We start from the raw sequence: 72,089 nt of genomic DNA, 5'->3' as shown, positions 1-72,089 counted from the left end.
TTCAGTATACACGGAGTCCTGGAGGCAGAAACTGAGTGGCTAGTACTTACCAAGCAAGGAAAAGATGCAGAGGTGTGCCTTATAAAGCATAATGAGATTGAGAGAGAGGCTACAGACGTTAACCCTATAGTGCAGAGAAAGGATGTTACAGTCCTACTGGCATAGCGTATTCATGTTGTAGATAATTTGAGCATTTAATTTAAAAAGTTTCTGTTTTATGTTGCCTCCTCTCCTGTTTGGTTTAACCTTCATTATGCCCAAAAATTTGAAATGTTTGAGATTGTTATTGTGAGTTTCCCTAATTTGTGAATATAGGTGTGTGTCCCCTGTCAATGCATGAGAGGTGTTCCCTGATCCTTTCTAAGAGGGTTCTGGTCATTTGCCCTATGTAGTACTTTTTACATAAGCATTCAATGATGTATATGACACCTTTGTCTTGGCATTTTATACTGTCTTTTATCTTTAGTTTGAAGGTATTTACCTCTACTTCTTTAAGTTTGTTACTGTACTTGCATGATCGACAGCCAAAGCATTTATTGGATGATGAATCATCATCCTATAGAATTAGAGCTGCTTAAATCCTATTGGCTGATTTTAACAGCCATTAAGATTTTAGCAGCTCTAATTCCTATTGGCTGATTCAAAATTTTGCAGCCAATAGGAATGCAAAGGACGCCATCTTGGATCACGTACCTTGCATTGAAGATTCAGTATACGGCAGCGACTGTATGAAGAGGATTCTCAGAGCCGGATGTCTTCAGGATGGACCCGCTCCGTGCCACCAGGATCAAGATAGAAGATGCCGCCTGGATGAAGATTGAAGAGGCCGCCTGGATGAAAATTTCTTGCCGCTTGGATGAGGACTTCGCCGCCGGGATGAAGATTGAAGGGGCTGCCTTGATGAAGATCGTTCACGCTGGACTTCAAAAACTGTAAGTGGATCTTCAAGGGATGCCCATCCAAATGCCCTTTTTAGGGCAATGGGCAGCTTAGGTTTTTGTTAGAGTTTGTTTTTTATTTTGGGGGGTTGGTTGGGTGGTGGGTTTTACTGTTGGGGGGTCTTTGTATTTTTTTTACAGGTAAAAGAGGTTAAGGGCTATTGGTAGTTTATTGTAGGGTAGTTTTTTTTTATTTTGGGTGGGCTTTTTTATTTTGATATGGCTATTAGATTAGGCGTAATTCTTTTTTATTTATGATAATTTCGCTTGTTATTTTTCATACTTTATTGTTTGTTATTTTTTGTAATTTAGTCTTTTTATTTTTTGTAATTAGATAGTTTGTAATTTTTAGAGTAGTGTTAGGATTTTTTTAATGTGTAGTTTAGTTTAATTTAATTGGTAGTTAATTTAATTTTAGTTTAATAATTATATTAGTTTAATTGTTAGTTTAAACTTAGTTTTTTTTAATTTTGACAGGTAAGTTTTAATTTAATTTAAGATAGGGAAATTGTAATTTTAATCTAAAGTTAGGGGGGCGTTAGGTTTAGGGGTTACTAGTTTAATTTAGTTTATTGTGATGTGGGGGCTTTCGGTTTAGGGGTTAATAGTGTACTTTAGTATATATTGTTGTGAGGGACTTGTGGTTTAGGGGTTAATAGGTTTATTGAAAAAATAAGTCCAGAAAGCTCCCATTAGAAAGTATATAAAAGTCCAAACTTTATTTAGATCCAAAAGGTAAAAGCAAATAGAGGTAACATCAAGGATAGGTGGAAAGACAAATACGTCTTACATGTTTCGGCCAAAAGCAGCCGTAATCATAGACATAAATTCGTACAGGTGTCACCCTCATTTACAGAGGTAAAATGTTCCTTATTGGTTAAAACATAACACACCCTTCCCCTTCCCTCCCTTGCAAGAAAACAAATTAACCATTTAAGCAATGCAAACATATTTTCATCATATAAATACAAAGTGAATTAGGATTTAGCTTAAACCAAATTTATAAATATACATTAAAAAACAAGTCAATGGATTTCAGTTCTTAAAATAGACAAACATCAGAGCAGAGAATTACTTATTACTCAAATATATATAGCAATAAATTACATAGATAATGTCAAACAAAGGTGCAGCTCAACTTTGCTGCTTTACATATTTCCTCTTACTAATGATTTTGACTTCTAGCAAAAAATATCACACTCATTGAGTAACTATATTCTTATAGCTCTTGAATCAATAAATTTATTTATTAATTTTATTTAGTTTATTTTATTTTATTTTATTTTATTTAATTTTTGTCTTCCATCCATGACTTAGACTTGGTCCCTTGTAAGAGAATTGATTTACAAACGATCAGCAATCACACCATCAACAGCTGGGAGCTAGCGCAAAAACACCTATTCCCAAAAGTTAATAATGTAATTTTCCGAATTAAACCCATAAGGAGTTAAGGTGCACATCTTATTAATCCAATAGACTTCTTGTCTGGCAAGAATTGACCATTTATCTCCCCCCCTCGGGGGTCTACTTATGGATTCTATTGCATTCCATTCAAAGGTGCGCACATCACCCCCATGTACAAAAATGAAGTGTCTGGCCAGTTCTGAGCATTCAATTTTATTTTTGATATATCCCAAATGTTCTCGTATCCTAGTACGGACGTCACGGCTAGTCATGCCAATATATTGTAATTTATGGCATGTACATCCTATCAAATAAACCACAAAGGTGGTTGAACAATTGACACATCCCTTGGTATTAAAGTTATCATTGGTAACATAGGAGGTAAAGCTAGGTCCTACTTTAATGACATCACAGGCTTTACAATTCTTCCCACATCTGTAGGTTCCATTATGCCTTAGCCAAGAACTCTGATTTTGGGGGGCCCGAAGTTCACTGGGGGAAACCATATTTCCCAAGGATAAATTCCTCCTATACACAAACCTGCAACCCTCACTAACAACATCTTTCAAAAGATCATCTCCATATAAAATGGGAAGATACTTTTTAATGATGTTGCAGATCTGATAGTATTGCATGGAATATTTAGTAATAAACAAAGGTTTATTATCATTCTGATTCTCAGACTGTCTGTTAGAACCTCTGTATTTTAAGAGACTGGCTCTATCGATTTTGATAGTATCCTCCATGGCATCATTGATGACTTGGGCCGAATATCCTCTATTCTCAAGTCTTTTACTTAATGCCTGGGACTCGGAATAAAAAGTAGCATCATTTGAACTAATCCTAGTTCTTAGGAACTGGCCCTTAGCGATCCCCCTAAACACATGCCTTGGATGTGAGCTTGAGGAATGCAATATAGAATTGCCTGCAATGGGTTTGCGATAGATATTTGTTTCTATCCTCTTAGTGCACATGTTGAAACTCAGTTCCACATCCAAGAAGTGTATGGTGTCAGGCCGCCACTCATAGGTAAATTGGATATCGGGAATACAAGAATTTAGATATCCTACAAAATCTCTGGCTTCCAGTTCAGAGAAGGTGCCAATGAAGATCAGGTCATCAATAAATCTCTTGTAGTACAGTATCCTCGCTGAGTGGGGGTTCACGTGTCCTAGCAGATACTTATATTCCATCCAGCCCATAAATAAGTTCGCATATGAGGGGGCGAATTTCGCCCCCATGGCTGTGCCTTTTAGCTGGACATAGTGGACCCCCTCAAAGCGAAAATAATTGTGCTCAAGAATAAATTTAGTAGCCAGGACAATAAACTCTTTGGTTTTGTTAGAATATTCAGTTAACAAATCTAGAAAAAACTTTAAAGCCTCTAAACCCAATGAATGTGGTATTGACGTATACAGCGCTATGACATCAACTGTCAGCCATGTCATACCTTCCACCACCTGCACAGTATCCACAAGGTTGAGTATGTGGGTAGTATCTCTTAAAAAACTGGGAAGTGACATAACCAGCGGCTGCAGGATACAGTCTATCCACTCTGATAGATGTTCAAACAATGACCCAATTCCAGCAACAATAGGTCGTCCCTTAACTTGCTCCAAACTCTTGTGGATCTTGGGCAGGTGGTGGAATATAGGTACCACAGGATTAGGGACAAACAAAAACTCAAATGTACTTTGATCAATAATGCCCAGATACAGAGCATCATCAAGGATTGATTTCAATCTATTCTGGTACAATCTAGTAGGATTACTTCTGAGTGCTTTATATGAGGCGACATCACTCAACTGACGTATGGCTTCATTTACATACATGTCCCTGTCCATTACCACAATATTGCCGCCCTTATCGGCCTGTTTGACCACTATTGACAAGTTATTTTGTAGAGATACAATCGCCTCTCTTTCTTGTCTACTTAGATTTGAGTGATCCACAGTTGTGGTTTTGTCTAGGGCATGTAATTCTTCAATTACTCGTTTGTGAAAGCTCTCCAAAGCTCTCCCCCTAGATTGCACAAGATAGAATTTAGACTTATTTTTAAACCTAGGGGTTTGTGTGTATGCTGTATCTGGATCAGTGAATTGTTCTTTTTCCAGAGATTGTAAAGTTGTCAAATCACACATCTCTTTAAAATTCAAAAGTGAAAGTTTAGTGTCAACCTGTTCAAAATTTTGAGTATCCTCTCTAGGTGCTCCCTCATTTGTAAAGTGTCTACGCAAAGTTAGATTGCGCACAAATTTGTTTAAGTCTAGGATAGTTTGGAAAATATCAAATTTTTTAGTTGGACAAAACCCTAGACCAAAGTTTAACACTTTAATTTCAGTTGCACTTAGATTGTAATGAGAGATATTAATAACCAAGTCATTTTTTATTTCTTGGTTGCTCCTCTGAGAGTGTATCTGTTTGCCCCTCTTATCTTGTTGGCTACTCCTGTCCCCCCTCCTCCCTTTGTTTTTAGAGCTGACCGAAAAACCTGGTTACTAGATTTCGTTACATTAAATGTGTCATTTCCTACAGATACTGATGAGCCACTTGCTACATTATTCGCTATACTAGTATTCTTAGGAATCGCTCCTGGGTATACAGTTTGATCGTTACCAATATGTGAGCCCTTACTTTGGTCATTGCTACACGCAGATTTAGCTTGGTTATACTGAGTTAGTGGTACATGTGCGGATGCATTATTAGCTGTTGCATTCTGACCTGCATTAGTTTGAATACTATCTTCATTCCTAGTAATTGATACACTTTCATTTTCAGAGTTAGAACCCTCATCGTAGGAGGTAGAGAAGTTAGAGAGGAAATCATCATCTGTACTTTCATGATCATTTTTGAAGGTCACCCTTCTTCCTCTATTCTTCCTTCTCCTCCTCCTACGATTACTCTCAGTAGTATTAGATATCATATTTTTACCATCCCCATCCTCATTATCTTGAATAAACCAAGATGGCCTGCGTCTGTGTAATTTCTGCCATATAAAGACTTGACCAGTAGAGTAGTCTTTCTGATCTCTAAGAAATTTTACATGTTTGATTTGTATGATATATTTCTTAAGGGTTTCTATAGCATCTTGTAACATTTTATCAAATTCACCATAACCTTCATTTAACTGGTGCTTATTAAGTTCAACCTGTAAGGAAATAATATCATTTCTAATAGCATGCAGTTGTTCAGTTTTGTATTTTATAAGCATTAACATGAGGCGTATGGAGCATTCAGACAGGATGCTATTCCACTCTTTTATGAATTCAGAGTCAGATACTTCGAATGTGGGGAACTTTTTTACCCTTAGTCCACGAGGGATCATGTTTTGAGACACATATTTATTCATTTTCCAAGTGTCTAATTTAAGCCTTAGTTCTTTAGTAGGTAATTGCTCCATATTAAAAAATAAATCACTCAGTTTGGTATTTGCAATGTCCAATGTAAAAAAATCCTCTAGTTCCAGACCAGCTAAATCCAAATCATTTACTTCTGCAAGCGAAAAATAGTTCATTTGTTCCCTTGGTACCTCCATAGCTATTAAAATATATACTGGTATAGTTTAGTTAGAGTTCAATTGATCAGCCTAAGCACAATTCAAAGTCCGTACTGGAGTAAGGAGAAAAGTTCCATAGAAAAGTAGTACAAACGTACAAAGAATCTCCAGAAAACAGAAATTGGTGCCGGTTATGAAAACAATATTGTATGCATAAATAGTATAAGCAAGCCCTGGGGAGTAAATAACATATATTGTGGAGGGTATCGTAGCGATAAAAAACACTGTATCTTTATGCTGACAACCAACGGAGTTCGTTACTTACAGGAATGTAGGCATACCCGCTCGACGGGGAACCAAAAGCATTCAGCCGGTCCTGTTCCAGGTAGTAATAGCCAGGTTACTCCTTGACCGGTAAGCTGATTCAGCGTTCAGTGCCTTCTCCCTCCTCGAGACTACACGACCCGGCGTGCCGGCACTCACTGATGATGTAATCCAATGTCAGATGTGAACAGCGATCCCAGCTACATTGCCATCCTCCTCATGATACTACACCCAGGGCGCATACAACATTTTACCTCTGTAAATGAGGGTGACACCTGTACGAATTTATGTCTATGATTACGGCTGCTTTTGGCCGAAACATGTAAGATGTATTTGTCTTTCCACCTATCCTTGATGTTACCTCTATTTGCTTTTACCTTTTGGATCTAAATAAAGTTTGGACTTTTATATACTTTCTAATGGGAGCTTTCTGGACTTATTTTTTCTATATATTGAGAAGGGTAAGGAGCCCTTCTGTCTAATAGTGCCCTGCAGCCGTGAGTTGTTGTATGCGCCCTGGGTGTAGTATCATGAGGAGGATGGCAATGTAGCTGGGATCGCTGTTCACATCTGACATTGGATTACGTCATCAGTGAGTGCCGGCACGCCGGGTCATGTAGTCTCGAGGAGGGAGAAGGCACTGAACGCTGAATCGGCTTACCGGTCAAGGAGTAACCTGGCTATTACTACCTGGAACAGGACCGGGTGAATGCTTTTGGTTCCCCGTCGAGCGGGTATGCCTACATTCCTGTAAGTAACGAACTCTGTTGGTTGTCAGCATAAAGATACAGTGTTTTTTATCGCTATGATACCCTCCACAATATATGTTATTTACTCCCCAGGGCTTGCTTATACTATTTATGCATACAATATTGTTTTCATAACCGGCACCAATTTCTGTTTTCTGGAGATTCTTTGTACGTTTGTACTACTTTTCTATGGAACTTTTCTCCTTACTCCAGTACGGACTTTGAATTGTGCTTAGGCTGATCAATTGAACTCTAACTAAACTATACCAGTATATATTTTAATAGCTATGGAGGTACCAAGGGAACAAATGAACTATTTTTCGCTTGCAGAAGTAAATGATTTGGATTTAGCTGGTCTGGAACTAGAGGATTTTTTTACATTGGACATTGCAAATACCAAACTGAGTGATTTATTTTTTAATATGGAGCAATTACCTACTAAAGAACTAAGGCTTAAATTAGACACTTGGATAATGAATAAATATGTGTCTCAAAACATGATCCCTCATGGACTAAGGGTAAAAAAGTTCCCCACATTCGAAGTATCTGACTCTGAATTCATAAAAGAGTGGAATAGCATCCTGTCTGAATGCTCCATACGCCTCATGTTAATGCTTATAAAATACAAAACTGAACAACTGCATGCTATTAGAAATGATATTATTTCCTTACAGGTTGAACTTAATAAGCACCAGTTAAATGAAGGTTATGGTGAATTTGATAAAATGTTACAAGATGCTATAGAAACCCTTAAGAAAGATATCATACAAATCAAACATGTAAAATTTCTTAGAGATCAGAATGACTACTCTACTGGTCAAGTCTTTATATGGCAGAAATTACACAGACGCAGGCCATCTTGGTTTATTCAAGATAATGAGGATGGGGATGGTAAAAATATGATATCTAATACTACTGAGAGTAATCGTAGGAGGAGGAGAAGGAAGAATAGAGGAAGAAGGGTGACCTTCAAAAATGATCATGAAAGTACAGATGATGATTCCCTCTCTAACTTCTCTACCTCCTACGATGAGGGTTCTAACTCTGAAAATGAAAGTGTATCAATTACTAGGAATGAAGATAGTATTCAAACTAATGCAGGTCAGAATGCAACAGCTAATAATGCATCCTCACATGTACCACTAACTCAGTATAACCAAGCTAAATCTGCGTGTAGCAATGACCAAAGTAAGGGCTCACATATTGGTAACGATCAAACTGTATACCCAGGAGCGATTCCTAAGAATACTAGTATAGCGAATAATGTAGCAAGTGGCTCATCAGTATCTGTAGGAAATGACACATTTAATGTAACGAAATCTAGTAACCAGGTTTTTCGGTCAGCTCTAAAAACAAAGGGAGGAGGGGGGACAGGAGTAGCCAACAAGATAAGAGGGGCAAACAGATACACTCTCAGAGGAGCAACCAAGAAATAAAAAATGACTTGGTTATTAATATCTCTCATTACAATCTAAGTGCAACTGAAATTAAAGTGTTAAACTTTGGTCTAGGGTTTTGTCCAACTAAAAAATTTGATATTTTCCAAACTATCCTAGACTTAAACAAATAGTAGACACTTTACAAATGAGGGAGCACCTAGAGAGGATACTCAAAATTTTGAACAGGTTGACACTAAACTTTCACTTTTGAATTTTAAAGAGATGTGTGATTTGACAACTTTACAATCTCTGGAAAAAGAACAATTCACTGATCCAGATACAGCATACACACAAACCCCTAGGTTTAAAAATAAGTCTAAATTCTATCCTGTGCAATCTAGGGGGAGAGCTTTGGAGAGCTTTCACAAACGAGTAATTGAAGAATTACATGCCCTAGACAAAACCACAACTGTGGATCACTCAAATCTAAGTAGACAAGAAAGAGAGGCGATTGTATCTCTACAAAATAACTTGTCAATAGTGGTCAAGCAGGCCGATAAGGGCGGCAATATTGTGGTAATGGACAGGGACATGTATGTAAATGAAGCCATACGTCAGTTGAGTGATGTCGCCTCATATAAAGCACTCAGAAGTAATCCTACTAGATTGTACCAGAATAGATTGAAATCAATCCTTGATGATGCTCTGTATCTGGGCATTATTGATCAAAGTACATTTGAGTTTTTGTTTGTCCTTAATCCTGTGGTACCTATATTCCACCACCTGCCCAAGATCCACAAGAGTTTGGAGCAAGTTAAGGGACGACCTATTGTTGCTGGAATTGGGTCATTGTTTGAACATCTATCAGAGTGGATAGACTGTATCCTGCAGCCGCTGGTTATGTCACTTCCCAGTTTTTTAAGAGATACTACCCACATACTCAACCTTGTGGATACTGTGCAGGTGGTGGAAGGTATGACATGGCTGACAGTTGATGTCATAGCGCTGTATAAGTCAATACCACATTCATTGGGTTTAGAGGCTTTAAAGTTTTTTCTAGATTTGTTAACTGAATATTCTAACAAAACCAAAGAGTTTATTGTCCTGGCTACTAAATTTATTCTTGAGCACAATTATTTTCGCTTTGAGGGGGTCCACTATGTCCAGCTAAAAGGCACAGCCATGGGGGCGAAATTCGCCCCCTCATATGCGAACTTATTTATGGGCTGGATGGAATATAAGTATCTGCTAGGACACGTGAACCCCCACTCAGCGAGGATACTGTACTACAAGAGATTTATTGATGACCTGATTTTCATTGGCACCTTCTCTGAACTGGAAGCCAGAGATTTTGTAGGATATCTAAATTCTTGTATTCCCGATATCCAATTTACCTATGAGTGGCGGCCTGACACCATACACTTCTTGGATGTGGAACTGAGTTTCAACATGTGCACTAAGAGGATAGAAACAAATATCTATCGCAAACCCATTGCAGGCAATTCTATATTGCATTCCTCAAGCTCACATCAAAGGCATGTGTTTAGGGGGATCACTAAGGACCAGTTCCTAAGAACTAGGAGAATTAGTTCAAATGATGCTACTTTTTATTCCGAGTCCCAGGCATTAAGTAAAAGACTTGAGAATAGAGGATATTCGGCCCAAGTCATCAATGATGCCATGGAGGATACTATCAAAATCGATAGAGCCAGTCTCTTAAAATACAGAGGTTCTAACAGACAGTCTGAGAATCAGAATGATAATAAACCTTTGTTTATTACTAAATATTCCATGCAATACTATCAGATCTGCAACATCATTAAAAAGTATCTTCCCATTTTATATGGAGATGATCTTTTGAAAGATGTTGTTAGTGAGGGTTGCAGGTTTGTGTATAGGAGGAATTTATCCTTGGGAAATATGGTTTCCCCCAGTGAACTTCGGGCCCCCCAAAATCAGAGTTCTTGGCTAAGGCATAATGGAACCTACAGATGTGGGAAGAATTGTAAAGCCTGTGATGTCATTAAAGTAGGACCTAGCTTTACCTCCTATGTTACCAATGATAACTTTAATACCAAGGGATGTGTCAATTGTTCAACCACCTTTGTGGTTTATTTGATAGGATGTACATGCCATAAATTACAATATATTGGCATGACTAGCCGTGACGTCCGTACTAGGATACGAGAACATTTGGGATATATCAAAAATAAAATTGAATGCTCAGAACTGGCCAGACACTTCATTTTTGTACATGGGGGTGATGTGCGCACCTTTGAATGGAATGCAATAGAATCCATAAGTAGACCCCCGAGGGGGGGAGATAAATGGTCAATTCTTGCCAGACAAGAAGTCTATTGGATTAATAAGATGTGCACCTTAACTCCTTATGGGTTTAATTCGGAAAATTACATTATTAACTTTTGGGAATAGGTGTTTTTGCGCTAGTTCCCAGCTGTTGATGGTGTGATTGCTGATCGTTTGTAAATCAATTCTTTTACAAGGGACCAAGTCTAAGTCATGGATGGAAGACAAAAATTAAATAAAATAAAATAAAATAAACTAAATAAAATTAATAAATAAATTTATTGATTCAAGAGCTATAAGAATATAGTTACTCAATGAGTGTGATATTTTTTGCTAGAAGTCAAAATCATTAGTAAGAGGAAATATGTAAAGCAGCAAAGTTGAGCTGCACCTTTGTTTGACATTATCTATGTAATTTATTGCTATATATATTTGAGTAATAAGTAATTCTGTGCTCTGATGTTTGTCTATTTTAAGAACTGAAATCCATTGACTTGTTTTTTAATGTATATTTATAAATTTGGTTTAAGCTAAATCCTAATTCACTTTGTATTTATATGATGAAAATATGTTTGCATTGCTTAAATGGTTAATTTGTTTTCTTGCAAGGGAGGGAAGGGGAAGGGTGTGTTATGTTTTAACCAATAAGGAACATTTTACCTCTGTAAATGAGGGTGACACCTGTACGAATTTATGTCTATGATTACGGCTGCTTTTGGCCGAAACATGTAAGACGTATTTGTCTTTCCACCTATCCTTGATGTTACCTCTATTTGCTTTTACCTTTTGGATCTAAATAAAGTTTGGACTTTTATATACTTTCTAATGGGAGCTTTCTGGACTTATTTTTTCTATATATTGAGAAGGGTAAGGAGCCCTTCTGTCTAATAGTGCCCTGCAGCCGTGAGTTGTTGTATGCGCCCTGGGTGTAGTATCATGAGGAGGATGGCAATGTAGCTGGGATCGCTGTTCACATCTGACATTGGATTACGTCATCAGTGAGTGCCGGCACGCCGGGTCGTGTAGTCTTGAGGAGGGAGAAGGCACTGAACGCTGAATCGGCTTACCGGTCAAGGAGTAACCTGGCTATTACTACCTGGAACAGGACCGGCTGAATGCTTTTGGTTCCCCGTCGAGCGGGTATGCCTACATTCCTGTAAGTAACGAACTCCGTTGGTTGTCAGCATAAAGATACAGTGTTTTTTATCGCTACGATACCCTCCACAATATATGTTATTTACTCCCCAGGGCTTGCTTATACTATTTATGCATACAATATTGTTTTCATAACCGGCACCAATTTCTGTTTTCTGGAGATTCTTTGTACGTTTGTACTATTTTAATAGGTTTATTATAGTGGCGGCGGTGTAGGGCTTAATAACTTTAGTATAGTGGGGCGATGTGGGCGGATGGCAGATTAAGGGTTAATAACATTTAAATAGTGTTTGTGATGCGGCAAGGGGGCAGTTTAGGGGTTAATAAGTTTATTATAGTGGTGACAATGTCGGGGAGCGGCGGAATAGGGGTTAGTTTAATATAGTGTTTGCGATGCGGGATGTCCTCTCGGTTTAGGGGTTAATATGTCATTTATGGGTGTTTAGTGTACTTTGTAGCAGTTTGTTATGAGTTTTATGTTACAGTTTTGTAGCGTAAAACCCATAACTACTGCTTTTAGATGGCGTTACGGATCTTGTCATTTTAGGCTGTAATGTCTGTAATTCAAGTATGCTTACAAACTACACTAACCTTCCTATCTCCACTGCTATCCCCTAAAACCCCATAGCATGTAAGCCTATGAGCCCAGCTGATTGTAGTTCACCTTCATAAGAGCCGACTACAACAGTGCACATCTTGGCAGGTCCCTCTCTCCCCATTTGATCCCTGTAATAGTTTTTTTATATACCACCTATGTTCATAGCTCTTCGGAACCTGTTTGCGCTCTACAAATACCTGATAATAATAATCATGTCGTTTTTTTAGCCAGAACGCAAAACTCGTAATGGCAGCGCTATGGGAATCCCATGAAAAAATGTCATTTTTAAGAGTGCAGCACTGACATTGCATTACAGGCTAAAAGGCTTGCGGTACACCTATACTGACAAGACTTTTAATGCAGTGCTATTTAAACACTGAAATGACCATATTTTTTAGCGTTAAAAGACGAATGCACAGACTTGTAATCTAGCTGTTTATTAGGTATATTGCTTTGTGGGGGGATGGCGGTTTAGGGTTTAATCATTTTTATTATTAGTTGCGATGTGGAGGGATGGCGGATATAGGAGTTTTGACGTGTCAGGTTAGACTTTTTTTGTTTTTTACTTAGGCGCCGGCAGTTCATATACTGCTGCAAGTCACTGGTGACTCCAGAAATGTCTATTTCCGCACATTTCTAAACATCGCCAGTTTATCCAACTTACGGCAGTATCTGATCTACCACCGCTGTATATGTGATTCACCCGATGTGCAAGGTGAATTTACGGGCGATGTGGGTTTAAGCAGTTGTGCTGAAACCTAATCCGCATATGTTATCTCGCCCCAGTGTATTTAAAATACAATTTACGCTGTGTATAGTTTATACAATTTATTCCTGTGTAATTTACATACAAATTTTACATTTTTGATATAATACAATTATTCTTGAAGACGTTCATTATGTTTTTTTATGCATCTTTACCATATCATTTTTCTCTCCATATTTTTGTGTGAATGGTTCAATTATTCGTTTTGTATGATGTTTAAAATAAAAATTTTACTATGCACTTTTCATAAGAAAATGTAGTATATGCCCCTTAGCAAGAAAATTTTGGCTTAATCATTCCACCAGGGAATTAGAAAGACTGGCGAGCATTTTTTCATAATCTCGCCAGACCAGAGAGCTTTGGATCATCGGGCACTTAGTCATCATCATCATGTTTGAGATATGAAAGTGGCCAACAACTTTCAACTGGAAACAAAATTGTATTTTTTTTCAATTTGACAACAGCAGATGGCATAGGATGTCCAGAAGTACCTGTAATTGTGAGAGACCACCCAAACCAAATGAATGTCTTGACACTATAAAGCTGGATGTCAGAAGCATTGCAGAGAATGAAAAAGTAGTTTTAATTTATTATCCAAGTTTGAAGTAAAGATGGAAGCAATGGTGAAGACAGGTAGCAAGCAACAAGGTCTGGCTTCCAGACTTCCTTGAAAATGTGTGTGGTTCATATATCTAATGCTGAGAATCCAGTTTAAAATATGCCAATTTAACATTTAAATAAACCTGGACACTGAGTGATGAAGTCCTATTGCAGTTCCCCTAAGTTCATTATGCATGTACAGTATGTCAAGCACAAATAGCAATAATAGCGATATGTATTACAGAATGTGTTATATTTTCACATAAAACAAACATAGCATTTGGCATGGTTGTGCTATGGCACATATGTTTGAATATAGATGCATAGCATCTCAATGAACTCAAATATTATTATTATTATTATACTTTATTTATGAAGCGCCATCATATTCCGCAGCGCTGTCCATGGATACAGTTCATTTAGATAAAACAATAATATAAAACTTCTAAGACACAGGACAACATTTACAAACACATACAGGAGGAATTGAGGGCCCTATTCCCGTGGGAACTTACAATCTAGAATAATAAGTAACTAAAGGGACACTGAACCCAAAAATGTTCTTTTGTAATTCAGATAGAGCATGCAATTTTAAGCAACTTTCTAATTTACACCTATTATCAATGTTTCTTCGTTCTCTTGCTATCTTTATATAAAAAAGAAGGCATCTAAGCTTTTTTCTTGGTTCAGACTCTGGACAGCAGTTTTTGATTGGTGGATGAATTTATCCACCAATCAGCAAGGACAACCTAGGTTGTTCACCAAAAATGGGCCGGCATCTAAACTTACATTCTTGCAATTCAAATAAAGATTCCAAGAGAATGAAGAAAAATTGATAATAGGAGTAAATTAGAAAGTTGCTTAAAATTTCATGCTCTATCTGAATAACAAAAGAAAAAATTTGGGTTCAGTGTCCCTTAAGCATGCATAAAACCTGGCCTACATGGAAAAAAAAAAACATTACTAAATGTACATTTGCAGCCTTAAAAAATAGTTTTTGCATTGGCTATGTTGATACTCTGATCCAATGCAGTGAAGGGGGTAAGTCGTGCAGCGATGTATGCACATTTTAAATATATATGTATATGATTCTATAGACACGTTAGCACATACATATATATGTATATAAGCATATACATACAAATTTACTGGCAACACACAGTTCCCATAGACCACAATGTAAAGGCACTTTTTCAGTGCCACTAACTTTAGCCCCCAAAAACTGCCTGGTGCAGTTATTTTATTAAAAAATAAAAATGCTACAATTATGCTAGCAAAAACCAGCCGCTGTAAGCGGGCAAATTTGCGCTCTAAATGTAATCTAGCTCTCAGCGTGTAGATTTTGATTTATCGTTGACAGAGCTCACATATCTTAATGTGGCTCATTGCAAGGAATGACAGGCTCTTCTACATTTAACTTGTGTGCTTCCTGTTAATTCTGACAACATCTCTGTTTATAAATTTGCTCAGTTTTTCTCTCCCCCATCTCTAGCAATGCCACATATCAAGTCACACTCGAACATTGTATTAGCCATGCACATTATAGTACAGAAAATAAAAAAGGCTAGGCATTAATAGATATATCTACCTGTTAATCTAGGTGTGTGTGAGAGAGAGATGTATTGCCATTTTAAAATACTGCCAGGATGTTTGTATATATTAAATAGTGTTAAAAATATGTTTCTTGATATCTGGAATCAGTCTTTCCTAGAACAATAAAAGTGCCTCCAGCTTCTTCAAGCTGTGTACCACTCATTAACCCAAACAACACAGCTGAAAATAAGGCTGAAATAATGATATTTATGTTATTATAAATAATGATATTTATATAAAATATTTACAATGTATAATTTGATGATGATATGTTATTTTTCAAATGCCGTTTATGGCAGTTTCCACTTTAATATAAAAAAGAGTGAACGTGCAATTCTTTTGTCACCCTTTAACAATTTCAGAAATTCTACACATTAAGGGCCAGATTACAAGTGGCCTGCTAACAGTTAAGCGCTAGCGAAAAGGGGTTTATCGCTGGTGTTTGCATTCGTCGGGTGTATCTCGTATTACAAGTTGAAAGTAAAAGCAAACACGTGAGCGCAATTGCGATTTAGGCTAGAATGATTACAGCGTTCTAAGAGCTCTGTTAACTGTTTTGCAAAAACAAAAAAGTTGCACAAAACACATCCGCCTAGATTATGAGTGGTGCGCTAACCCGATATCACATTTGCGCTAATCTAGGCAATCAAAAATACATTACAAAGTACAGTTACACTCACAATAACTCTATCTAATAACAATTATTAGTAAAATATATTGCACAAAAAGGTTACAAGGGCTCAAATATATGAGGTCTCAGGTGGTAGAAAAAAAAGGCAGGCAATCATTATTTTATCAGTTATTCCAGACTCAAAAGGCTGGAGCGCAGTCAACTGTGCATTATTCTTAGCGTGAGATAGCGAACCCTTCGATATCTGGTTTTACTAGTGAATGGTTACAAATTTTATTCAGAGCATCTTTATGCAGCCCAAAACATTTTTTTTATCATATCCTGTCCTTTTCATGGATAGTGCAGGGAGTACAATTAGTTCACTCTTTGTGCTCATATTACAAATAATGAGATAAGTGTACGCCTCTGTCCAATCCAAAATAGCACTGCAAAATGTAGAGCTTTTTAAGACTTAAAATAAACAGTATAGCACAGAACTACATGAAGAACTCCAATACGAGCCCCAATGTATTTCACTCCACTTGTAATCTAGGTCTAAATCAATAATGTATTAGTAATATTTGGAAAGTTTGGAACTAAGGCCTTGAATGTAATGCTAAAGTCACTACTATTGTCAAATTTCCAGTGATAGTTTGGCCTTTGAAACCAAAAGGTAGTTATTTCCCATTGAAGCAGACTGACTAAACCGGTTTATTATTACTTGGGAAGGCCAACAGAAAACACTATTTACTTATTTTGACTCAACATATCTAGGTGTACTAGCATGAAATCACCTGTCATACATCATGTGTAGTCAATCTGCATATACGTGACCAGCTGGTGATATCACCTTTCTGTTTTATAACTAATTCTTTGGCAGGTTAAAAAGTGTAAGTGTACTTAAAGAGGCTTTGTGCTGTTAATATAAATAAATACTACATACTGTATGTTGTAAAGCCCTCCTGAATTCTGCTATTATTTGTATTATTATAATTATTATTATCTTTATTTGTATTTTACCTATACAGTTGCACAGGTCTATACAGGAGGTAAAACAAATAAAGACAGAAGGCAAAAATGAGAGGGAAGGTAGACTGAGACATGATTACAGGACCCTGCTCTTTAGAGAGCTTAAAATATATGAATCTCTTTCAAATTATCATATTTTCCACACATAAAATCTGTGAATAAAAAAGCAATCAGGATCTCCAGGAGCTAGAGAAAATTTCATTTAAAAGCTAAGTGTGAAATATATCTCCCTATTTATGAAAAATGTTTTCATCATCTCATTGTGATCGAGGGCACTTCAACTTAGTGAACTACAGTTTGGAGGGAACTTGGCACCTTAAAAGTGTGTAATTTGATTTGACTGTGTCATTCCTTATTCTGTGCCAGAATCCCCCTTTTAGAAATAATAACTACTATCATGTTGGCAATTTTTGAGCTAGCACCAGCCAGATGGACCTTTCAGGTGTACATCTGGAAAAGGCCATAACATGTCACATAAGAGTGAGTGCCACTACCTGGGTAATTTAATCAAGTTGTTTCTAATAGCATCAGTAAAGACACTTGGCAGCCGAAAAGGACACTCAAATTATGTTTAGCTATCAATCCCATGCATAATTTCAAAACTAGTCGCTATATGATCATTTACACATCTAGTAGAAACTATAAAAAATTCTTACTTTAAAAAAATATTGCTCTCTATCAAATTAATCTGCCCCCATTAAAACTATTCTTAGTATTCCTGTCAGATTTTGTTGAAAAAAATAAATATATATTTGATATAATATATTTTTAGACAATTACATGAGTGACAAGAAATTGCTAAATTGGCTTAAATTGGTTAAAATGTTCATAGCAATATTACAACTGATATTTAAAACAAAGCCGTCTACTTGCTGCATTTCTTTGCATTTTCGGAGTCCTTTTTAAACAATTTCTCATCAACAAACCAGAATAGTTTAATGTGTCACTAAATTTCACAGTTATTCAAATTTACCTCTGGGTGATGACAATTACCATCGGTAAGGGATTTCGGACCTTGGCAGTAACATCAATAACAAAAATGTAACTAAATAAATACATAAATAAAAGTATGCCTGGAGTTATATTGAATTTGTGGTTATCATGGTCTTTCTTTGCTAATTCATTTTCATTATAATCACTAGTTATATTTATTTTTTGTGTCCTGTTTGTTGCATTGTTTTGGAATCTTGCCTGATTGAACAACTGACTGACTGACTAATGAAGAATAAAAATCAGCCTAGTTTAATTGTATGGTCCAAAAACAGAATTTATGCTTACCTGATAAATTACTTTCTCCAACGGTGTGTCCGGTCCACGGCGTCATCCATTACTTGTGGGGATATTCTCCTCCCCCACAGGGAAAGGCAAGGAGAGCACACAGCAAGAGCTGTCCATATAATCCCTCCCAGGCTCCGCCCCCCCAGTCATTCGACCGACGGTTAGGAGAAAAAAAGGAGAAACTATAGGGTGCCGTGGTGACTGTAGTGTATAGAGAGAGAAATTTTTCAAACCTGATTAAAAAACCAGGGCGGGCCGTGGACCGGACACACCGTTGGAGAAAGTAATTTATAAGGTAAGCATAAATTCTGTTTTCTCCAACATTGGTGTGTCCGGTCCACGGCGTCATCCATTACTTGTGGGAACCAATACCAAAGCTTTAGGACACGGATGAAGGGAGGGAGCAAATCAGGTTACCTAAAAAGAAGGCACCACGGCTTGCAAAACCTTTCTCCCAAAAATAGCCTCCGAAGAAGCAAAAAGTATCAAATTTGTAGAATTTGGCAAAAGTGTGCAGAGAAGACCAAGTTGCTGCCTCACATATCTGATCAACAGAAGCCTCGTTCTTGAAGGCCCATGTGGAAGCCACAGCCCTAGTAGAGTGAGCTGTCATTCGTTCAGGAGGCTGCCGTCCGGCAGTCTCATAAGCCAATCGGATAATGCTTTTCAGCCAGAAAGAAAAGAGAGGTAGCATTAGTTTTTTGTCCTCTCCTCTTACCAGAATAAACGACAAACAAAAAAGAAGTTTTGTCTGAAATCCTTTGTTGCTTCTAAATAGAACTTTAAAGCACGGACTACATCTAAATGGTGTAACAAATGTTCCTTCTTTGAAACTGGATTCGGACACAAAGAAGGGACAACTATTTCCTGGTTAATATTCTTGTTGGAAACAACTTTTGGAAGAAAACCAGGCTTGGTACGCAAAACAACCTTATCTGAATGGAACACCAGATAGGGTGGATCACACTGCAAAGCAGAAGAAATAGCAACCAAAAACAGAACTTTCCAAGATAGTAACTTGATATCTATGGAATGTAAGGGTTCAAATGGAACCCCTTGAAGAACTGAAAAAAACTAAATTTAGACTCCAGGGAGGAGTCAAAGGTCTGTAAACAGGTTTGATTCTGACCAAAGTCTGTACAAAAGCTTGTACATCTGGCACAGCTGCCAGTCGTCTGTGTAACAAGACAGATAAAGCAGATCTCTGTCCATTTAGAGAACTAGCTGACAATCCCTTATCCAAACCTTCTTGTTAGAAAGGAGAGGATCCTGGGAATATTAATCCATGAGAATCCCTTGGATTCACACCAACAGATATATCCTTTCCATATTTTATGGTAAATCCTTCTAGTCACAGGTTTTCTGGCTTGGACCAGAGTATCTATCACTGAATCTGAAAACCCGCGCTTGGATAAAATCAAGCGTTCAATTTCCAAGCAGTCAGCTGGAGAGAAACTAGATTTGGATGTTCGAATGGACCTTGCACTAGAAGATCCTGTCTCAAAGGTAGCTTCCATGGTGGAGCCGATGACATATTCAACAGGTCTGCATACCAAGTCCTGCGTGGCCACGCAGGAGCTATCAGAATCACTGAGGCCTTCTCCTGTTTGATCCTGGCTACAAGCCTGGGAAGGAGAGGGAACGGTGGAAATGCATAAGCTAGGTTGAACGACCAAGGCGTCACTAATGCATCCACTAGAGTCGCCTTGGGATCCCTGGATCTGGACCCGTAGCAAGGAACCTTGAAGTTCTGACGAGACGCCATCAGATCCATGGCTGGAATGTCCCATAATTGAGTCAACTGGGCAAAAACCTCCGGGTGGAGTTCCCACTCCCCCGGATGGAAAGTCTGATGACTCAGATAATCCGCCTCCCAGTTGTCTACTCCTGGGATGTGAATTGCAGATAGATGGCAGGAGTGATCCTTCGCCCATTTGATGATCTTGGATACCTCTCTCATCGCCAAGGAACTCTTTGTTCCTCCCTGATGGTTGATGTAAGCTACAGTCGTCATGTTGTCTGACTGGAATCTTATGAATCCGGCCTTCGCTAGTTGAGGCCAAGCCCGGAGAGCATTGAATATCGCTCTCAGTTCCAGGATGTTTATCGGGAGAAGAGACTCTTCCCGAGACCATAGACCCTGAGCTTTCAGAGAATCCCAGACCGCGCCCCAGCCTAATAGACTGGCGTCGGTCGTGACAATGACCCACTCTGGTCTGCGTAAACTCATTCCCTGAGACAGGTGATCCTGTGACAACCACCAACGGAGTGAGTCTCTGGTCATCTGGTCTACTTGAATCTTTGGAGACAAGTCTGTATAGTCCCCATTCCACTGCTTGAGCATGCACAGTTGTAATGGTCTTAGATGAATTTGAGCAAAAGGAACTATGTCCATTGCTGCAACCATCAACCCTACTACTACCATGCACTGAGCTATGGAAGGCTGCAGAATAGAGTGAAGAACTTGACAAGCTTTAGAAGCTTTGACTTTCTGACTTTTGTCAGGAAGATCTTCATTTTTAAAGAATCTATTATCGTTCCCAAGAAGGGAACTCTTGTCGACGGAGACAGGGAACTCTTTTCTACGTTCACCTTCCACCCGTGAGATATGAGAAAGGCTAGAACAATGTCTGTATGAGCCTTTGCTTTGGAAAGAGTCGACGTTTGGATTAGAATGTCGTCCAGATAAGGTGCCACTGCAATACCCCTTGGTCTTAGAACCTCTAGAAGGGACCCTAGCACCTTTGTGAAAATCCTTGCATGATCTTTGTGGATAGGAATATGTAGATACGCATCCTTTAAATCCACGGTAGTCATAAATTGACCCTCCTGGATTGCAGATAAAATTGTTCGAATGGTTTCCATTTGAACGATGGAACTCTGAGAAATTTGTTTAGAATTTTTAAATCCAGAATTGGTCTGATAATTCCCTCTTTATTGGGAACTACAAACAGATTTGAGTAAAACCCCCGACCTTGTTCCACAGTTGGAACTGGGTGTATCACTCCCATCTTTAACAGGTCTTCTACACAATGTAAGAATGCCTGTCTCTTTATTTGGTTTGAAGATAAGTTAGACATGTGGAACCTTCCCCTTGAGGGTAGTTCCTTGAACTCCAGAAGAAAACCCTGAGAGACTATTTCTAGTGTCCAGGGATCCTGAACATCTCTTGCCTAAGCCTGAGCAAAGAGAGAGAGTCTGCCCCCTACTAGATCCGGACTCGGATCGGGGGCTACCCCTTCATGCTGTTTTGGTAGTAGCAGCAGGCTTCTTGGCCTGTTTACCCTTGTTCCAGCCTTGCATTGATTTCCAAGCTGGTTTAGTCTGGGAAGCGTTACCCTCTTGGCTGCCGAGTTGGAAGCCGGTCCGTTCCTGAAATTGCGAATGGAACGAAAATTGGACTTATTCTTAGCCTTGAAAGGTTTATCTTGTGGGAGGGCATGGCCCTTTCCCTCAGTGATGTCTGAAATAATCTCTTTCAATTCTGGCCCAAAAAGGGTCTTACCTTTGAAAGGGGTATTAAGCAATTTTGTCTTGGAAGATACATCCGCCGACCAAGACTTTAGCCAGAGCGCTCTACGTGCCCCAATTGTAAACCCTGAATTTTTCGCCGCTAACCTCGCTAACTGCAAAGCGATGTCTAAAATAAAGGAATTAGTTAACTTAAGTGCGTGAATTCTGTCTATGACTTCCTCATACGGAGTCTCTCTACTGAGCGACTTTTCCAGTTCCTCGAACCAGAACCACGCCGCTGTAGTGACAGGAATAATGCACGAAATAGGTTAAAGGAGGTAACCTTGCTGTACAAAAATCTTTTTAAGCAAACCCTCCAATTTTTTATCCATAGGATCTTTGAAAGCACAATTGTCCTCAATAGGAATGGTCGTGCGCTTGGCTAGAGTAGAAACCGCCCCCTCGACCTTAGGGACTGTTTGCCATGTGTCCTTCCTGGGGTCGACCATAGGGAACAATTTCTTAAATATAGGAGGAGGGACAAAAGGTATGCCTGGCTTCTCCCACTCCTTATTCACTATGTCCGCCACCCGTTTAGGTATCGGAAAAGCATCAGGGTGCACCGGGACCTCAAGGAACTTGTCCATCTTGCACAATTTTTCTGGGTTGACCAGATTGTCACAATCATCCAGAGTAGATAGCACCTCCTTAAGTAATGCGCGGAGATGCTCTAATTTTGATTTAAATGTCACAACATCAGGTTCTGCCTGCTGAGAAATTCTTCCTGTATCAGAAATTTCCCCATCTGACAAACCCTCCCTCACTGCCACTTCAGATTGGTGTGAGGGTATGACAGAAAAATTATCATCAGCGCCCTCCTGCTCTACAGTGTTTAAAACAGAGCAATCGCGCTTTCTCTGAAATGCTGGCATTTTGGATAAAATATTAGCTATGGAGTTATCCATTACTGCCGTCAATTGCTGCATAGTAACAAGCATTGGCGCGCTAGAAGTACTAGGGGTCGCCTGCGCTGGCATAACTGGTATAGACACAGAAGGAGATGATGTAGAACTATGTCTACTTCCTTCATCTGAGGAATCATCCTGGGCAACTTTACAATTTGTGACAGTACTGTCCTTACTTTGTTTGGACGCTATGGCACAATTATCACACATATTTGAAGGGGGAACCACATTGGCTACCATACATACAGAACATGATCTATCTGAAGGTACAGACATGTTAAACAGGCTTAAACTGGTTAATAAAGCACAAAAACCGTTTTAAAACAAAACCGTTACTGTCTCTTTAAATGTTAAACAGGGCACACTTTATTACTGAATATGTGAAAAACTATGAAGGAATTATCCAATCTTTACCAAATTTTCACCACAGTGTCTTAATGCATTCAAAGTATTGCACCCCAATTTTCAAGCTGTTAACCCTTAAAATGTGGAAACCGGAGCCGTTTTTAATTTTAACCCCCTTACAGTCCCAGCTACAGCCTTTGCTGCGACTTCACCAATCCCAGGGGGGTATATGATATAAAATAAAGCCTTCTAGGAACGTTTTTAGTGGATTCCAGACCCACACACATGCAGCTGCATGTACTGTACTCAAAAGTAACTGCACAGTAATGGCACGAAAATGAGGCTCTGCCTACTACAGAGAAAGGCCCTTCCTGACTGGGAAGGTGTCTTAACAAGTGCCTGGTGCTAAAAAACGTTCCCCAATGTTATATAATACTTAAATAAAGCAATCGATTTAGCCCTTAAGAGTGTCTACCAGTGTATAGCCCATAATAAGCCCTTTATTCTGTTTGAGACTAAGAAAATGGCTTACCAATCCCCATGAGGGAAAATGACAGCCTTCCAGCATTACACAGTCTTGTTAGAAATATGGCTAGTCATACCTTAAGCAGAAAAGTCTGCAAACTGTTCCCCCCAACTGAAGTTCTCTCATCTCAACAGTCCTGTGTGGGAACAGCAACTGATTTTAGTTACTGTCTGCTAAAATCATAATCCTCTTTTAAACAGAACTCTTCATCTCTTTCTGTTTCAGAGTAAATAGTACATACCAGCACTATTTTAAAATAACAAACTCTTGATAGAAGAATAAAAAACTACAACTAAACACCACAAACTCCTCACCATCCCCGAGGAGATGCTACTTGTTCAGAGCGGCAAGGAGAATGACTGGGGGGCGGAGCCTGGGAGGGACTATATGGACAGCTCTTGCTGTGTGCTCTCCTTGCCTTTCCCTGTGGGGGAGGAGAATATCCCCACAAGTAATGGATGACGCCGTGGACCGGACACACCAATGTTGGAGAAAAAGAGCACAAAGCTATTTTAAAGCTAATAAAAACCTTTATGTTAAAAAATGTTGTATATATATATATATATATATATACAGTATATACAGTATATACAGTATATATATATATATATATATATATATATATGGACAAAGAGAAAAATTTATGACAATGGCGCAAAGATAGGTGATGCTAGTATAAAGTATAGAGTGTAGATAGCTCACTATGCAGCCCCAAAATTACTTATTAGAAAAGTGGGATCCCCAAACCCCACAAGACCAATAGAGAACAGAAAATATAAAACCAAGAGAAGGTAAAATATAGAGGCGCTTAGTAAAAAGAGCTAATCACTGTATCTATAATAAGACACATATAATACAAAAAGTCACAATATTGGACTGCTAAATAATATATTGGGGATTGAAAAAATAGTTAAAAAAATAAATAAAATAAACAGATACATATATAAAAAACTATCACAATGTGTAGATTAAAAATATATATCGCAAATATCAAATACCTGAAGCTATCTGTAGTATATAAGAGACTTGTCTAGCAGATGTGATTGTTATTGCTAGAACACCACAGGTGACAGAAAAGGTTCACAGTACATACAATTAATACAGGCAATTACAAAGGAAAAACCACAAAAATGTGCATGCAAATAGAGTCCATATGTGATACTTTGTGCAAGAGAGGAAAAAGTGGAATTCCCAAAGTGGCGGATCACACTATCCCCTCAGGGGATTCTACTTACTCTCCTTTACCTCAATCTGTATGAGGTAAGTGTCGCGTGGGGTAAGTAGAAAGTCCTTCCTTGTAGTGGCAAGTATCCAATGGCTTGTTTCTTGTCTTCCAATACTTTCACTCACATAGATGAAATGGGAAAAGCAGAAAGATAATAATAGTGCAACCCCGTTAATATGGATTTATATGCACAGTAATGTATGAAATAACACTCACACTAGGTAACCTCAAATGGATATGAGGTATTTTATTAGCATAATGAGATAAAACCAGATATTGGCATGAACATTGCAATTAGCAGTAGCAGCAGTATCCGTTTTTTGAAAACGTTTTTTTGCAAAACAAATACAGCACAGTTCATAAGCCGTACAATGGCATAAAATATAAGTACATCGAAGTCCTAACGCGTTTCGAAGGTCTACAAACATACACGACCTTCTTCTTCAGAGGAAAAGTGATTACCGACTGTAAGTAAGTCCGTCGGCTTTAAAGCGGAGCTGCAACACGCCCCTATGAACTCCAGTTGGATCCTCAGATCACATGACCTTCAGTAGCGAGATACAGATTGAAGTAAGGGCTGCCAAAGTTGTTACTGGCATTAGTGGAAAAGTATTGGCTGTTCAAGTGTTCCATTAAAACGACACTCTGGAGCTTGTAATAAGTTATAAGCAGCAGTTATTTAAAATGCCGCCCGTACAAGCTACGTCTACCTTTATAAAACTAACAGATTAGAACACCCTTAGTATACAACAAATAGCACATATTGCGTGTAGTAATTAAATAGAAAACATTAAAAATATACATTGGTACCAAGGTTATCTACAATCAACAATAAATATATGGGTTAAAATTCATGTAGTACAGTACATCTAGCTGTTTCTATAAAAAATTCAAATACATAGCATTCCGATAGATAATTGATAATATAATAATTGATAATATAATAATTGATAATAATTTTTTCTATAATAAATGAATTTTATATCAAATTTATATCATATTATATTGAATTTTTTGTTATTAATTTTTAAATATATGAATTTCTAAATATCATGTTTTTATGTAAATATTATCAATTATCTATCAGAATGCTATGTATTTGAATTTTTTATAGAAACAGCTAGATGTACTGTACTACATGAATTTTTATTACAAGCTCCAGAGTGTCGTTTTAATGGAACACTTGAACAGCCAATACTTTTCCACTAATGCCAGTAACAACTTTGGCAGCCCTTACTTCAATCTGTATCTCGCTACTGAAGGTCATGTGATCTGAGGATCCAACTAGAGTTCATAGGGGCGTGTTGCAGCTCCACTTTAAAGCAGACAGACTTACTTACAGTCGGTAATCACTTTTCCTCTAAAGAAGAACGTCGTATATGTTTGTAGACCTTCGAAACGCGTTAGGACTTCGATGTATTTATATTTTATGCCATTGTACGGCTTATGAACTGTGCTGTATTTGTTTTGCAAAAAAACGTTTTCAAAAAACGGATACTGCTGCTACTGCTAATTGCAATGTTCATGCCAATATCTGGTTTTATCTCATTATGCTAATAAAATACCTCATATCCATTTGAGGTTACCTAGTGTGAGTGTTATTTCATACATTACTGTGCATATAAATCCATATTAACGGGGTTGCACTATTATTATCTTTCTGCTTTTCCCATTTCATCTATGTGAGTGAAAGTATTGGAAGACAAGAAACAAGCCATTGGATACTTGCCACTACAAGGAAGGACTTTCTACTTACCCCACGCGACACTTACCTCATACAGATTGAGGTAAAGGAGAGTAAGTAGAATCCCCTGAGGGGATAGTGTGATCCGCCACTTTGGGAATTCCACTTTTTCCTCTCTTGCACAAAGTATCACATATGGACTCTATTTGCATGTACATTTTTGTGGTTTTTCCTTTGTAATTGCTTGTACTAATTGTATGTACTGTGAACCTTTTCTGTCACCTGTGGTGTTCTAGCAATAACAATCACATCTGCTAGACAAGTCTCTTATATACTACAGATAGCTTCAGGTATTTGATATTTGCGATATATATTTTTAATCTACACATTGTGATAGTTTTTTATATATGTATCTGTTTATTTTATTTATTTTTTTTAACTATTTTTTCAATCCCCCCTATATTATTCAGCAGTCCAATATTGTGACTTTTTGTATTATATGTGTCTTATTATAGATACAGTGATTAGCTCTTTTTACTAAGCGCCTCTATATTTTACCTTCTCTTGGTTTTATATATATATATATATATATATATATATATATATATATACATTAGAAATTGATTATTGTATTGAAAAGATCTGCACACACAATTAAAGTATTAAAATAATTTAAACCCGTCATAATGTTGACAAAAAGATAAAACAATGATACAATACTTATAAGGGACAAGACAAATATGACAAACAAATATAGGAGGAATTTAGGACCCTATTCCCGTGGAAATGTAAATATCTATTTAAAAATACAAACAATATTTTCTTGTATGTGAAGTACATTGGAATATAAACTATTTATATTAAAAACACAGTAAAATATATTTTAACATATTAAAATTGATTAAAAATGATATTGCATGTTTCAAGGTATTTAGTGCTAGATTACAAGTGGAGCGCTATTTATCACGCATTAACAATGCTAGATGGAGACTTTTTGCATGCGTCGGGTTGCATTCATATTCTGAGTTGAAAGTAAAAATTAGCACACGAGTGAAAACCTGTGCGCAAAATGTTGCGACCGTGTTAAGGTATTCTCCCGTAGACTTCAATGGAGTAAAAAAACTGAACAAAAAAAAACAACCTTACTCCCATACTTATTCAACTGCACTAAATCCCACATGAATTATGAATATTTCACATTCCAACAGTTAGCGCAACACTCATAATCTAGCTCTTAACTGGAAAGGGCTCATTATTGCTTATCGCATCCTGCACTAACATTAGCGTGCCACTGATCTAGCCCTTTATGCATAATCTAACCGTATATATTTGTTATCTCCTTTGTTTTTGGCCAATTAGGGAGATGGAATTAATTTAAGTCTCTAAGGGGCAAACTATAATTTTTAAATTAAATTACAAGAAAATAAGGAAAATATATTGTGATTATTTTATGAGTTTAATTTGAGTTTAATGTCTCTCTCTCTCTCTCTCTCTCTCTATATATATATATATATATACACCACTTGTATGAAGCATATTGGACACAGAATTTCAGTATTATATTTGTATTAAGAGAGAGCTGCAAGAAGTCCTTGCTTTTTTTGGGATTTGAGTGTCAACTTAAGCTATATTCTTAGCAATAGATTTGTTATTCACTCACCTGCTATAAGAAATTACCTCTAATGTAACCCCATGGTAAAACCTGCAATAAACCTAGCCCCTATAGCAACCTAAAACATACATATTTTCTTCACATGGAACCACCTATCTCTAATAGCAACCCCACTATGACCTCCAAACACAAATCCATAGCTTCACAGGAAAGACCTCAATGAGCCAACACTAGTGGCCTCTAAATGACCTATTTTCAAAATTCTATATCCCCATAAAACCTAGGATTTTTTTGATGTGGACATTAACCAAACTTTAAGAATAGAATGTAGAGAAACAACATCACTAATATGTGTATTATGTTGGAGCATAGATATGCTGGCAGCCTGTGGCAGAAGTGGGGTGCATTCGCAGATCAGTGACACTTTCAGTTTTTTACATCTGTAGCAAGCACTCTGTACTAGCGTGCATGACACAAAGCGGGAGCATCACATTTTTGCAGTGGGTGCTTTGTTCTATATCATTCACATGGCTTTTTTAATAGCAACTTCTATATACAAACTTCAAAAATGTAAACCTCCAGATCTGTATTATGAGTGCTAACCGGAAATGCAAGATACAGCTGTGAAAAAAGCTGACAACATCACTGATCTCTGAATGCTCTCCAGTACTCTCACTGAGTTAAACAATATGTGAGCACCAGCGAGGCCCAATATAAAAATGCAACCACTCCTGTTAAAGGTAAAAATAAGTGATAAACGGAGCTGAAGTCACAGAAGAAAAATCATAGCATGGTGAGTAGTGTGATAGGTAAATAAAAAAGGGAAATTCTTTATTTTTTGGAGTGAGTTGGTGGTTATGGACAGAAGACCCTTAAGTAATGAACTGTATAAATTTAGTCTTTGTATTAGGGGGACATATTTTTGTCCTTTGAATTGTAGTACAAGACATCTGCACTCCTCATTACATACAGAATATTGAAAACAATCCTGGCAGAAACAGGGAAATTAAAAAGAAATATCCTTTATTGAAACTTGTAAACAAAAGGCATAGACTGCTACAAGTATACACTTTTCATGCATAGACCCTGTCCTTGATCCATAAGGGATAAACCTCCTATTACGTCCTACGTTCTATACCACTTAAAATAAAACACAACACAACTGCTTGGGGAAAAAGACCGGTCACAGTCGCGTTTATTAAATAACAAATTTAATTCTGCCTAATATTAGCCAATAATTAGGCAGCTCATTTCAACTTATCACTGAACTTGTAACAAGTTCCTTCGAGTTGGTGGCGGCATCTTCTTCTAACTAACTAACCCCTACTGATTGCCCCTCCGATGTCTGCAGCGTGGCACAGGGGTTGCGCACGCTCGTTGGCACAGTGAGAGAGATTTGTTACAAAGAGCTCTTCGGCCTGCAGCTCTTTAAAGGGAGAGGAACCCCTAAGCCGGCACTTAGTGGGCGACACCTCTCCCTGCGTTTGGGCCGTCACTCTGCTCTCAATGTGCCCGCTCCCAGGCCCTTGCCCTACCGCCACAAGAGAAACATTCCCTCTCACCGCCACCCTTAACCAACATAGCCCTTAAATTACTTGAAGTATAAATAACTCAAGAACACACCAAATTTTTTTTTTTTTTAATTGCTGTCTAAAAACAATGGTCGGATACCAACCATAGCACAGAACTTCAACAAAGCTAACTATTGCCCTAACAAATTTCTATTTTAAACAACCAATGAGATGGCTTTCCTAAGGTCAGCCAGAAAAATGTCCAGCCCGACGTCCGTCAGGTGAACCCCATCCGGTCGGTAAAGGGCCTTCTTGTTGGCCGTGATAGCATCATGCCTGATGACAGAACCACCCACGGCTGTGACCGCTCTTCCCATTTCCCTATTTACTTTTTTGCGGACATTATACGCTGCCTTCTGCGTGACAATGTGACGCCAACGCAGCCGTGCAACCACGTTTGACCAACCTATTCACACGTCTTGGAGCCAAGCACACACCCACTTCATGTCCGCAATCATAATCCTAATCATGTCCAACACGGGGATGGATCCCAGGTCGTTCCCTCCCAAATGCACCACAATCACTTGAGGCTTTCCCCACCTCCTATGCGCATCCTGTAACAGAGAGGGAAGCTCGCTCCAATTTAGACCCCTGCGCCCGAGCCAGCAAATGTTGGCCCTGGATGTCGCCAATCCTAGCTGCTGCCCTCCCGGGGATTGATGCACCCTGATAGCCGCCCAGTGGATAAAGGAATGCCCAATAATCCACACGCGCACTGGGGTCCTTACTTTACCTAAAACAACATGGATGGGGACAATGAAAATGCTGCCATAAGCTATGTGCAGACCTCCCTCCCCCCCTCCCAGCCGGGAAGGTGTCGGAGAGGCCCCGGCCTTAACCCTCCCCCAAACTCCTAGTCCTTCAGAGGGCGAATGTAGCCCCAATAGCGCTCTGACTTCCACCGCCCCATTTTCTTAATGACAGCCTTAGATGACCCACCAGCTGCTGCACTAGTCGCTGCCCCAATGCGGAACGAATGCGGAGCTATCTTAGATGGATCCAATCCCGCTGCCGCCGCCACTTTGGCTAACACCTTGCGGAATTGGAAGGCCAAAAGTGAACTGCCGTCCTCGATAACGAGAAACTGCTTCACTCCCTTCGGCCGAACGCGGCAATACTCTGCCACGCTCAACACCGGGCAACATTCCTGGAATTCGTGCCCGGCTAAAGGTAGCCAAGCCCCTTTACCCTCCTGATCCATTTTGGATCGGGGAGTAGAACGCCCTCTTCCGAGGCCCTCACATGCTCCATTTTAATTCCGCCCGCCTCTCCCTTTGTAGAGGCGGAGACCACCTTGCCTATTCTGAGCGCCCCCGCAAACGCCAGCACGAAAGCTGTCCAAAACAACAAACCTCGTATGCTGAACTGCATACCTCCCCCAGCTTCCCTACCATCAGACGCAACCGTTCTGATGTGATTGGTTCCCACTGATCCTTGCGGGGTGGGGCCATCCGGCCCCACCCCTTCAGGATCTGCCTTACTAAGAAAGTACTCCTGTAATCCGCAAAACCCAAGGCTTTGTTGAAAAATGACAATGCTGCTAACCTGCTGAGAGCTGACAACCTAGACACACCCTCTAGCTTCAGACACGCCAACCATTCCAGAACGTGTACCTGAGACGCTTGATGGAGTAAGAAACCCTTCTGTTCACTGAAGCACTCCCCTGCCTTCCAGTGCGACATGTACTTAGGAGCGAGCGAAGCCCTGATCAGGGGGAGAATGGTCTCCCAACCTCCGCCAGCTGCCAAAGAAAAGGAGGGCATGTTAGACCCTCTGCCACTGCCCTCAGGGCCACCCTCCTAAACTGATCCCTTTGAAATCTTGACAGGGCGTCTGCTACAACATTGCTAACCCCTGGCACGTGTCGTGCTGTGAAGCGAACATTGAGCTGCAAACACCGCAAGACCAGGTGCCGGAGGTAGGTTACCACCACCGGTGAAGCTGCCGACAACCTGATTATGGCGTACACAATGCTCATATTGTCCGACCAGAAAATGACTGACCGATTGGCCAGCCTTTCCCACCAAAGTTCGACTGCAACGACTATAGGGAAGAGTTCCAGGAGTGCTAGATTACGCGTAAGGCCCGAGGCAATGCAACACTCCGGCCATGCCTCCGCACTCCAGTCTCCATCCAAATAGACACCATAGCCCAGCCCGCCCGCTGCATCCGTGAACAGATGCAGGGCTTGGTTGGAGATCGGCCCAGCCCTCCAAAGGCAGACCCCGTTAAAATGAACCAGGAACTTCTCCCAAACTCTTAGGTCGTCCCTCATCTGGTCCGTTACCCGGCCCCTCTGACTGTGCCCCCGAGGCCCTTTCAATTGACCCTCCAGCCTGCGGTTGAAGACCCTCTCTATGGGGATAGCCCTGCCCGCAAAGTTAAGAAGGCCCAGCAGAGATTGCAGCTCCTTAATGGAGATAAACTCCGCGTGGCCTGCTGCTTGAACCGCCTCTAGGAGGCGGTCGACTTTCTCCCTCGGGAGCCTGCATAGTGATTCTACGGTGTCGATTTCTATGCCTAGGAATGTCAGGCAAGTGCACGGTCCCTGAGTTTTCTCATCCGCGAGTGGGACCCCAAACTCAGCTGTAACATCTTTCATCACCTTCATAAACCTAGCACATTCGTCAGTTTCTGCCCTCCCTACTAGCAAAAAATTATCCGGATAGTGGGCCCCACCCCCAGATGCCCTCTACACTACCCAGTGCAGGAAGGAGCTGAAACATTCAAACAGGGCACACGACAGGGAGCAGCCCATAGGCAAGCACCTGTCGACAAAGAATTTGCCCTCAAACTTCATTCCCATCAGCCGAAAGGAAGAAGGATGAAGCGGGAGCAAGCGGAAAGCAGACTCGATGTCCAGCTTGGCTAATAATGCCCCCCGTCCCCGGGACCGAATCACCCCCAGTGCCTCGTCAAAGGACTGGTAATGCACCGAGATGAGGTCTGGGTCTATTGCGTCATTCACTGATGCCCCTTTGGGATACGACAGGTGATGAATGAGCCTGAACTTTCCCTGCACCCTCTTGGGAACGACGCCCAATGGAGAGACCACCAGATCAGGTATCGGCAATTCCCGGAACGGGCCGACTACCCGCCCCAGCCTCAACTCTTTTACCAGCTTTTCCCTCACCATGTGAGGGAACTCATAGGCTGACTTCAAATTGCGATGGACAGATGACCCAGCTACTTGCGCCGTAACTGGTATCCGGAACCCCACCCTCAACCCTGACGCTAGGATCTCTGCCGCCTCCACGTCAGGGTATAGCTCCAACCATGGCACCATCTTCTCGAATCTAAGCGGAGTTGGGTCCCTTGACCCCAGCCCCCCTAATATTCTGGGAGGGTGCGCTTGAGTCCCTCCTTTTTGCACAGTCTGACCCCTGGTGTGGGCCGCTGCAAAATTTGCAGATGTGACGAAAGGAGCAATTAGCTCCCCTGTCACACTACTTGTCCTGGAATTTCCAGCACTCTCTCCCCCGCCTCTTCTGGCGTGGCAAGGACCGCTGGGCTCCAGGCCTAGCCACCGCTGGTGGTGAAGTAGACCTCTCGCGCCCCCATTTAGGTCACAGGTGCATGTCCTGCATCCCGAAGTGTAATATGGGGTTCCCTACCATTTTCTTGCAGAATGCCAAATCGTAATCCCGCCATGCGCCCTCCTTAAGCCTCTTGTAAATATCACCAATTGTGTCCTAATATTTAAAAAGGTTATGTCCCTGAGTTGGCCACTTATCGACATAGCAGGACACCAATAACCTATAGCCAGCCTGCCACTCCTCATAAGTCTCCTGACACCGCACTTTTTTGGGCCCAGAGCCCTTGGCCACCCTCTCCTTAGCTCTGCATGCTTCCGGAGTGAGCTCGTAGATATTCACATATCTACCCTCTTGTATTTTCTTAATCACTTTGACCTTCAGATGGCCATATAGCGAGTGAACCAGGCACGGGTACGAATCCCCGTGCACCGCCACTTTCCCTGGCGCCACCTGACCAGCTGCTATCGTCGACGCCTCCCCTACCAGAGCTAGGGAGTTGCCCTCGACTACGCCTTGCGCACCTGCTTTCGCCTGCACCTGAGCTGCCACCAACTTCTTTATCATCCTAAACATCTGTTGTTGGCCCTTCCCCACTAAACCCAGCCCTGCCTCGCTATCAGAACCTGAGTCGCTAGAAGAAGAACCCATGTTTGTGTGTGTGATGTTAGTGATGGTGCACTCACCAGACTGCGGCTGTTGCTGTGAAGCCCCTTCCGATGATGATAGCTGAACACTTGCAGTTGAGGTTGAAGGTCCCACAACTCCTCCATTCGCCGTGCTCTGGCTGCTTGGACCAGCCTGCATTCTCTGCTCCTCAACAGTTGACAGCTGAGGAGACAAAACAGACTGGGGAGTACGACGATTAGGGCCCCTGAAGGGGAACAGCCCTCCCCTTCGTCATCCCTCGCCCTCTCCTGGACCCCAAGTGCTGCAGCCACCGCTCTCCTAATTATGTCCTCCTGAACACCCAATGCCTGACTAACACACTCTCTCACCTCACGCTGTACCTCAGCAGCGATCTGCGCGCTGTCCACACACACAGTCACACCCCTCGCCTGGCCCAGCAGTGGATTTCCTGTGTTTCCAGGACCACCTGATCCCTGAATAGCAGCAGCATTTTCCGGCCTAGTGGCTAAGTCCTGACCCCTGCCAGTTCCTAGCATCTGCTCCCCCTGCTGACTAGGGCCCTGTTGCTGCAAGTCCCCTTCCTGAGCGATAATGGCATCATGCGCTCCTTCACCCTGCCCCATGCTCCTTCTCCCCCCTTGTCCCTGCCTAAAGGCTTGACTAGGCCCGGGTATAAAGGTATCCCTGTTAACAGCGATGTCGGCGTCATTTGCGCCTCTACCCCTCAATACTACAACCTTCGCTTTGATCGGTTGCCTGCTCCTTTGATGCCTAAATTCCTGAGTTTGAAGATCCCCTGCTGCCCTGATGGTGTAATTTGCGCCTCTGCCCCTTGCGCCGCTCATCTGCCTAACCGGCCCATGCTGCCTCTGATCCACGCTCTCTACCGCACTCCTGGTTGGCCCACTGCTCGCTCCCGTGCCCCCTGCGACCGTCGTCGCCACCCGGAGTCTCCCCAACTTACTAGGGGTAGCTCCGGTAAGCGTCCCAGGTCGTGCTGCAGGGCGGCATCTCTCACGCGTGCAACCGCGCTCCTCCCCAGCAGAAGATCCATCAGAGGGGGAGGAGTCGCGACGCACGTCATGTACGGGGGCGTGGCCACGCCCCGCACTCGTTGAAGGCCCCAAGCTTGCCTGGCCCAGTGAACCGCCGCCACTGGACCCCCCGGCCCCAAGCCTGAAGCCAGGGATTGTGCGCGGGCCAGGACAGTGGCAAGAGCACCCAGCGGGAGTGCCGGCAACTGCTGTAGTAAGGCTCCTACATCTGCCCCCAGCTCCCTAACATCCCCCATACCGGTCTGAGCCCTAGCAGGAAGCTGGGCTGAACTAGCATCCACCCCCACTCGTGATGACCCTCTCCCCCACGCCCTGGTGCCGGCCCTGGCCCCAGCCCTGCTCTTAGGGAGAAAACTTAACTCCCTCCTGACTATCTGCCTAGCAGAAATTGAGGGCCTATTGGACACCCTAGCTTGGGGGGTAGGGGGTACCACATTATCCTGGTCTGATGCTTGATTTTCTCCAGCAGGTCTCTTTCTTTTGAAGGCTTCACCACTGCATCCCTGTACCTCCTGGGAGGCAAAGAAGTACGCCTGGCACACTTCATGATCACTGAGGCCTAGAATGGAAGATATCCAGCACTGAAGAAAATTCTCCTCGAAGTCTGGAGGCAGGAAGAGGCCGGATCCACTGGAACAGGACCCTATAAAGGCAAGAGGTACACCCGCCCACCCACTTGCAACATTGTAACATACACACACTCTAGAACCCTCCAGACTTCAAGTCAGCTATCCCTTAATTTTGCTACAGGCCCACTAGAGGGCCCTCCACTTCCATTAGATGCCATAATTCTCTTTCTGTAATGACAAAAATTACATGAAAATCTGACTGCACCTACTCTACTACTTGGACTTTTGCATTATTTTTCTCACATTAAATTAATCCAAACTAAGTAGTCATTAACTGAAAATAAGATACATCTCAAGACCTGTAAGGACTGTGGATAAAAAACCTATAAATAGACTTTTCAAAAAAGTGATAACACCATAGAGGGATTTTTACTTTGCTTATCTTTGGCATTATTCTGTTTCTGTTTTAGAAGGTCTGTTGGTATCTATCAGTTCAGTTGGTGTTAATAGTAACAGGAATGAAATTGTACCTTCAGTGTTGAATTGTTAAACTGTAATCATAATTTCATTCAAATTTTAGTGCTGGTTTGAAAAGCAATTCAAACTTTTTTTGTGCAAATTAAAGGGAAATTGTACTGTAAATGAGTTTCCTCTTAATGTGTTTCCAATTACTTGTTTTGCCAACTGCAGATGATTAAATGTATGGTTATGTTTATTGTTGTAGTTGAAATAGCCTTTTTCCTGAAGAAACCACACTCCAAGTTATTCTTGGGAACTTGCTTATTTAAATGTGTTGAGACTGCAGGAAGAGAAGACCTCCTTATCTCTTCTTCTGCACACATCCTTGTGTCTTTGCATACAAAAAAGCTAATACAGAGAGCAATTGAAGCTAAAAATATGGCAGGTTAATTTCAGCTGGCATCTCTCATTTACATAGATTTTCTATAGATAATGATGTACTATTTTCTAAGGTGGTGGTTTCAAAGGGTAAAAACAGCTATTTCAAATGACAAACTAAATTTCAAAACTATTTAATACACTCCACTGGGTGAAACGGATAACTGAAAATGCATTAAAGTGGAGAAAAACTTACAAAACAATGTCCCATTTAAAAGCACACTTCAAAGAAAATCTGAGTAAAGAGAACATTGAACATGTATGTTTAGATCATTTCAATAAGAATAATAGTTTTAAAAAACAGCATTGAATCGGCTAGATTACGAGTTTTGCGTTAAGATGAAAAAGCAGCGTTAACAGGTCCTAACACTGCTTTTTCACAACCGCTGCTATTACGAGTCTTGCAGGTTTAGGGGCACCGCACACTTCTTTGGCCTTACAGCAAAACGACTTACGTAAACTTCATGAACCCTTTTTTCTATGGGACTTCCATAGCGCCGGTATTACAAGCCTCTCCTGGGAGGCCAAAGAGTCATACACACTCTACCTCCAAGATCCGTAACGCATTCTAAAGTCAGTAGTTATGAGTTTTACACTACAACGCCATAGCATAAAACTCATAACTAAAGTGCTAAAAAGTACACAAACACCCATAAACTACCTATTAACCCCTAAACCGAGGCCCTCACACATCGCAAACACTATAATAACATTTTTAACCCCTAATCTGCCGCTCCCGACATCTCCGCCACTATAATAAACATATTAACCCATAAACCTCCGCACTCTCGCCTCGCAAACACTAGTTAAATATTATTAACCCCTAATCTGCCGCCCCTAACATCGCCGCCACCTACATTATACTTATTAACCCATAATCTGCCATCTCCAACGTCGCCGCCACTATATTAAATGTATTAACCCCTAAATCTAAGTCTAACCCTAACACCCCCTAACTTAAATATAATTTAAATAAATCTAAAGAAAATAACTATAATTAACTAAATTATTCCTATTTAAAACTAAATACTTACCTATAAAATAAACCCTACGCTAGCAACTATATAACTAATAGTTACATTGTAGCTAGCTTAGGGTTTATTTTTATTTTACAGGCAAGTTTGTATTTATTTTAACTAGGTAGAATAGTTAACTATTTAATAACTACCTAGCTAAAAATAAATACAAATTTACCTGTAAAATAAAACCTAAGTTACAATAACACCTAACACTACACTTAAATAAATTAACTAAATTAAATACAATTAAATAAATTAACTAAATTAAATACAATTAAATAAATTAAATTAAATTAGCTAAATCACAAAAATAAAAAACATTCCGATTGGCTGATAGAATTCCAATAAGCCAATAGAATACAAGCTCAATCCTATTGGCTGATTGGATCAGCCAATAGGATTTTTTCTACCTTGATTCCGATTGGCTGATAGAATTCTATCAGCCAATCGAAATCTAAGGGACGCCATCTTGGATGATGTCACTTAAAGAGATATTCATTACGAAGAAGCCGTCGTTTGAAGAGGATGCTCTGCGTCGGATGTCTTGAAGATGGACCCGCTATGCGCCAGAAGGATAAAGATAGAAGATGCCATCTGGATGAAGACTTCTGCCCGTCTGGAGGACGACTTCTGCCGGCTTCGTTGAGGACATCTTGCCAATTGGATGAAGACTTTTTTTAGTTGGTATTTTATTTGGGGGGTTGGTTGTGTGGGTGGTGGGTTTTACTGTTGGAGGTTGTTTGTAAAAGAGCTGATTACTTTGGGGCAATGCCCTGCAAAAGGCCATTTTAAGGGCTATTGATAGTTTAGTTTAGGCTAGGGTTTTTTTATTTTGGGGGGCTTTTTTTTTTTTTTTCCCAAAGAGCTTTATTGAAGTGTTAATTTTAAAAACATCTCAAGTGCGGATCTGGGCTTACATTGTTTACCCGTACATTATATAGAATACCAAATGTTAAATAAACTCAGGATTGATACCCCAATGGTTCCATGTTTACAATTTAAGACAAGTCCAGATAAGTGCAATATTGAAATAATCTAAGACTATTACTAGTAAAGCTTGTTAGTATTTTTCTGCCAGATATAGCTCTACATTTTCTAATTATCCCTTTTCTTGTAGACAAAACGTTGTATATATTTCAATCAAAAACATTTAAACAGATTATCAAAAGTTACAAACAATAAATATCTTTGGTTAACATCAACTTGATAGGTTTAGTTATACAAAAAGAAAGAGGAAAGGAGGAGGGAGGAAAGAAAAGATGCCGTGTATTCAGGACAAGAAGAAAAGTAGGTAAGATAACCTCAAAGGGGTGGTTTACAAGGACTCATTCCTAGTGTAAAAGTTAAAATAAAGATTTTTAATCGTAATAATTAAAATACAAGCCTCCAAAGCAAAAAGTACCTAAATTTAAACTAAGTCACATCATCCCCCTGTTTCCTGGCCGATAACAGCTCCCTCGGCTTCAGGTGACAGAGATAATGGACTGCTAACGTTTAAAACCACAAAGTGCACCTAGGTGCACAAAACATGCAAACTAGTTTTGGCTGTAATATCAGCCTTTCTCAATGCGGCAGACAAACCAAGGCCCGGGTGCCACCCCTTGAAATAGCACTCTGTTTCATCCACAGACCAATCATAAGCTGCATAGAGGAGACTCCCACTTGAAACACCAATCACTCTAATTTGAGACACTATGTCAAAATGCAGTATTCTGATTGGCTAGCATGTTTCAACAAATTTATCAGTTACAATGTACTATTACAGTTAGTAACTTATGTAGCTCATAATTGAATATTTTATCTACAGTGTATATAATGATTTTTTGATCAGACGTGTATTAACTTGTGTTTATACGAGGGTGGTATAGGCTGTGTCATTATTATGTTAAAGGACCAATCATGTATTGTGTAACAGAAACTCCCACTTGGGGCATTCAGGACATTCATCCCTATGTAATACTTCCAGTTCGGGGTGTGCATGCCCCTATTTAGAGGTTGGGGGAGGGAGGGACCTGTGGCGTGGCTTGTGTCGATTGTCATGAATTGTCATGAACTCCAGTAATCTTGTTTAAGACTAACTATGATGGTGTGTCTGCTAACTCGTTACTAAAAGTTGGTTCTTGGTTAGGATTCAGTCTCTAATGCTAAGAAGGGAATCGGCTGGCAGAGATATTTTTCAATTATCTTTGTTTGCGTTCCAGCGCATTGTCATATATTCGTGCTTTTCTAATTTACATGCCCTGAGGAAGTGGTATCTCTCCAGCATAAGCAGGTTTTCAACATGTGCTTTCCATGCCGCCATGTACGGTACTTCTGATGACTTCAATTTCTGGGGTATCAGTATTTTAGCGCTATTGATCATTACGTATAAGAGTGATTGCTTTATTTCATCTTTGGTGTTTGGGAAATTATGGAATAGTAACAGCCCTGGGTCTGCTGGCAGGTTAGTTACTAACGTTTTATTAATATGTGCAATTACGTCTTCTCAGAACGGTCTCACCCTATCGCATCCCCACCAGACGTGTAGCATGTCTGCTGCCTCACCGCATCCCCTCCAACACTGGCCGTTAGTATGTTTATATATTTTCTTAAGTTGTGTTGGTGTGAGGTACCATCGTGACAAGAATTTGTAATTCATTTCTTGAATTTTGGCAGACACCAAGGACTTTTTGTGGTTATGGAAAATCCTTAACCATTCTTTGGGGGTAATGTTTATGCCTAGCTCTATGGGCCATTTGTAACAAAAGGATGGAAGATGATCCGACGTGTCAGCCGAGAGGATCTTGTATAGAGCTGATATGGTATGTCGGGGATAAATTGTTAATGTGCACAATGTCTCAAAGGTTGTCAGCTGGCGCTTTATGTCTTGTTGTTGCTTGTGAGTGGCAAGGTAATGAGCCATTTGCGTGTGAGTAAACCACATCATTAGGTTATTGCTGAATTTATTTGCCCAATCCTGTTGTGATAATAGTTTCCCCCCTGGGACTATGCTCCTTAATATGCAGTCTTTTAATTGCATTGAGTTCGGTTTGTTCATTTTAATTTTGGGCATAAAGGGAAGGTCTGGGTTGTGTATGAGTGGTGTTAGGGGCACAGGCTTTGTCGTGATGTGTGTGCTTGTGTTTGTTATCGTATCCTGTAATATTGGAAAGCCATGAATTATATGAGGTCTATGCGATGGGTGTAGCCATGCCAGACCCCCCACATTGTCTATCTTAAGAATCTCCCTGTCCAGCTGCACCCAATGTTTGGTACTGGAGTTGTGGCTCCAATCTATGATTCTCTGTAATAGAGCTGCCAGTCTATATCTTTGTATCTCGTATAGTCCCAACCCCCCCCCCCTCTCTCTCTGGACAAATAAATAGTTTTCCTTGGCACTCTATGAACTTATCAATGTTACCCTGTAATTGGCTTAGGTACTCTTTGGGCAAAGCTATGGGTAGTGTCTGTAGTACATATAATATGCAAGGGAGGACATTCATCTTTATTACATGTACCTGTGCTAGCCAAAACAGTTGTTTGTTCTTCCATCCTGATAAGTCACTCACAATATTTTTTTGTAATAGGCTATAATTCGCTGTTAATAGGTTCTGGTGGTTTTTAGTCAGGAGTATACCCAGATATTTGATCTGTGTTTGTTGAATACGTAGGGGGCTAATGCTTCTTATTTTATCTATAAACTGTGCCGGTGCATTTATGTTTAATAGTTCTGATTTTGGACAGATTAAGATGAAAATTTGATACCTTGCCATAGTCTGTAAATGTTTTTAAAAGGGTTGGGATGGATGTCTCAAGGTCTGATAGTGTAAGTAGTATATCATCTGCATACATTGCTAGTTTATATTCACTATTATGTGTTTGTATTCCTTTGATGCTGGGATCTGATCTAATTTTACAACCCTGCTTTGGGCCATTTCTGATATTAAATGAATCTGAGAGAACTGAGTTAGTTTTAACTTTTGCCATTGGGTCTGTATAGAGTGAAAAACTTTTCTTATGAAACTGTTACCTATGTTCATGACTTGCAGGGTGGCCCTGAGAAAATCCCAGTCCACCCTGTTGAAGGCTTTTTCGGCATCCGTCGAGACAAGGGCCATATCTTAATGGGTATTTTGTGTCGAAGCCATGAGTTGCATGACCTCTAAGGTGTTATCCCTTGCCTCCCTGCCCAGGATGAAGCCCACCTGATCTGGCACTATTAGGTGTGGGAGCACAGATTTTAATCTGTCCGCCATGATCCTAGCAAATATCTTGATATCCACATTCAGGAGGGATATGGGCCTGAAGTTTTCAGGCATGTCAGGAGGTCTGCCCGGCTTTGGGAGGACAGTGATGTAGGCTTCTAGCATCTCTCTGGGGAAACCACCTGATGTCTCAAGGGAATCAAACAGACACGCCATTTTAGGGGCCAAGATTTGGGCAAACGTTTTGTAATATTTAGTACTAAAGCCATCTGGACCAGGGCTTTTCCCTATGGGTAGGGATTTGATTGCTGCCTTTATTTCTGTTACACTAATTGGTGAGTCAGGTTTTAGTGATTGTTCATCATCCAATTTGGGCAATGCTACCTTTTTTAAATAGTCCCCTATATCCCTGTGTTTGTTTTTCAATTTTTCTGTGTCCTTGGTATCTGCCGTTATATTGTACAGTGCTGAATAATATGTGCAAAATTCCTCTGCCAAGGATATACTATCATGTTTGATTTGTCCTGATTTGGTCTTGAGGTGGTGTATATGTGTTTTGAGTTGTCTTCGTTTAAGAGATCTGGCTAGTAGTTTGCCTGCCTTGTTTCTTTGGTCATAATATTTCTCTTGTAAAAGTAGGGCTCTTTTTTGTTGTTCCTGCTGAAGGAAGACATTTAACTCTTTCCTAGTTGTGTGAGACGTGTGTAGGTCAACATTTTTTTAATCTTTTTTGTGGTCAATCTCTAAGTGCTGCAGTTTTAGTTAGAAGGGATTCATATTTGAGTCTGTTCTGTTTCGCTAAGATTGCTTTGTGTTTTATCATGTCGCCCCTTAAGACGCATTTGTGTGCCTCCCATATGTGTGACCAAGCCGTGTCGGGTAGGGTATTTATTTGGAAGTATTCAACCAAAGTTTTCTCCAAACATGGTTGCATTAATGGGTAATCTAACATGCTGTCATCCAACCTCCACAGGAAGGGGACCAAGGGGCTGTCAGGCCATGTGATTTGGCAGAGTATTGGTGTGTGGTCTGACCATGTGATCGGTAAGATTGATATACATTTGATAAGTGCAAGGCCTATTGAATCTGTCAATATATAGTCTATTCAGGAATATACTTTGGGGGTTGGAGTAAAAAAAAATAATCCCGGATGGTAGGGTGGATAGTACATCAGACGTTGTGTAGGTTTAAAGAATGTATTTGGTGGTTTATGCCCCTTATATCCCTTTTGGCAATACTCGTGACACCCTCCGACTTGTCTATTTCTGTGTTGAGTAGAACATTAAAATCGCCCCCTACTATTAGTTTACCTTTGGTGTTTTCCAGTATTTTTGCTGTTAGTTTGTGCATGAATGAGATTTGTTGTTTTTTTTTGGGAAATAAGCGTTCACTATTGTGATGGGCCTACCATGTAGTAATCCTGTCAGGATTAATAATCTCCCATCCATGTCTTTTTCAATGTGCAGGGTCTCTAGTGGTATGTCATGTCTGATCAGTATGCCCATTCCACCTTTCCCCAAAGGGCTAGACGAAAAGTGTGCAGTGGTGTATTTGTAATGGTGCCACTTCGGCTCTCTTCCCTTTTTGAAATGTGTCTCCTGTAGGAGTATAATTGCCCCTTTCTGCTTATACAAGTCATTCAGAATCATTGACCTTTTTAGGGGGATATTAAAGCCTTTGACGTTTATAGTGATGATGTTCACCATATGCGTGGAGGACTGCCTGTGCATTTTTTACTCAAGTGTTATGAAGTGTATATGTGGATGCAATATGGATGCAACTATGTTCTGATTTGATCACTGGGGTTTGTTGTTTCTGTGACAGCGATCTTTGACACTTCCAGGTGTGTTCTATGGCAAGGGGAGCGGGGGTGGAGGGGGAAAAAGGCAAAACAGGTCAACAAACAAGACAATAATTGACTCTGTGATCTTTATGACCAAAAAAGAGAGGTAAAGGAAGAAAGAAGGAGAACAAGAGAATAGAGAATTCCGTTACAGTATTGAGTATAAGTTATCTAAATTGTATTAATCCAAACGTGGTACCTAATCAATCACAATAACAGAGGGTAAGGACCTTTTACCCCCAGAGTGGCAACCTATTAATTATTGAACAAAAATAGAGAAAGTGCCTGTGGGCACCTAGTGACTAATGGGTTTTGTGTACAAACCTATTTGTACACCTCTCACTATTTAAGAGACAGCGCTCATTTCACATTTTAATTTATAGTTTGCTCAAGGCATCTTGGTGCTGATATATATTACTTTACAGAGTAACTAATGTGCCACGCCAGAAGTGCATTATTAGCTTCCCTTAGTGCATTGGTATACAGTCATTATGGACAGTCTTTTCGTATTATAATTAAAATGTGTCATGTCTTTATCAGACGCTAATTAACCAATTTTTTAAACCGCATATGGGCGGAAGTGAATATTATACTCATCTGTCCTGGTCAGGAAAGGTTAAACTCTGTGTGCCATGTTCCATTTCACAACTGTCCAGAACCTTCTACAATAGCGTCCATATTTAATGGTCTTCCATGGATTATGGTTTCCCAACTAAGAAAGAGCTAGTTCTTGTTCTTCTACTCACTTTTCTGTTGGTATCTTGGTTCTTGTCTGGCCTAAGGGCTCGGCAGGAGGTGTGATCTGTATTTGTAATGTTTTGCAAAAAGATGCTAAGTCATCTATTCCATGGAAAGTTGCTGTTTTATCTCCTCTTGTTGCCGTTAGGCTCACTGGGAAGCCCCACCTGTATGGTATCTTCTGTGATCTTAGAACAGTAGTTATAAACTGCAGCTCCCTTCTCTTTTGTAGCGTGGTGGGGCTCAAATCTGTAAAACTTTGAATTGGGAATCCTGCATTTGTAATTTGTTGTTTCTGTCTTGTGTGCTTTAAGATTTCTTCCTTATCCAGATAGTTCAACAATTTCACAATGATGTCTCTTGGAGGGGCCTTTGCAGGTGGCTTGGCTCTAAGTTCTCTGTGAGCACATTCCATTATGATGTCTGGTGAGTTGCTGGTTCCTTTTATAGTCCGGAAGAGGGCCTGTAGATGATCTTGAATAGCTGCTGGCTGTACTGTTTCAGGCACTCCTCTGACCCTTAGGTTATTCCTGCGACCTTTATTATCGAGGTCTTCAACCTTTTCCAATAAGTTATGAATCACTTCCTCTTGGCTGGTTGTATGTTAGCTGCGATAGATGTTGGATGTCTTGTGTTGTCATGTCATGGCTCTCTTCTAAAATGTTTACTCTCCGATCTATCTTCTTGATGTCTTTCTTCATTTCAGTAAACTTCTCTCGCATATCTGACATGGCATGTTTATGTCATCTTTGTTCGCTAGGAGCTGTAGGTCCGCTTTTGTTATCTCTGTGGTGGGACATGCAGTATTATGTGTCTGCGTATCCATTATTGGGTTGTTTTCATGCGGTATTGTTGCAGGGTCAAGAACTTTATTTGAGGTGCCTTCTAACGGTGTAAGATATTGATTTATTTTTTTAGCTCTAGATGGCGTTTCAGATTTTGGTTGTTTCTTTGCTGGCATAACCTCTTACGTGTGTCGGTTCTAGTTTTACATTTTTATGATCTTGCCAGTTTAACTTATGCTCGGAGGGCCTCTTTTTGGACTGCAACTCTTAAAATTATTGTCAGAGGCAGATTTTGTTTGTGTCCCTGTTGTGGGGTCTTTATGTGACCTCTCTTGTTCTGTTGCTTTTTATGGCGGTCTGTAGCAGCAGTTTGACTAAGGAGTTTTGTCTGCTGAGCTCTTACTCCTCACAGTTTTCTGCCTATATCTTTATGGTATTTAAGGGTTGTCATGAGGCCTGTATTTCACAACCCCATTCACTTCCTCTTAGCAATTTTCTATATTATTTTTTGTCTTAAAGTTTGTGTAAATGTGAGCCTTTATTTTCCCTTGGTGAAGTATCCCTTATTCTCTCAGTGCCTGTGGGGATGATTTTGGGGCCGTTGCATAAAAGTGTCACTATATCCCTTTTTTGTTTTTTTTTCTGTTTAACCTTCTTGTTTGTGGGAGCCGCAACTGTTTTTAATATGTCTCTGCTGCGGTCGGTTGCGAAGTTGCGCTGGGACTCTGCTTACCTTGTACTAAGCAGTGATTTGCTTTTGTCTCAGCTTCCGGTGGTACATTTTACTCGAGGCCGGTGTTTAGGCCTTGTATCTGCGCCAGATATGTCCGCAGCTTCTTACGCAATCGTTGGGGTCTGTCACCAGATCCACTGGTGGATGATAGTTTCTTTGCCTTATTTTGGGGCTTTTAAACCCGTTAGTGATATCTCGGTTGCCGGTCCTGGGAGTTCTGGCTAACTAATGTGCGGCCATTACTCAGTGGGCCAAGCTCCGCCTCCGGGGGGGGGCTTTTTTTTTTTTTTGATAGGGCTCTTAGATTAGGTGTAATTAGTTTAGAGATCTGTAATTTGTTTTTTATTTTCTGTAATTTAGTGTTTTTTTTGTGATTTAGCTAATTTAATTTATTTAATTGTATTTAATTTAGTTAATTTATTTAATTGTAGTGTAGTGTTAGGTGTGATTGTAACTTAGGTTAGGTTTTATTTTACGGGTAAATTTGCATTTATTTTAGCTAGGTAGTTATTAAATAGTTAATAACTATTTAATAACTATTCTACCTAGTTAAAATAAATACAAACTTGCTTGTAAAATAAAAATAAACCCTAAGCTAGATACAATGTAACTATTAGTTATGTTATAGCTAGCATAGGGTTTATTTTATAGGTAAGTATTTAGTTTTAAATAGGAATAATTTAGTTAATGATAGAAATTTTATATAGATTTATTTTAATTATATTTCAATTAGGGGGTGTTAGGGTTAGGGTTAGACTTAGGTTTAGGGGTTAATACATTTAATATAGTGGCGGCGATGTTGGGGGCGGCAGATTAGGGGTTAATAAATGTAGGTAGGTTGCGGCGATGTTAGGGGCAGCAGATTAGGAGTTAATAAATATAATTTAGGTGGCGGCGATGTTGGGGGCAGCAGATTAGGGGTTAATAAGTATAATGTAGGTGGCGGCGGTGTCCGGAGCGGCAGATTAGTGGTTAATAAGTATAATGTAGGTGTTGGCGATGTCAGGACGGCAGATTAGGGGTTAATAAGTGTAAGATTAGGGGTGTTTAGACTCTGGGTTTATGTTAGGGTGTTAGGTGTAAACATAAAATGTGTTTCCCCATAGCAATCCATGGGGCTGCGTTACTGAGTTTTACGCTGCTTTTTTGCAGGTGTTAGACTTTTTCTCAGCCGGCTCTCCCCATTGATGTCTATGGGAAAATCGTGCACGAGCATGTATGACCAGCTCACCGCAGACTTAAGCAGCGCTGGTATTGGAGTGCGGTATGGAGCACAATTTTGCTCTAGGCTCACTTCTTGCCTTTTAACGCCAGGTTTAGAAAAATTCATAATACCAGCGCTGCAGGTGAGCGGTGAGAGAAAACTGCTCGTTAGCACTGCATAGCTCCTAACGCAAAACTCGTAATCTGGCCGAATATTTGAAATACAGAGAGATGCCAACAGAAGATTGTTCAAGGGAAAGATATTCAATTAATGGCTTTTAGAAAATTAGAAGCTCTATTGGACCTGGAACTATTTACAAAAAAAGTCATTGGTCAACAATAAAACTCCATTCACTATTATTCATAAAATTAAAAGTAAAAATAGATAGATGATAGATAGATGATAGATAGATAGATAGATAGATAGATAGATAGATGACAGATAGACAGATGATATATAGATAGATAGATAGATAGATAGATGATAGATAGATGATAGATATATAGATAGATAGATAGATAGATAGATAGATAGATAGATAGATAGATGATAGATAGATAGATAGATAGATAGATAGATGATAGATAGATAGATAGATGATAGATATATAGATAGATAGATAGATAGATAGATAGATAGATGATAGATATATATATAGATAGATAGATAGATAGATGATAGATAGATAGATAGATAGATAGATAGATAGATAGATAGATAGATAGATAGATAGATGATAGAATACTGTTCAAGAGACATATATTTAATTAATGACTTCTAGCAAATAGAAGCTCTATTGAAAAAAAGGCCTTGATCAACAATAAAATCTAATTCACTATTATTCATAAAATTACAAGTAAAAAAGATTGATTGATACATAGATAGATGATAGACAGACAGATACATAGACAGATAGACAGAGGATAGATGATAGATAGATAGATAGATAGATAGATAGATAGATAGATAAATAGATAGATAGAGATAACAGTTTAAACCTCTTTTTTATGTCCAGCAAGTTACCTACTTTAATTGTGAAGATTTGGCTTTGTTAAAATTAATAATGTGAGGATTGACATTTTCTTTCTGATGTATAATTCTGAAAATATTTTAGAAGAAATAATGAGCATAAATTCCACTGTGTATATTCTAATTGGGACTTGATCTAGTTAAAATTTATAGAGGTGTGAAGTGATAAAATATTTCAAAGGAATTAAGTTTACTTTTTTGAAGGTCTGATAAAATGCACACAGCAAATGTTTCTGCAGTTTTAGAAATGAATGGCTCCCCATTAGAGTTTGCCATGTAAAAACTTTGAAATCAACTCAATTAATTTATTTTTTTAACTTCCTTTTAAATGGTATTCCAACTCATTAGAACTGCTGCTACTGAACATAATTAAGCTGCTCACTTTGTGAATATGATATAAACAGATATTTTTTTATTATACTCAAATATATAATACACTGGCATTTTACCTTTTTTTTGACCTGTCAGCCAGTGTGGTGCAGCAGTCTCACTTGCAATTTCCTGCTCGCTAGCAATAATGCTCGAGGCTCCTAAACATGATTTTACCTATGACATCAATCCATTTTCTTTAAGAATGTCCCTTTAATCATTTTCATGCAAAATGTAAATAAAAATAAATACAAAAATAACTCAACATGTCTAACATGTTATATATATAACAAGCATTTTTAAGAGTTTTCTGGCCCTGCAACTAATTCTGGTCTAGATTAAGAGTGGGGCGCTATTTTGCATTCCCACTTGCACGTTAAAAAAATGTTTGTGCGAGTGTAAAATTGACGCACACAAAAACATTTGTGACCACGTTAACTTCTTCTTCGTTAGACTTCAATGGAGGGTGAAAACTGTGAAAAAAAACTAGTAACCATACTTACGTGCTAACCCAATCGTATATGTATTCAAGAGCACCACCACCTGGCATGAAATATTAATATTTCACATTTCAATGTTCTTCACATGCAGTTCGAGTGTGTCCCAAGGAGCAGTCTGATCCAGGCAGGAGATTTCCCAGAGGAGGAGCATCTGCTATTTTATTAGAAGTGTCTTTAACATACCTCATACGTTTGAGGTGGAATAACGTGAGTGTGCTGTACATCTTTTTATTTTGAAGTCACCCAGTTTGTCGTTTATTGCACTAGGTGCACCCCCCGTGCACTTGTCTTTTCTCTATTCCATATATATATATATATATATATATATATATATATATATAGTCATATATATATATATGGAAATCAGGAGACAGCACTCACTGGTCTTGGCAATACTGGATTTATTCAGTGACGTTTCAGGGAATACACCCCTTCATCAGACCAAAGTACATAGAATGAAGCAACCATTTATACTGTTCCATAAGACCCTCCTCCAGTGTGAAAATGCGCCAAAATTGTTGCCATGGCAACCACCAAGTGTCAACAAACCCCATACAAATGAATTCAAAAACAAAGGAAATATACCACAATATACCAAATAAGTGAACATTGCAACCATGTACATATACAGAGCAAATGGGAATCATAATGCAAACGGTAGATACAATTAAAGATCAAACAGAATATCAATAGGAAAAAGTATTCAGCATAGATAGACATTATGTAACCGATGGGCAGCAGTTAACAGGACCAATGAGCAATGCATAGATTAAACGTTTCTTTACAGGCTTATACTGAGCAAGCAATATATACATATACAGGGCATATTATCCCCATCATACAGGCAGGTAGAAAAGATAGCAGAACGAATATAAGTAGAAATCACACTGCAGGCATATATTAGCAGGAGGTGTCCAAGGTTTATGTATTGGGACTTATTTCATTAGTATCAATGTAGCGCTGGCAGGAAGAGGGCCTATCAAGGCAGATGAACATGGAGTAACCAGTAAAACACTCTATGCATACAGATAAGGAGAAGATAAATACCTGATGGGTTTAGAGGGATATAGCTCGGCTGAGAGTTGTGTGTGTTCCCGGAGATACAATAAGCTTGGAGTACTGCGCATGCGTATTGCAATAAAACAACGCCCCTAAGGCTATCGCTTGGTTAGAGGAGACAAGCCCCTATGTTGTCAACAGGCAACGAACAGCTAAAGACAGCAGCAAGAGCAGCTGGAAAAAGAGATCCCTGGATACTCATAGCCAGAGATTGTAAGGGACACCCTTACACGGTGTAAAAATTCATATGGGGGAAAGTAAAAATAACTGATCTGCCATATATAGCACAGACACAGTCCCTAACACGGTCAAATGCAGGAATATTGAGCTAATCAATGGTTGGTAGATCCATTAGCACCGGATGGTAAACGGAAGAATTAATCAAGGGGGCATATTGTACAGAAGAGTACATGCACAGTGGATAAAAAAGTACATGTATAGTATATCAAAAAAGCAAATTTGATTTTAAAAAAGGCAAATTTTGATTTTACAAAAAGCCAAATTTGATTAAAAAATAAACAATTAACCTATTGTATTAAAACAAGGGTAGAAAAAGGCACACACACAACACAACTCAAGGGATCGCTATGTATACCCCAAATGCACAAAAAATACAGAAAAGATATATATAAGATATAGTATGCGGTCATATCCAAATGTCCAATGGCTAAATACACAATGTAAGGCAACCTCTGTTATATGACACACCAAATATTTTACAGGTATTCACATAGACAAACCCAATAGATTGCAGGTATACACATAGACATAGAATTCAATGTCCAATACCCACGTATGTGTGATATACCTTTAAGGTATCTCCCTTCATGCACCTTGCTCCTTTAAAAGGGAGCCTCCTACAATCAATCTTTGCCTGATTATTGAGAAGTTCAACAGCCTGGAGGCTGTTTCCTTTGCTACTATTCAGGTCACATCTATACCTATCAAATTTATGATTGGAAATTATACCTAAGGTCTCCCTCTGCAGCTCCTGTCAGTTTATTTTTCACATCGCGGAACCTCCGCAGCTTTCCGACGCTGGATCCCCATACCGGAAGTGAGTCACACATTCACCGCAAGCCATTCACTCCTGCAACAGGCAAGCTCTCTCTGTCTCCTTACTCACAGGTAACTTCTGTTTGTTACAACTTCTGGATATTGATTGTATCGGTTGGCTCTCCTGTTGCCATATTTATTCAAGTTGACTTTGTCTAAGTTATATTGCTACACGCATGGGATGTGAATCACTTTACCTCTGCATATTATTCCGCAATAAATACTGCTTGCAAGTTACATATTTGGACAAACTTAAGGTTGTATTAAGCAATCTGTGTGAGTGACTTTGTATATATTTTATTGGGTGAATGTGTGTGAAGTAAACTGGACTCTGAATCATAAGTTACAGATGATAAAAGATTCTTCCACTAATCCTAACTTCAACTAACTTCTGATTCTGGGCTATCAGAGTTAGAGTTCTAAAACTTACTATACTGGCTATTAATTGCTCACTGTTACCATTTCTGTTCAAACTAAGTCAGTGTTTGCAGAAATAGATATACAAAAGAGCTACAAATACTGTATTTCTGGTTTGTGTGTGAGTGGATTCATTACATAATAATCAGGCCTAAAACTGATCCTGTTAAATTACTAAAACATGGATCCCACAGAAGTAAAAAATGAATTCACTAATGTGTACCAGAAATTAGATTATTTAGCCCATGCTATACAAGAAGTACAGGCTGAGAATGTAGCCATAAAAGCAATGTTAAAGGATTTCATAACACCTAAACCTGTGGATATACCTGAACCCCAAGTACATACACCAACACCATTTTCTGGAAAACGGTCTGAGTTTCGTGATTTCAAAAACGCATGCAACTTGCTATTTTCTTTGAAACCACGCACCTATCATTCAGACAGGATTAAAGTTTGCACCACAATTTCATACATGATAGGAGAGCCACGTACCTGGGCTAACAGATTCTTTGAGCAGAACAACCCCATTCTAGATTCATTAACTGATTTCTTTTCAGCAATGACAAGTCTGTATGAGGATTCAAACAGCCAAATACAAGCTGAGACCAAACTGCGGTCATTAAAACAAGGCAAAAGGACTGTAGAGGAATACACAACAGACTTTCAGATGTGGGCCTCAGACTCATTGTGGAATGAGGTAAGCTTGCGTAATCAGTTTCGCCTAGGTTTGTCTGAATCTCTAAAAGATGAACTCTCACGATTGGAACTCCCTGAAACACTCACCGGCTTAATCAAGCTAAGCACCACATTAGATAGACGTCTGAGGGAAAGAAAAGCTGAAAAAAGCATGTATGACCCCTCTATCAGACGCACCTATCCATCATCGGTCTCCCAAGACAGAAACCAGACTTTCAGCACCCCAATGGAGATTGGGGCAATCAAAGGTCCTCTGACTCAAGAGGAGAAAACAAGAAGGAAATTAGGAAATTTATGTCTTTACTGCGCTCACAAGGAGCACACAGTTGCAACCTGCCCCCTCCTATCAAAACAAAAGAAGGGTAAGAAAAAAAATATAATATCATTATACAATTTATCTACTGCTACCCAGCTCACTGTCTCTCTCTCTTTACAGTGGGACCGTCTCCACATCCAGAGTGACGCGTTAGTAGATTCTGGTGCTTCAGGGATATATATTGATGATACATTTGTTAAAAAGAATAAAATACCCACAGTGTGTAAACAGCAACCAGTTTTTGTGAAGTTAATAGATGGTACTTTGATTCAGAAAGGTCCTATCACACACCACACTATACCTTTACTTACAACCACAAAAAATGGTCACACTGAATACCTTACATATGATATCATTCCTATTGATAGACATTCCATTATTTTAGGATACATGTGGTTAAAGACACATAATCCAAGCATTGATTGGTTAAAGGATGAGATAAATTTAACATCTAGATATTGCACAAATACGTGTTATCCACACTGTTCTATATCTTCTTTTGAGAATGGTGTACCAGCGGCATATTCTGATTTGGTAGATGTATTCGATTTAAAAGAGGCTGAATCATTGCCGCCACACCGTGAATTTGACTGCCCCATCGAATTAATACCCGGGTCTCAAATACCCTATGGCAAAATATATCCTCTGTCCCAGGATGAGTTAACCCATTTACGCACCTACCTAGATGACAACCTTAAAAAAGGTTTTATATCACATTCAACTTCACCCGCAGCAGCTGGTATTTTTTTTGTTAAAAATAAAGATCTAAGTCTAAGACCCATAATAGATTATCGAGCCTTAAATGCGATAACAGTAAAAAACCGATACCCATTGCCTTTAATACCAGAATTATTGGAAAGACTCACCAATGCCACCATATATACCAAATTGGATTTGAAGGGGGCATATAATTTGATTCGGATTAGGAGTGGAGACGAATGGAAGACAGCTTTTCGCACACGATACGGTTTATTTCAGTACAATGTCATGCCTTTCGGGTTGAGTAACGCACCAGCTACTTTCCAACATTTCATCAACGAGATATTCCGAGATTTAACTGACATATGTGTTGTAATTTATCTAGATGATATTTTAATTTATTCCACAAATTTACAAGATCATGAAAGGCATGTACGATGGGTACTCACCCGACTAAGACAGCATAGATTGTTTGCCAAACTGGAAAAATGCAATTTCCATGTTAAACAGATTAAGTTCCTTGGTTATATTCTATCTCCTCAAAAAATCCAAATGGACCCTGAAAAGATAAACACGATCCAGGAATGGACCATACCACGCACTGTTCGAGCGCTACAGAGGTTTTTGGGTTTCTCGAATTTTTACAGAAAATTCATCAGAGATTTTTCTACTATTGTAAGACCATTAACCCAACTCACAAGGAAATCCCAAAGATTTCATTGGAATGAAGAAGCTCAAACTGCTTTTAACAAGCTAAAGCACTGTTTCTCCACTGCTCCAGTTCTGACGCTGCCAGACTATCAATCTCAATTCATACTAGAGGTTGATGCCTCCAACACCGGCATAGGAGCAGTCCTATCACAAAAAATCAAGGAAAACCAAGAAATGCATCCCGCAGCTTTTTATTCCAGAACCTTGCTCCCAGCCGAAATAAATTATAGCATTGGTGACAAAGAGCTCTTAGCAATTAAAAGTTCCTTAGAGCACTGGAGGCATCTATTAGAAGGGTCAAAAGAACCTTTTCTCATTTTTACTGATCACAAAAACCTTGAGTATTTAAGGAAAAGTAAAACTCTCTCTGCACGCCAAGTCAGATGGTCTCTGTTTTTAGATCGCTTTAATTTTTTGATTACTTACAGACCAGGACATTCTAACACCAAGGCTGATGCCCTCTCAAGAATGTATGATCCTACGAACATCTCCGAGACCCTCAATCCTATCATACCAGAAGAGAAATTTATATACTCACTTTCTAACTTAGAAAAGGACATTCTTCTGGAAACTCAAAAAGAAAATGATTGCCCCCAAACTTGTGAGAGAGATTCCACATCAGGGTTGATGTACCACAAAAATAGATTATATGTACCTAAGGCTCTTAGGATGATGATATTAAAACATTATCATGACAATGTCTTGTCAGGCCACAAAGGTGTACAAAAGACCACCAACTTGATCAAAAGACACTTCTGGTGGCCACAGCTAAATCAAGATGTTATACATCATCTGAAGAAATGTGATATATGTGCAAGAAATAAAGTGGCACACAAAAAACCTATTGGTTTATTAACTACTTTACCAATACCAGATATGCCGTGGTCCACCATATCAATGGATTTTATTGTTGATCTTCCAGTCTCACAAAAGTACACCACTATTCTAGTGGTTGTAGATCACTTAACTAAACTGGGTCATTTTATTCCACTAACAAGTTTACCCACAGCCATTATTACTGCAAAGGTCTTTTTAGATAATATAGTCAAACTACACGGATTACCAACTACAGTGATCACAGATAGAGGTACTCAGTTCACCTCAGCCTTCTGGAGGTCTCTGTGCAAACTGTTACAAATTGATACACGTTATACCACAGCTTTTCATCCTCAGTCAAATGGGTTGACTGAACGTCTGAATCAGACACTAGAACAATTCCTACGATGTTATCTGAGCCATCTTCAGGATGATTGGGTTGATTACCTCCCGATGGCAGAGTTCTCATACAACAACTCAATCTCTACCTCAACCAAAGTATCACCATTCTTCGCCACGTACGGCTTCCATCCAACCACTATCACAATATCCCATACCACAGTGAATTGTCCAGGAGCAATGGATTTTAGTAATTCCTTACAAGATAGACTTCAGTTGCTTAAAATTCATTTGCAGGAAGCTCAAGAACATCAAAAGAAGTACTATGACCTACATCATTCCCCTAGTCCCACCTATGTCATAGGAGACTTGGTTCTACTGTCCACAAAGTATCTGAAACTTCGTGTGCCATGTAAAAAATTGGCCAATCAATTTATTGGTCCGTTCCCGATTGCGGCAATAGTTAACTCGAACGCTGTTCGGTTGACTCTGCCTAAAGATCTCACTGTTCATCCTACATTTCATGTCTCTCTAATTAAGCCTTACGTAGGGGACCCTTTACTACAACTGGCAGATCCTCCTCCACCTATTTATCACCAGGATCAGTTGGAATATGAAGTGGAGTCCATCCTAGATTCCCGGATACGTCGCGGTCATGTACAGTACTTGATACAATGGAAAGGCTATGGTCCTGAAAGCAACTCATGGGAATCTCATGAGGATGTTCACGCTCCTGATCTGCTCTCCGCTTTTCATCGGCGGTATCCTGGGAAGCCGTATCTCCGCACCCCTGTTGACTGCCCTTGAGGAGGGGGGTATGTGATATACCTTTAAGGTATCTCCCTTCATGCACCTTGCTCCTTTAAAAGGGAGCCTCCTACAATCAATCTTTGCCTGATTATTGAGAAGTTCAACAGCCTGGAGGCTGTTTCCTTTGCTACTATTCAGGTCACATCTATACCTATCAAATTTATAATTGGAAATTATACCTAAGGTCTCCCTCTGCAGCTCCTGTCAGTTTATTTTTCACATCGCGGAACCTCCGCAGCTTTCCGACGCTGGATCCCCAAACCGGAAGTGAGTCACACATTCACCGCAAGCCATTCACTCCTGCAACAGGCAAGCTCTCTCTGTCTCCTTACTCACAGGTAACTTCTGTTTGTTACAACTTCTGGATATTGATTGTATCGGTTGGCTCTCCTGTTGCCATATTTATTCAAGTTGACTTTGTCTAAACTTACTATACTGGCTATTAATTGCTCACTGTTACCATTTCTGTTCAAACTAAGTCAGTGTTTGCAGAAATAGATATACAAAAGAGCTACAAATACTCTATTTCTGGTTTGTGTGTGAGTGGATTCATTACAGTATGGGTCTTAAGGATGAAGCCAGGTAATAAATGTCCACAATATCCAAAAGCAATGGAGAACATCAGAAAGTAAAAAAATAAAAATAAGTAAAATAATAAGTAAACAACAATCATTTCCGTGGACTAGCCACAGAGAGTAAACACAGTGTTTACAGGGAACAAAAAGGTGGTACCTGTGTCTTCTGATGTCAAAAGAAGCAATGCCAGTCGATACTCATGTTAAGGCCGTGTGGGTGCACTGTGTTCAATTTATAAATCCATTCAGCCTCTCTATGGAGTAGTAGCTTGTCACGGTCCCCCCCCGCGGTTTAGCGGAGGGATGTGATCAATCAGCTTGAACCTAAGATCAGATACCGTGTGGCCCATCTCCAAAAGGTGCCTGGCCACGGGTTGGTCACTCTTCCCCTTATCGATGGCTGCTCGTATGGCACTTCTGTGATTCGCCATCCTCTTTTTTATGTCATCAGAAGTTTTTCCAATGTAGAATAAACCACAATTGCAGTTCAGCATGTATATCACATATTGTGTGGTACATGTAAGGTAATGTTTAATTTTAAACAACTCATTCGTGTGAGGATGTCGGAATTGACTGCCTTGGAGCATTGAATTGCACGTCACACAACTGGGGCATCCTTTTTTAGTGGGTCATTTTTTTTTACTGTAACTGTTAATGGGGTCTGTTTTCATCAGTATGTCTTTTAAATTCCTCCCTCTCTTGTAACCAATTCTTGGAGGGCCATATACACAGTATGGTAATGATGCATCTGATTCAATTATGTCCCATTTCTCTTTCAATGTCATACCCAGTGTTCTTGTGTCTGGGGAGTAAGTAGTGATGAAATTCATTCTGGTCTTGGGGTCAACACTCGTCCTGCTCTCTGTGATATCCTTTCTAGCTTTCTTAATCAGTTCATTATTATAGCCCCTGTTCCGGAACCTTTCCTCCATTTCATTCAGCTGGGTGTTCCTTCTGATGTCAGAAGAGTTATTTCTTGTAACCCGTAGTAGCTGCGCTTTTGGAAGAGCTCTTATAAGAGCTCTAGGGTGGAAGCTGGAGGCATGCAGCAGTGTATTACGGTCAGTTTCTTTCTTAAACAGGGTTGTACCCAGGCCAGAGTCTTCTTTATAGATTCTTAGATCTAAAAAATCTACTTCGTTGTAGCTTGACACCTTTTTCAGTTTCACCTGGTTACCCTTTGTATTCAGGTTTCTCACCTATTCCTGGAATGATTCTGTAGTACCTCTCCACACCACGTTGATGTCATCAATGTACCTTTTATAAAAAAGTACCTGTTCATGTTCATATACCTTGAAGACATTCCCCTCCATGTGTTCCATAAAGAGATTTGCGAAGGCCGGGGCCATATTGGAGCCCATTGAAGTTCCCATCAACTGGAGGTAAAATCTCTTCTCAAATTTGAAATAGTTCATCTTCAGGCATAGAGCTAGTAAATCAATGATGAACCCAACCGGGTGTGCAATGTAGGGATGTTTTTCCAGACTTCGTCTTATGATATCCATACCCATTTCATGAGGTATAATAGTGTAAAGACTTGCTACATCCAAACTAGCCAGAACATCACCTGGTATATCGGTTAGTGCAGCTAGGTCTTTAATTAATGCAGTGGAGTCTCTCAGGTATGACCTCATATTAGTCACCATAGGTTGTAGAATGGAGTCTATATACGTGGCCAGAGGTTGAAGGAGTGAACCCCTGGCAGAGACAATCGGTCTCCCAGGTGGATGGTCCAGTTGTTTATGAATTTTAGGCAGTCTATACAGGATTGGTCTGATTGAGTAGTCAGTAATCATCCAGTCCCGTAATCTTGAGTCAATCCATTTCATCTCTGCCCCATGTTCAATAAGGGAATCAATCTGTGCTTTGTAATTAATGGTCGGGTCGCAGGGCAGTGCCATATAAGTTGCAGTAGCTGCCAGTTGTTTATCAATCTCCATTTTGTAGTCTTTGTAGTCTTGTAGGACTATCGCACCCCCTTTGTCCGCTGGGCGTATGACAATTGAATCATCAGCTGTAAGCGATCTTATGGCCTCCCAGTCAGAGGTAGTCATGTTGTTTCTATACTTCATCTGGCAGCCAGCATTCAGTTTTTATTGTATAATCCTCATGTATGTCCTTATACTAGGATTAGTAGTGGGAGGATCAAATGAACTTGGTTTCTTAAATGAGTGGGGATGGTCCTCAAATGTTTTCCCTTGGAAGTAATCCCCCAATTTCAATTGTCTTTGGAATTTCATTGTATCAATGTATGTGGAGAATTTATTCATAGCTGTAGTAGGTACAAATGATAGTCCCTTCTTTAGAACCTTTATTTCTTGTTCACTCAGGGTATGTTGGCTCAGGTTCATTGTCACATCCTCCTCCTCCTGCGCTGGTACGGTGGTCTTCCTCCATACCCCGTCCCTTCTGACATGCGGTCTTCTCCTCTGCCTCTGGAGTGGGTAGTAATTCCTAAAAAAGGCTGTGTGCCTGTATTGCTTTGTTGTTCTTGTTGTGGGTTGACATCTGAGTCCGACCCTGAGCTTGTGTCCACCGTATTTAACTGGCGGTGTCCATAGGTCCTGATTCGTCTTTGTCTCCTGGGTTGGTAGTATGTTCTTTTAACTGGTCCTAAGGTCCATCGATAAACTTTTTTGTCTTTATAGTCGTCCATAACGTAGCCCAATTTCTTATTCTTGAAGGCTACTAGCGCGTTGTTACACTCGCGTAATTGTGTCGCTATTTTCTCAGTCCAGTTCTCAGACTTATTTTGTTGCAAGATCAGACTTTTAGCCTCTTCAATGATACTAATATCATCCTTTGTCTTTTGTAGCAAATTTCTAATTTCTTCCACTACTAGTAGTATTAAATCCAGGGAACATTTGTTAAGGACTGCACACCACTTTTTGCAAAATTCAGGATTCGGTCTGCCAATGGTGGGTACGTTAATTCTGAAACCCCTAGGTATAAGCCTTTTCCTGTGGTATTCAGAGAGGTATATTCCGTGTAGTTTTAAATTTACCTCTTTTTTCTTAAGTTTCATGATTTGGTTAAATACAGTCATTGCATCTTCTGTTTGGTTACTTGGTAATAAAGTGTCGAACAATATCCATGCTGCATCTGTGTCACTCAAGGACAATGTTTCAACACCCTCAATCTCAGGTGGAATAGTAGCCTTGGCCTGTGTTAACCCACTTGGTTCCATGATGTTTAGGTGCTCGTAGCAGTACTTGGTGCAAAGTGAACACAATAGTCCTTCACCGTGGTGAATGTAAAATGAAGACAAAACTGTTCCAAATAACATTTGAGTGGTGGGTCCAATGCAGTAAACAATGGTGGGTGCAGCCAGAGGGTTAGATATACAGCAGGTAGTGGCAGGTGCACTCTCACTAACACTTTAATTCCAAATGCCAGGGTGCTAGAATATGGTGTAGAATATGGAAATCAGGAGACACCACTCTTGACAATACTGGATTTATTCCGTGACGTTTCGGGGAATACACCCCTTCATCAGACCAAAGTACATAGAATGAAGCAAACATTTATACTGTTCCATAAGGCCCCCCCCCGTGTGAAAATGTGCCAAAATTGTTGCCATGGCATCCACCAAGTGTCAACAAACCCCATACAAATGAATTAAAAAACAAATGAAATATACCACAATATACCAAATAAGTGAACATTGCAACCATTTACATATACAGAGCAAATGGGAATCATAATGCAAACGGTAGATACAATTAAAGATCAAACAGAATATCAATAGGAAAAAGTATTCAGCATAGATAGACATTATGTAACCGATGGGCAGCAGTTAACAGGACCAATGAGCAATGCATAGATTAAATGTTTCTTTACAGGCTTATACTGAGCAAGCAATATATATATATACAGGGCATATTATCCCCATCATACAGGCAGGTAGAAAAGAAAGCAGAACGACTATAAGTAGAAATCACACTGCAGGCATATATTAGCAGGGGGTGTCCAAGGTATATGTATTGGGACTTATCTCATTAGTATCAATGTAGCGCTGGCAGGAAGAGGTGCTATTAAGGCAGATGAACATGGAGTAACCAGTAAAACATGATGGCCACTAACTATGCTATGACTACGGCGTGGGATGCCGAAACGCGTCAGCTTTAGTGACCACCATCCATGCTAACCTGTTGTTTGCTGTGCCGCAATGACTGAATTGCTGGGGCTGCTATGCATTACTTTTGCTTTCCTTTTTACCTGCCAATAAAGGTATATGTATTGGGACTTATCTCATTAGTATCAATGTAGCGCTGGCAGGAAGAGGGGCTATCAAGGCAGATGAACATGGAGTAACCAGTAAAACACTCTATGCATACAGATAAGGAGAAGATAAATACCTGATGGGTTTAGAGGGATATAGCTCCGCGGAGAGTTGTGTGTGTTACCGGAGATACAATAAGCTTGGAGTACTGCGCATGCATATCGCAATCAAACAACGCCCTTAAGGCTATCGCTATGTGAAAGTTAATTGGTTAGAGGAGACAAGCCCCTATGTTGTCAACAGGCAATGAACAGCTAAAGACAGCAGCAAGAGCAGCTGGAAAAAGAGATCCCTGGATTCGCATAGCCAAAGATTGTAAGGGATACCCTTACACGGTGTAAAATTTTCCCATATGAATTTTTACACCGTGTAAGGGTGTCCCTTACAATATCTGGCTATGCGGATCCAGGGATCTCTTTTTCCAGCTGCTCTTGCTGCTGTCTTTAGCTGTTCGTTGCCTGTTGACAACATAGGGGCTTGTCTCCTCTAACCAATTAACTTTCACATAGCGATATCCTTAGGGGCGTTGTTTGATTGCGATACGCATGCGCAGTACTCCAAGCTTATTGTATCTCCGGTAACACACACAACTCTCCACGGAGCTATATCCCTCTAAACCCATCAGGTATTTATCTTCTCCTTATCTGTATGCATAGAGTGTTTTACTGGTTTGAAAGCAAGGAAATGAAGGAATCCGGCACTTCTTGAAATTTAAAGAGCAAACAGCTTTATTGGCAGGTAAAAAGGAAAGCAAAAGTAATGCATAGCAGCCCCAGCAATTCAGTCATTGGGGCACAGCAAACAACAGGTTAGCATGGATGGTGGTCACTAAAGCTGACGCGTTTCAGCATCCCACGCCGTAGTCAAAGCATAGTTAGTGGCCATCATCCTTAAGTTTAAAAAGGGCACTCTTTCACCTCATTGGTTAAAAGCTAAACACACCTCCAATGTTAATTTGTTATGCTCCTCATCTGTTAAATATCAATAACTAATGTGTGGCAATGTGATAGATGGAGACTTTTGTTTTGAATAATACTAGATTGATAGATTATGAATTGTGACAATGATGGGATTGAGATGAAGTTTGTAATTCAACATTGCTGCTGTAAATAATAATTGCTTTCAAGTAGGTCCGTATGGCTTTTGAAAGTTTTTTTTTTTTATATTAATGCTCAATTTATTTATTGTATATTTCTTTGTATTCTTTTATATACAAGGAGATATATTCATTATAAAAAATAAAGATGTGTGGTGGTGCACAATTTAACTCTCAAATTCCAATACTCACAAACTGTGCTGGCAGTCCCAAAATAATATACAATACAATATAAAAGAAGGATTGAGCGAAAAATTATCAGTCAATCAAAGAGGGACACAGGCCGCACTTAGTTTACCAGAGTTTTATTACTATGTAGTTCAGAACAACCGTAAATCAGAACGTCTACCCTCCACCCTATTCCTTTTAAGTGGAATACACACCAACTAAAATATACAGGTATAAAGAACAGGCTGGCCAGCTATTCATTGAAATATATCTCACAGACTTGCATGCACCATATACACAGTATCCATATACACATAATATCAATATTGCAAATGTAACTGGGAGACAGGTATATAAAGAACTTAGTAAACAGAACTAGTCCATCAATTTATACGGGGCCCCAATGTTGCAGCTGTTATTAACAAGTAACTGTTCAGTTTCCAAGCTCTCAGTGTTTACACACGCTCTGGATCTGGACACAGTTTCTTAATTTTCCTTTTGTACAATGTAACAACTTGATTGCAAGATTTATGCTTGTGATTCCTTTTATGGTTAAACTTGTGAGAGATATACATGCAGTGTCTTTCTGAAGGTTTTACGCTCACTGTACCTTGGCGGGACAGACCCGGCTGTCAGCTGCAAGACTTTAAAGCCAATATAAAGGACTATTATTTCAGTACCTGTTATAGCGGTTAGACAGTGCAAGAGTCTTTGTTGCTGCAATAGGGCTGCTTCACTTGCTTACCGCCGTGTACCCTTCAGCGTTTCAGCGTTCCTCAGTGCGATTCAAATGCTGCTGGCTCTGTTCTCTGCTGCTCACAGCTGTTCACCTGTTGTGCTTTGCTCAATCATGACGTGTTTCTCCCCTCCCACATAGGGCTGAGTGTCGGGGCCTCATCAGATGTGTATCTAGGGGGGTGTGTCACAGGCTTTATATTATCATTGATTATCAGTACCTCCCCCATTCTTTCACAGCACTATTCAAACTACACAGCTTCAAAGCAAAACCGTGTCATTCAATCGGTGTAAAAACCGCATACAAAGGAACTGATCATTAATATTTACAATATATACACAGAGATAGATTTGGCTGATGCATACTTAGGATTAGATTGCAACATATTACGGATTATTACGATTTTATGGTTGCGACTTTATGGACACACCTCCACTGCTAAATATATTACTTTTTACCTACATTTACTTGTTTTAAATATAATTGTGTAGCTTTTATGTTCTTTTTAAGTTAGAGAAACTTTCAATTAATGAACATTAAGGCCTACATTATACTATAATAACAAAGGTATATGGAGCTTCCTAAATGTCACTACCCTCTTTTAACCAGATACATATTGATCGCAAGTTAACCCTTTTTGCTTGTGCATACTTTAGATAAGGAGAGCTTTTCACAAGAAATGTGCATACTCTATTTTCTCATTTAAACCAGTTGGACTTAAGGTATTTAACCTAAAAATCCATCTTGATTCATACTGCAAAATGATTTTGTCCAAGTAACCGCCCCTTCTATTCTGTTTTAACTGTTCAATGCCCATAATTTGCAACTTGGTGTAATCTGAATTATGGTAAAGTTTGAAGTGTCTTGCTACTGGGCTATCCATGTCTTCATTCTTAATGTCGTCTCTATGCTCTCGAATTCTACTTTTGAACTCTCTAGTAGTTTTACCTACATAGAATCTGGGGCATGAACAGTTAAGCAGGTATATTACGTTTTTAGAGGTGCATGATATCCTCTCTCTTACATAGTACACCTTACCCCTAGTTGGGGTACTGAATATGGCAGATCTTTTAACAAATGGGCAGTATACACAGTGTCCACATGGTACACTGCCTGCTTTATGTTGTGACACTGTTAACCAATTCTTGGTTTCCTCTTTTTTAAATTCGCTGTGTACTAGCATATCCTTTATGCTTGGGGCCCTTCTCGCCGTCAATAGTGGATACTCTGATATGCATCCCCTAAGTGATGCATCATCAGACAATATGTGCCAATGGTTATTGAGGATACCTTTTAGCTTCCTCCAGTGTGAATTATATTCCGTAATTAATCTTACTTCTGTGTCACTATCTGATTTCTTTTTAGAATATAGGAGGTCAGTTCTACAGGTTTTTCTTGCTCTCACCCATGCTTTTTCCACTATTCTATCTCTGTGTATATATTGTAAATATTAATGATCAGTTCCTTTGTATGCGGTTTTTACACCGATTGAATGACACGGTTTTGCTTTGAAGCTGTGTAGTTTGAATAGTGCTGTGAAAGAATGGGGGAGGTACTGATAATCAATGATAATATAAAGCCTGTGACACACCCCCCTAGATACACATCTGATGAGGCCCCGACACTCAGCCCTATGTGGGAGGGGAGAAACGCGTCATGATTGAGCAAAGCACAACAGGTGAACAGCTGTGAGCAGCAGAGAACAGAGCCAGCAGCATTTGAATCGCACTGAGGAACGCTGAAACGCTGAAGGGTACACGGCGGTAAGCAAGTGAAGCAGCCCTATTGCAGCAACAAAGACTCTTGCACTGTCTAACCGCTATAACAGGTACTGAAATAATAGTCCTTTATATTGGCTTTAAAGTCTTGCAGCTGACAGCCGGGTCTGTCCCGCCAAGGTACAGTGAGCGTAAAACCTTCAGAAAGACACTGCATGTATATCTCTCACAAGTTTAACCATAAAAGGAATCACAAGCATAAATCTTGCAATCAAGTTGTTACATTGTACAAAAGGAAAATTAAGAAACTGTGTCCAGATCCAGAGCGTGTGTAAACACTGAGAGCTTGGAAACTGAACAGTTACTTGTTAATAACAGCTGCAACATTGGGGCCCCATATAAATTGATGGACTAGTTCTGTTTACTAAGTTCTTTATATACCTGTCTCCCAGTTACATTTGCAATATTGATATTATGTGTATATGGATACTGTGTATATGGTGCATGCAAGTCTGTGAGATATATTTCAATGAATAGCTGGCCAGCCTGTTCTTTATACCTGTATATTTTAGTTGGTGTGTATTCCACTTAAAAGGAATAGGGTGGAGGGTAGACGTTCTGATTTACGGTTGTTCTGAACTACATAGTAATAAAACTCTGGTAAACTAAGTGCGGCCTGTGTCCCTCTTTGATTGACTGATAATTTTTCGCTCAATCCTTCTTTTATATTGTATTGTATGAGATATATTCATTCCTTAAGTTGTAATATATTTAGTGTCAAGAAAGAAAAAAATAAAATAAACATATATTCCTTTCCATATATTACAGACTTTGACTTGGCATAATTATCCCAAATCACAAAAATAAATAAATAAAATATGCATACATGTGCATTCTTTTGGGTGCACACATATACATATATTTCAAGCACAGAGGTAAATATACCAGTGGGTATTGATTACTAGGACCAAATCTCCACCATTGGTTAATGCCAGAAATTGATAAGGTCAAATTCACTGTTGAGACCTAATGGTCTTCTGGTCTTTAACTTTAGACTCCAGAAGACCTCTTCTCTGGCCAACAAAAAGTCTCTATTTCCTCCCCTCTGGGGTCGTGGGACATATTTGATTATAGTCCAGTTCAGTGTGACTGGACTCTTGTTATGAAACCACAAAAAATGTGTGATCAAGGGAGTAGTAAGGGTGCCTAATTTTATGTTATTCACATGCTCACGCACTCTGGCTCTGACCTCTCTTTAGGTCATACCTACATATTGCAAATTGCAAACTGAGCATTTTAAGAGGTAAATAACATAGGTAGCCCTGCAATTGAAACATCTCTCATGTTCAAAAGATTCACCAGTTACTGTACTCCTGAAACCATTTCCTACAGCAAGATGATTGCAAGCTATACAGTCTGTGTAATGGCATCTATAGACTCAGTTGGTAACTAGCCAGGAGCTGGATATGCCACCAGTTTTGGCTTTGAGCATTGTCGGTGCTATCCCTATTACCTATAGTAATTCCTCTTCTGAAAGCATAGCGACAGCCTTTCCTGGACAAATCAGCTAAGCCCTCATCTGCTGAAAGCAAGGGAAAATGCTTAGAAATTATATTGCAGATATCCGAGTATTGGTCACTGTATGTGGTCAAAAAAGTAATGTTATCTTTAGATTGATTTTGATTTGACTTGTCATCCTTGTTTTTGTCAAGTAAATCATTCCTATCCTTTCTGCTTACTTCTTTCTTGATCCCCAGTAACATTTTCTTAGGATAACCTCTAGAAACTAATCTATTGGTTAGTTCATTGGCCTGTGCTTTAAACGTATGTTTATCTGAGCAATTCCTAAGAGTTCTAACATATTGGCCCTTGGCAATGGCTTTAAAAACTCTATTGGGATGATTGCTCTTGGCATGTAAGATTGTGTTTTTTGCTGTGGGTTTGCGAAAGACACTCGTGGATATGAAACCTTTGGTTTCTGAGATATTACCTCTTATTTTTACATCCAAATAATTAATTGTGTTAGGGTTGGTTTCAAAAGTGAAACTAAGGCCTATGTTGTTACTGTTCAGATATTGAATGAATCTGGGTATCAGATTTGTATCTCCTTGCCAAATTAGAATGAGGTCGTCTATGAACCTCTTGTAAAATGTGATATGTTGTTTGTATTCATTTCTATCTCCATAGATATGGGACTGCTCCCACCACCCCATATAGAGGTTGGCGTAAGAGGGGGCAAATTTAGCCCCCATAGCAGTCCCACATCTCTGGAGATAGAAATTATTGTCAAAACAAAAATAGTTATGTGTTAGTAAGAAATTTGTTACCCGCAAAATAAAACTGCACTGTTCATCCTCAAATTGTCCTGAATTTATTAGGAAATGTCTAATGGCTTTTAGACCTTCTTTGTGCGGTTTTGATGAATAGAGCGCTTTTACATCTATTGTGACCCAAGCGTTTGTTGTTTTCCAACCCACATCTCTCAACAGGCCCAATAAGTGTTTTGTGTCAGATAAGTGGCTTGGTAAGGCTAGCACATAAGGCTGCAATATTGCATCCAGCCATTGTGAAAGTCTCTCAGTCAGAGAACCAATACCACTAATGATGGGTCTCCCATGGACTTCTGTCCCAGGTTTGTGGATTTTGGGCAAGTGGTTAAAAATTGGTCTGACTGGGAATTCAACTTGTAAATATTTGTACGTTTCTTCATCAAACATTCCTATCTCCCTTCCTTCATCTAATAAGTCCAAAAGTTCAGACTCAAAAACGTCAGTAGGGTCTTTGCTCAACGAGATATATTTCTCAGTGTCCATTAGCTGTCGCCTTGCTTCAGTTTGGAATTGGTTTCTGCTCATGACCACTATAGAGCCGCCTTTATCCGCGGCTCTGATCACTAAGTCATCATTGTTTTGGAGCCTTGTAAGGGCTTCCTTTTCTTTTAGGGAAAGATTGGATCTGTTAGAACTAGAACTGCAATTATTTGAGAGAGCAGTGAGATCATTCTCCACCCTTTTTTGGAAAATTTCCAAAATTGGACCCCTGCTCTGAATGGGGTAAAAGGAGGAGTTACCTTTAAATTTAGGTAAGCTTGAAGTATCTGTAGACCCCACAGCTCCCAAAGAATGCAGTTCTTCTAAGGCTATTAAGTCACAATCTTCCTTAAATGTAAAATGTGATGTAGTGGTTGTCGTAGCTGTCCTATTTAAGCCTGTATCAAAGTCATCAGTCTGTTTGTAAAATTTTCTTAATGTCAAATTTCTAATCAACTTGTTTACATCTAAAAGAGTTGCAAACAAATTGAAATTAGAAGTAGGGACAAAACTAAGGCCTTTGTTTAAGACTTTAATTTCAAGGTCAGTTAAGGTGTAGTCAGAGATGTTGATAACATTATTCATTACTGATATTTCGTATAATAGCCCCTTTTTTGGCTCCTCTGTGGATACCTGTTGGACCTGGTCTGTTCTGGTTTGTCTTGTTCTAGTGTTGGTGTCTGGGGGTACTGATTCTTTGTTGCCTTTTGCCCCCCCCCCCCCCCCCCCCGTTTGTACCAACTGGGCCTAGACAAAAAACCTTTTCAAATTCATCCACATTGCCAGATTTGGGAGTTGGCACATATTTACTTGTAGTACCTACACTCCCTGTATTTTGTGTGGGTATATAGGTTGGGGTGGGGGTGGCTGTGGACCAGGATCGATTTAATTTTAGGTTTTACTGTATCTTCTGGTGTGTCATATATGGGTTCTGAGGATAGTGGTGCAGCCTGAGCTTTCCCTGAGTGTATCTGCTCTTCCTCTCCTGAGCTTGGGAACTCATCTGTTGATTCTGCTTCACTTTCACTGAACCTAACACTTCTGTTATCATACTGATAGTAATTTCTGCCCCTTCTACCCCTCCCTCTACCCCTTCTACCTCTGTTTCCTCTGGGATATTGTTGGTAACTTCTAGACAATGCCTTATCCCTCCTGTGCCACACTTATACTCTGTTCAAATCATAATCATTTTGGTCCCTAATGTACTTCCTGTGCTTAATCTCTATTAATAGCTTTTTAGCTTCAGATATACTCTCTGATAAAATTCTATCAAACTTGAGATTATCTTCAAGGTCTCTTCTTTTATTCAATTCAGACTGGGTTAATCCTATCTGGACTAATATTTCCTTTAATAAAATAGACTTGAATTCAACAATTAACAATATAAGTTTTAAAGAACAGTCCGAAAGGGTAATAAACTTCTTATCTTCTGTAATGAAAGTCGGGAATTTATTTAAACGAAGCCCTCTGGATATCATTCCCATTTCATGATATTTCATGAGTATTTGTATGTCACATTTTGTTTTTAATTCCCTTTTAAGGAGTAGCTCCATATCGTCAAATAATGTACTTAAAGTCAGTTGTGATTTATCAGTGGTAAATATTTTGTCCAGTTCAATATCAGTTCCCTTCCTCTCTGTCAAGGTTTTCGACGAAAACAGTTCACATATTTCTTCTAAGTCAGTCATACTGAAGAGATGTATATCACAAAACAAAAAGTCCCTTTATTTTTATTCTGCTTAATATGTGCAATAAGTGTGCACGGCTTGGGGTGCTAATGCTTTACAAATGCTTAAAACACACTCTTGTTCTTTGTTGTGAAAAAAGTACTCTCTTATATATATGTGCAGCCAATGTGCTATAGAGTCAAGTTACTCTCGGGAGGTAGAGCACTTGTAGTGAAGTGGTATACACTAAAGTCCCTGTTATCTCATATTGAGGAGTTTAAGGGAAGCCAAAACCCCTTGGTAACAAACGTTAAATTCAGTGAGGTTCTCCTGTTTATATGAGAGACAAGGGATGACACCTTTTAAGTTTGTGCTCAGTCAATAGAAGGTGGGTAAGCTACGGGACAAGGCAAACAGTTCACAATTAAAGCTTATTGTTTCAAGCTCATATTCACATCGTACTCACAGATTAGTTGCTTCAGTGCTCGGTCCTGGGGGAACAAGTCTCACTCGTCCGCTGCGGTGTCTCCGGCCATGCCGATTGTTCCCCTGCTCGAGCTCACTGGAATCCTCTCTGCGTGTGAGTAGGTGAATGCGTCCCGGCTTGCCGCGGCGTCTGACGTCACTGAGTGGTTCCGTCTCTGGAAGTCTGTACGATAGGTGAGAGGTGTCAAATCCCGGAGTATGGGCCAGATATCCCGGTAGGCTTGTGAAACTTGAAAGCAAGGATATGAAGGAATCCAGCACTTCTTGAAATTTAAAGAGCAAACGGCTTTATTGGCAGGTAAAAAGGAAAGCAAAAGTAATGCATAGCAGCCCCAGCAATTCAGTCATTGCGGCACAGCAAACAACAGGTTAGCATGGATGGTGGTCACTAAAGCTGACGCGTTTCGGCATCCCACGCCGTAGTCATAGCATAGTTAGTGGCCATCATGTTTTACTGGTTACTCCATGTTCATCTGCCTTGATAGCCCCTCTTCCTGCCAGCGCTACATTGATACTAATGAGATAAGTCCCAATACATATACCTTGGACACCCCATGCTAATATATTCATGCAGTGTGATTTCTACTTATAGTCGTTCTGCTATCTTTTCTACCTGCCTGTATGATGGGGATAGTATGCCCTGTATATGTATATATTGCTTGCTCAGTATAAGCCTGTAAAGAAACGTTTAATCTATGCATTGCTCATTGGTCCTGTTAACTGCTGCCCATCGGTTACATAATGTCTATCTATGCTGAATACTTTTTTCCTATTGATATTCTGTTTGATCTTTAATTGTATCTACCATTTGCATTATGATTCCCATTTGCTCTGTATATGTACATGGATGCAATGTTCACTTATTTGGTATATTGTGGTATATTTCATTTGTTTTTTAATTCATTTGTATGGGGTTTGTTGACACTTGGGGGTTGCCATGACAACAATTTTGGCTCATTTTCACACTGGGGGAGGGTCTTATGGAACAGTATACATGTTTGCTTCATTCTATGTACTTTGGTCTGATGAAGGGGGGTATTCCCCGAAACGTCACGGAATAAATCCAGTATTGTCAAGACCAGTGAGTGCTGTCTCCTGATTTCCATATTCTACACCATATTCTAGCACCCTGGCATTTGGAATTAAAGTGTTAGTGAGAGTGCACCTGCCACTACCTGCTGCATATATATATATTCTGTGGGCGGTATAGAGCAACAATGTCTACTCGTATTACAAGTTGAAAGTAAATGCGATAACTTGAACACATTTACATTTACCGATTAAAGTGTTTGGCTGAAGAAAACAGTTCTACTAAACTCTAAACTGCCACACCCCCATCACAAAATAAAACAACTACCCAATTAACAACTAAACTGCCACCCCCCATCGCAAAGTAACCCACCACACTATAAACCCCTAAACCACCACACACCCCATTGTAAATTAACTCACTACACTATTAACGCCTAAACCACCACAGACCCCATCGCAAAGTAACCCACTAGCATCTAAATCCCCTAACCTAGCACCCTAACCTAGCACCCCTAAGTTACCCCAAAACATACCATCCCTACCTGTAAAACAAATCTACCCTTAAAATAAAAAAAAATAACCTTACCTTAAAATTAAGAAACCTAACATTGCTTAAAAAATAACCTAACATTGCTTTAAAAAACAAAACAAAAAAAAATAACATTACAAAAAACAACAAATTACCAAAAACTAAAAAAAGAGTTAGGCATATTATAAAACTCCACTTAACAAACCCCCCACCCCAAGATAAAAAAGAACCTATACTAACACTAAACTACAGACTAGCCCTTAAAAGGGCCTTTTGAAGGGTATTGCCCTCAAGTGTCCGCTCTTTTTCTGAAAAAAATAGTCTACAAAAGAATTTGGCTGATCACTGCTCTTAAAAGGGCATTTAGCTCTTTTTCTGCCCAGGACAAAAACAAAACTCTAATCTAAAAAAATAAACCCACCCAAAATAAACCCTAACACTAAACCCTGAGGTTGGTACTCACCAAAAAAGATTAATCTGGGAGGCAGCACTCCATCTTCATCCTGGTTGTGGTCAATCTTCAGCCCAGTGGCGGTTGATCTTCTTATCTTCATCCCGGCAAATATATTCTTATCTGCATTCATCCTCTTATCTTCTGTTGCCAAGGTCCTTTTCATGCGTTTACAAGCTGCACAATGAATTTTAAATGCAAGGTACTCCTTTTATATAGGGGTACACTTGCATTCCTATTGGCTGATTTTCAAATTCAAATCAGCCAATAGAATGAAAGCTTTTTCTATTGGCTGATTTTAATTTGAAATTAAAAATCAGCCAATAGGAATGCAAGGGTACCCTATATAAAGGGGTTACTTCACATTCAAAATTCAGTGTGTCGCTTGTGACTGCATGAAGACGACCTTGGCAATGGAAGATAAGAAGATGGGTGAAGAGCGCCGCTGGGATGAAGATAAGAAGATGGACCACTGGTGGGATGGCGATGGAGCCCATCGCCATGATTAATCTTTTTTGAGTACCATATTTGAGGGTTTAATGTTTGTTTGTTTTTTAAGTAATGTTAGGTAAATTTTTAAAGAAATTTTAGGTTTGTTAGTTTTAAGGTAAGGTTAAGTTTTTTATTTTTAAAGGTAAGATTAGGCTTTTTTTTACAGGTAAGGTTAGGCTATTTTGGGGTAACTTAGGGGGTGTTAGGCAAGGGGTTTAGATGTTAGTGGATTACTTTGCAATGGGGGTTTTGTCAATTTAGGGGTTAATAATGTAGTGGGTACTTTGCAGTGGACTTTGTAGTAGGTTAGGAATTAATACTGTAGTGAGGATGTTGTGGTGGGCTATGCAGCGGGTTAGGAGTAGGGGCCTTATGGCAATTCAGGTTAGTGTGTGAGTATGGGTGTTAGGTTTTTTCCACTTTTCTCTCT

The sequence above is a fragment of the Bombina bombina genome, chromosome 3 (assembly GCF_027579735.1).
Source record: "Bombina bombina isolate aBomBom1 chromosome 3, aBomBom1.pri, whole genome shotgun sequence".
In the NCBI taxonomy this organism is placed as follows: Eukaryota; Metazoa; Chordata; class Amphibia; order Anura; family Bombinatoridae; genus Bombina; species Bombina bombina.
The sequence above is the reverse complement of the archived record's forward strand: the minus strand, read 5'-3'. Positions refer to the sequence as shown.